Source organism: Magallana gigas, chromosome 1, assembly GCF_963853765.1.
Source record: "Magallana gigas chromosome 1, xbMagGiga1.1, whole genome shotgun sequence".
NCBI classification, from domain to species: domain Eukaryota; kingdom Metazoa; phylum Mollusca; class Bivalvia; order Ostreida; family Ostreidae; genus Magallana; species Magallana gigas.
This window is the reverse complement of record NC_088853.1, coordinates 14,174,687-14,246,775: the sequence shown is the minus strand read 5'-3', so window position 1 is coordinate 14,246,775 and position 72,089 is coordinate 14,174,687. Positions and strand designations below refer to the sequence as shown.

At 34.0% G+C, this 72,089-nt stretch overlaps 4 protein-coding genes and 3 long non-coding RNA genes across 7 annotated transcripts; 3 read left to right on the top strand and 4 right to left on the bottom strand.

Annotated features, from left to right (window-relative positions):
* Nucleotides 1–26,271: 26,271 nt before the first annotated feature.
* On the bottom strand, nt 26,272–31,605 carry LOC105325495 (uncharacterized). The gene is made up of 3 exons (XR_010713795.1): nt 31,039–31,605; nt 26,928–27,117; nt 26,272–26,363 (listed from the first exon to the last, which is right to left on the bottom strand). It is a non-coding gene; the product is annotated as an uncharacterized lncRNA (long non-coding RNA).
* A 3,145-nt stretch (nt 31,606–34,750) lies between these two features.
* Nucleotides 34,751–37,307, bottom strand: LOC117687630 (uncharacterized). The gene is made up of 3 exons (XR_004600473.2): nt 36,962–37,307; nt 36,014–36,063; nt 34,751–35,382 (listed from the first exon to the last, which is right to left on the bottom strand). It is a non-coding gene; the product is annotated as an uncharacterized lncRNA (long non-coding RNA).
* A 274-nt stretch (nt 37,308–37,581) lies between these two features.
* Nucleotides 37,582–41,184, top strand: LOC117687629 (uncharacterized). Its single transcript, XR_004600472.2, has 5 exons — nt 37,582–37,963; nt 38,116–38,448; nt 38,904–39,412; nt 39,678–39,734; nt 40,367–41,184. It is a non-coding gene; the product is annotated as an uncharacterized lncRNA (long non-coding RNA).
* A 1,732-nt stretch (nt 41,185–42,916) lies between these two features.
* Nucleotides 42,917–43,881, top strand: LOC117680321 (heterogeneous nuclear ribonucleoprotein U-like). Its single transcript, XM_034460496.2, has 3 exons — nt 42,917–43,018; nt 43,246–43,256; nt 43,396–43,881. Exons 1-3 carry the CDS (start codon nt 42,925–42,927, stop codon nt 43,795–43,797), a joined length of 507 nt encoding a protein of 168 aa, XP_034316387.2. The 5' UTR covers nt 42,917–42,924; the 3' UTR covers nt 43,798–43,881.
* Nucleotides 43,882–47,003: 3,122 nt separating this feature from the next.
* Nucleotides 47,004–47,990, bottom strand: LOC136275626 (uncharacterized). The gene has a single exon (XM_066085237.1). The coding sequence runs from the start codon at nt 47,988–47,990 to the stop codon at nt 47,004–47,006; it is 987 nt and encodes a 328-aa protein (XP_065941309.1).
* Nucleotides 47,991–48,234: 244 nt separating this feature from the next.
* Nucleotides 48,235–53,811, bottom strand: LOC105336974 (uncharacterized). Its single transcript, XM_034448279.2, has 2 exons — nt 53,687–53,811; nt 48,235–53,298 (listed from the first exon to the last, which is right to left on the bottom strand). Exon 2 carries the CDS (start codon nt 53,125–53,127, stop codon nt 48,235–48,237), a length of 4,893 nt encoding a protein of 1,630 aa, XP_034304170.2. The 5' UTR covers nt 53,128–53,298; nt 53,687–53,811.
* Nucleotides 53,812–54,512: 701 nt separating this feature from the next.
* Nucleotides 54,513–58,811, top strand: LOC105338288 (uncharacterized). The gene is made up of 3 exons (XM_034464480.2): nt 54,513–54,657; nt 55,087–55,097; nt 58,295–58,811. Exons 1-3 carry the CDS (start codon nt 54,564–54,566, stop codon nt 58,754–58,756), a joined length of 567 nt encoding a protein of 188 aa, XP_034320371.1. The 5' UTR covers nt 54,513–54,563; the 3' UTR covers nt 58,757–58,811.
* The last annotated feature ends 13,278 nt before the right edge of the window (nt 58,812–72,089 follow it).

The following is a 72,089-nucleotide window of genomic DNA, read 5'->3' as shown; positions in this document are numbered from 1 at the left end:
AATATAAATATGTTATCTATACAATCTTTTTTTGAATGATAAGATTGATTTGAAATTTGCAAATGGCTTTACCCGGGAAGTAGGCACGTTTACATTCACACATAAAGGTTCTGCAACCTGTGGGGCAGTTGCAAGGTATCAAATCTATGAAAGCGTTAGGCATAAGATCTTAAGGTCATTAGTTCCAGCAACAAACAATATTTTTATCCAATCTCGGCTGGGCATTTTAATATGTGCATGCTTATATATACCTGTCTCCCTATCATTACCTTGGTGTGAGTTTGTTTCATAAGCAACGTAAGGCAAATCCTAAGTTGGGACATATTCTCGGGCTTTGATTTTAGGTAGAAAGAAAATTAAACCTTGTCAGTGGGCAATGTGTCTTAAACTGGTTATCCATATAACTGAATAACTTCTCGAATTCTTCGATTTTCTGGTCAATTAATTACCATATTTATTACTTGTTTCTGTTCACTCATTATGTCGATTTTCTCGATATGCTGTAGAAATAAGAAATTGTGTCACACCATATCAGTGAATTATATGAACCAAGTGCTAATTCAGAGTTCCATAAAAGGGGAACAACATTGACAGGGGTGTTTATCGGCTTTACAGAGGTTCATACATCCATCAGCAAACTTAGTTGTGAGGATATGTTGCAAATTAACACTGGCATGGTCTAGCATAAAAAAGCCTCAACTTTTCCTCTGAATATGGACACGCATTGCTATACTTTCATTTGTCAGCACATTTGGCCAAACACATGTGAACAATTTTGCAAGATGTATTTTTATCTTTAACGAAGACATAGATAGCTTGATTCCTTCTAAAATATTTAAATTGTCCCTAGTGATGTAAAAAGAGTATAATTCTTTGGGTTGCCCAAAACATATTGCGCATACTTATTACTATATATAAAGCTGGACGATATTTGATCTCGGCTCATTTTGAATCACGAGCTTTTCCAGTGTATATGATGATATATTAAACACTGTGCCGGATAATTATGCCAGTGCCAAGGTCGCATTTTTTCACCAACTTAAGATGCAGTTTCGGAAAAATTCATATATACCAAATGGTAGACCATTGTCTAGAGAGTATAAAACCACTTTTGTTTTTGGTGTTTTTCACCTGACAGGTGAGATATTCACCTTTAAAAATTAATACCCCGTAGGAAAATGATAATTCCCATAGGAGAATTGATTCTCCGACAGGAAATATTGCCAATCCTATAGGATTTTTAAAAAGTCCTATAGGAATTGTATTTCCTATAGGAGAATGGTATTTCCTGGAGGAATTTGTAGTTTTCCTATAGGATATTAAGTTTTCCTATCGGATTTTATCAAATCCTATCGGAATTGAAATTCTTGAATTCCGATAGGAAATTTCGAATTACCTATAGGAATATTGTTTTTCCTATGGGAAAAATTGTTTTCCTACAGGAATTTATTTTTGAAAGGTAAATATCTCACCTGACAGGTGAGATACAATGATAACAAAGTTGGTTGTTAACTCTTTAAGCAATGGTCTATCATATGGCATATTTGAATTTTTCGATATATGCAGCTTAGCCGGGTGCAAAAATGCCATCTTGGCACTGGCATAATTATCCGGCACAGTGTTATTAGTTAGATTTATTTGCTTGAAGGGTATGAAAGGAAGAGACATATACTAGAATAGTTCGTTATGCCGCACAGGGCGAAAAACAATCTTTAAGCAAGTCCTTAAAGGGGGATTAAAGGTGGCGTAAAGGTGGCTTAAAGGATATACAATCTTTAAGCCACCTTTAAGTCACCTTTAAGCTGAGCTTATAGGTCCATAATGTCCAAACTTCTTTCAGTCACCTTTAAGCCATCTTTAAGCTACCTTTAAGCATCTTTAAGTGGCATTTACGCTCCCTTTAAGCTGTCTTTAAACCATCTTTAAGTTCACTTTAAGTCAAGTTTGATCAAACAACATATATTAAATGCAAAAGCTCTTTTATAAGGAATGGGAAGGGGTGATCCGAGTGATGATATAATTTCCAAGGAAGGGGGGGGGTGTTCAAGGCGGTTTTTGATTGTCGCTCCATTAAACACATACCGCTATCATCAACAACGCTCCGATGGACACAGATTGCCGTTAAAAAATTCTTAATAATTTTTTTTTGTTTCAAAATTATTGTAGGGCTGAGCGCAGTCTCTGTATCATAATTTGCGCATGAAATTATATTTAAGTATGTTTGATTCCTATTATAAATTAATCGGTGAAATCTCTCTCTCTCTCTCTCTCTCTCTCTCTCTCTCTCTCTCTCTCTCAGTGCATCCGGTTTTTAAACAAAATAAAGATAATGAACCAAAACTGCATGATTTAATTTAATAATCGGTTGAAGGTATGTATATTTTATTTCAATTTTAATTAAATCTGCTAGATACATGTTAAAGATGAAAAGACTCTCAACTGCCTTTGTTATATCGGGCAGGATATTACTGCTTTGTTTGTCTAGACATAGTTTTGTTCGTTTGTGTATATCTAATTAGAGTCTATTGTTTGTCCAACTTAAGAAAACCCCTGGAACTAACACAGAATATACAAGATATACACAACAGTTGTGTCGTGTGCCCAGGTGCACGTTTGTGTATATCTAATTAGAGTCTATTGTTTGTCAAACTTAAGAAAACCACTGGAACTAACACAGAATATACAAGATATACACAACAGGTGTGTCGTGTGCCCAGGTGCAAGTCAGGGTTTCCAAAGGCGTTGAAATCTTAGTATGTACGTGTATACGATAAGTCTAGTGAATAAAAGTTTATTTACATTTGTAATTCATTTCCAAAGTATTATTTCCTAACTCTGGGTTTTAAAAATGTTACGTCTACAAATTAAAGATACATGTATGTAAGAGTAAAATCTAGAGGCTAATTAATTCCTGTACCGGTGATAATAGATAGGGGTTAATTGTTTAAATATATGTGTAAGAGTAAATATGTCACATACCCGGCCTGGTACATCATACAATTGTATGTACAAGTATATGTATAGTATTACATCATTTGGAATTGCCACATGCAGTAAATACGTCACCCGTAATTGGTAATATTCTTTGTTTTAGGATTGATAGTATGCTCATGTATATAATTAAATGTTTAAACATACTGGAACGGTGCCGTGATCATGAAAACCGGGAAAATTGCGTAGAACTAATACGCTAATAGTTTCAATGCATTTAATAAAAGAAAATATGTAAGTTGCCGTGGCGAAGAGGAAGTGAGGTGTTGCTGGTAAACGAAGGGTCCCGTGTTCAATCCTCGTCTGGGGCGTTTTGATAAAAAAAAAATTCATTTTATTTTCTAGAACAAAAACCGTTTTTAATACCTTTTCTATCATTATCATATAGTTAATATATTTTGTTGGTAAATTAAGCACAATATTGAATTAAAAGATTTTTTATGGCTTAAAGGTGGCTTAAAGGTAGCTTAAAGGTGGCTTAAAGGTGGCTTAAAGAAGTTTGGACATTAAAGACCTATAAGTTGTCCTTAAAGGTGGCTTAAAGGTGGCTTAAAGATAGTCTTTAAGCTGCCTTTAAACCATCTTTACGCTTTCTTTAAGTCATCTTTAAGCAATACATATAGCTTAAAGGTGGCTTAAAGATCGTCTTTAAGCTACCTTTAAGCATCTTTAAGCTATCTTTACGGAGAACTTAAAGATGGTCATTTATCCTGTGCCGTACACTGTTCCTAAGTACCTGCTTGTATATCTGTTATTATATAGGCTTATGATATCGATGTCTTTATAGCCTAAAAACATCAGTTTTATAGTGCAGAAATATTTCTCCTCTCTCAAACTTTGCTTTGTAAGCATGAGTTGTATTTCACAAACTTGCAGGTCGAAGAAATCGGTACATACGCAGCATTGTTAAGGCGTCCCGATGCTAAAATACGGCTGGAAAACGATATTATTTGAATCATGGCAAAAATAATTTTACCGGGAGTATTTCTTTAAATCTATGTTACATTTATTGACATCGATGTTCAACATTATATTTGATGCATTTTTGTGACGTCATATGTACTTCGTAATCACGTGACAGGCGAATCCTAATATTGCAAATGATCTAGTTAAGACGCATCGGCGCAGGTGATTAATGACATTAAATCATACATATTCTTAAGAAAAATCCTTTGTTAAGTCATAAACTTTGAAGTTCTTGCTTGGGAAAGAAATAGATATTTCGTTTATAGAAGATATTGTTGAAACATTCCACAAAATCATCAAAATAATGCACATTTTTACTAATCAAAAGCGATTTACAAAAAAATGGGGTAAATCCGTAGGTTTCCGCAGCACGATTCACATTGGTACTTATATTCTCTACCAATTTTACGTAAAATATTCTAAAATTGTGTTGATCTTTCACCTGCGCCAAGCTGGTTTTACATGCATTAAAATTTCTTCATTCAGTTGTTTACACGTAGCAGGGAGAGTCTCCAAACCACTAGTTTATAAATAGTCTTTAACTTAAAACGAAGCTTTAAAACTGCCGATTATTTGATACTGGTTTTTAATATGAATGAATTCTGTACGTCTAGAATTAACTGCAACATCTATATAAAGGAAACATGCGGTATTATACTGGTTTGATATAATTCACTTTTAACGTTAAGATACATTCCCTGAGAACTATCGACAGGAATGCAGATCGTGACGTCAAAGTTAATTATGACGTCATATCGTATGAAGTACAGACAAGTGACTTTCTACATATAGCATCGGGAAGCCTTAACATGCCCGCGTAAAGTATAATTTTAAAACCACCAGAAAGGTTTAGAAACAAGACGGATATTAAAAAGCATGAACACAGAATGTTTAAATAAGATACCGGTAAACGCCTTAATAAGACAAAACGGAAAAAATTCACAATTTTTAGTAAAATATGGAACTGTTCTTTTTCTTCGTTAAAGTGTTCCAATCTAATTTTTCATGTGCATATTTGTATCAAGTAATACTCAAACGTTTCATCCCTGTAAACGGCTTTAACAGAGAATTATGAATTCTGGCTGTCTGTCATTTTGAAACGCCATTTTGACCCAAATAATGCCATTTTTGTTTAAGTAAGCATATATCGTCAAACTCAGTATACCCTAATTATGAATACAAAATTTTAGTGGACCAGACTATAATTGTTTTAATGCTTTGTATCTTGTTAAAAAACTAAAATAGAAAGTGATGAAATCCCGTAAAATAGGCCATTTTAAATCGCCATTTTGACCTATTTTACGGGATTTCCGTCATAGCTAGTTTATTTCTTATGACTCCGCATGTCTTAGTTATATTGATAAACTCTGGTGGACCAAATTAAACTTTTTGGTCCCATGCTTTTCCCCGTTTTAAGAAACTTTAAAGAAAAATATATGAAATCTGACATAAAAAGCATCGCTTTAGTGGAAACCAGCATGATTATTCAGACTTAGCACGTCTTATTTATGATTTTAAAAATCATTTTAAAAAATTTAATTGTTTGTTTCTCGCTTTTTCACCATTTTTCACCAAGAAATTAAAGGGAAAAAATATAAAATCTGGGTGTTTACCGTTATGAATCGCCATTTTTTAAATAGATAATTATGACATTTTGAAATGGCATATTATTCCTTACTATCCACACCTAAGTCAGGATTAAAAACTTAGCTGGACTGAATATTCATTGTTTGTCTCACGCTTTATGTCCATTTCAGAAATATAAGACGAATTAACAAAATTTTGTTACCCGCCATTTTAAATCGCCACTTTGACCTAAATAACCACATTTGCGGAAAACCAGCATAATTTGTAAGACTCAGCACACATTGGATATGATGAAATACTATTGTAGATCAATTCATTAGTGTATGTCATTATTTTTTCCCGTTGAAGAGACTTTAAGAGAAAAATTTGAAGATTAGCCCTCCGCCATTTTGAATAGCCATTTTGACCTACTTAATGCCATTTTCATGAAGACCAGCATATTTTTTCAGACTCAGCATACTTAAATTATTATAATAAAAACAATGCTGGACCAAAAAATAATTAAAACGTATTTCCAGAGCTCATTTTAGAAATTAGGCCTAGACTATGTTCGAAATAGTACTATTTTTAATAATTTCGAGAATTTATAATGAGACCGGAACAATTACAAACTCGGCGACTTGTTATCACCAGACATAGTACGGTTCATAAAAAGCGCGTGAAAGGAATTGTTACTCAAAACTAGCAGTATAAACTAAGTACAGTTTACACCCTCTGTTCCTTATAAAGGCGATTTCGTTCGGAAATATTGACATTTTTGTAACAAAATTGATTTTTATAATTTTTATACAAGGTTATGTTATTCAGTACTTCTTAATTATTTTTTTATGTATTTTGACTTATTTTTGATAGCAATTTTTAATTTTTTAATTATATGGCAATGCAGAAGGATGATAAATCCGTCGAGTAATTAAAAAAACATGAACGAATAACTTAACTAGATCTGTTCATGTTACGATATTAGAAAGAGTGCAGATTTATGTTCTTCTGATTACATCGGAAAACGTAACTATTCATTTCAAAGTTTTCATTGTTATTCTCATCGACAAACTTATTATCCAAAAGATGAAAAAAGAAACTAGACTAAACATATTACAGCAAACCAAAAAAACACACAGGATGAATGACCATCTTTAAGTCCTCCTTAAAGATAGCTTAAAGGTGTTTAAAGGTAGCTTAAAGACGATCTTTAAGCCACCTTTAAGCTACCTTTAAGCTATAAGTATTGCTTAAAGGTGGCTTAAAGAAAGCGTAAAGATGGCTTAAAGGCAGCTTAAAGACTATCTTTAAGCCACCTTTAAGCTACCTTTAAGGACAACTGATAGGTCCTTAATGTCCAAACTTCTTTAAGCCACCTTTAAGCTACCTTTAAGCCACCTTTAAGCCATTAAAAAAAACTTAATTCAATATTGTGCTTAATTTCCAACAAAATGTATTAACTTTATGAAAGAAAAGGTATTAAAACGGTTTTTGTTCTAGAAAGAAAAACGAAAAAAAAAACACAAAAAAAAAACCGGCCACGGCGAGAATTGAACCCGGGACCCTTAGTTTACTAGCATCACCACACATCCTCTGCGCCACGGCAACTTACTTAAATATGAGCGTTTTTATATCCTATATATCAGTGGATATTGAATCACTGTATTGAATGTGTTTGCTTGAAAAGATTTTGACAAACCATTCAGTTTGTAACAATCAATTATATCTAATTTATAAATTACATGCATGCATGTATTTAGAATGAAATACGGAACTTGGTCTTCAGTGAACAAAAATATATTATACCTAAATTGAAACCGTTAGGTTCACTATAGTAGGCTTTCTTAGTTAATAAATTTAAACCGAGTAGATATACGTTCATCTAATTTATAGCTATAAAAATGTAAGAAAGAAAATGAAATCATTTCTTTTATTAAATGCATTGATACTATTAGGGTATTTGTTCAATTTCCCGCAATTTCCCGGTTTTCATGATCGCGGCGATGTTCCAATATGTTTAAATATTTCCATGTATTTGTATGTACATGTACATGATTTTTAAACTATCAATTCCATAACAAACAAAATTACCAATTACCGGTGACGTATTTACTGCATGTGGCAATTGCAAATGACTTGTACATACAATTGTATGATGTGCCAGGCCGGGTATATTTGACATATTTACCCTTATACATATATTTAAATAATCAACCCCTATTTATGATCACGGGTACATTAATTAATTAGCCTCAAGATTTTGCTCTTACATACATGTATCGTTAATTTGTAGACGTAACATCTTTGAAACCCAGAGCTAGGAAATAATACTTTGAAAATGAATTACAAATGTAAATTAACTTTTATTCACTAGACTTATCGTATACTCGTACATACTAAGATTCAACGCCTTTAGAAACCCTGACGTGCACCTGGGCACACGACACACCTGTTGTGTATATCTTGTATATTCTGTGTTAGTTCCAGTGGTTTTCTTAAGTTGGACAAACAATAGACTTTAATTAGATATACACAAACATGCACCTGGGCACACGACACAACTGCTGTGTATATCTTGTATATTCTGTGTTAGTTCCAGGGGTTTTCTTAAGTTGGACAAACAATAGACTCTAATTAGATATACACAAACGAACAAAACTATGTCTATACAAACAAAGCAGTAATATCCTGCCCGATATAACAAAGGCAGTTGAGAGTCTTTTCATCTTTAACATGTATCTAGCAGATCTAGAGTTAGAAATAATGAAAATTGAAAAAAATTACAAACCTTAAACCGATTAACAAATTAAATCATGCATTTTTGGTTCATTATCTTTATTTTGTTTAATAACCGGATGAACTGAGAGAGAGAGAGAGAGAGAGAGAGAGAGAGAGAGAGAAATTTTTTTTTCACCGATTAATTTATAATAGGAAACAAACATACTTTAATTAGTTTTATGCACATATTAAGATACAGAGACTGCGCTCATACCTACAATAATTTTGAAACCCCCCAAAAATTATAAAGAATTTTATAACGGCAATCTGTGTCCATCAGAGCGGTTCTGATGATAGCGATCTGTGTTTAATGGAGCGACGATTAAAACCGCCTGGAACACCCCCCGCCCCCTCCCCTTCCTTGGAAATTATATTATCACTCGGATGACCCCCTCCCATCTCTATAAAAGAGCTTTTGCATTTAATTTATGTTTTATTGTTCAGCTTGATCAATATTGACTTAAAGGCCACTTAAAGACAGTGTAAAGGCAGTGTAAAGAGAGCGTAAATGCCACTTAAAGATGCTTAAAGGTGGCTTAAAGGTGGCTTAAAGGAAGCTTAAAGAAGTTTGGACATTAAGGACCTATAAGCACTTGCTTAAAGGTGACTTAATGGCGGCTTAAAGGTTGTATAGCCTTTAAGCTCCTTTAAGTCACCTTTAAGCCACCTTTAAGGACTTGCTTAAAGATGGTTTTTCGCCCTGTGACAAATCCAGTGCAATATTACATTTACGGTCCTATAATTAGTGAACATTTTTATACATTACACAAAACACAGTAATTTCTTCTATATATGGAGCGAAAAAATTCAAACATTTATTTACTTAAATGATTTTCTGAATAATTGTACTTAAAATTACTTAACAGCATTCAAGTAAACAAAAATATTCGTAAAATTTGTTATGGCATTGTGTATAATTAAACCAACCAAAACATATTTGGGAAAAAAATTGAAGCGGAGAGTGCGGCTTTTAATAGAACATTCTTTACGCAAATGAAGAATAGAGAACAATTATATATTTGACCTTTCTCTCACATGGTTAAAAGACACCCCCCCCCCTGAAAAAAAGGGGGAGGGGGCGTTTGTATCTGCATAGCGAGCGCAAATTGGAAATATCAATATTTCTGCTGCATCAAAACCATCAGGAGATAATTTCTACGGAAGGTTCTTTTTACAGAAACAGACAAATCTTTGTGTTGAATAAAATTTGATTTTTTTTAATTGAAACTTTTTTACCCTATATTTTTATCATCTGTCACCGAAACCCCTGTAAATGTAAAACACAAATGGGAAGAGAGACTGTCTATAGATATTGTAGAAAACGAATTGGAACAATATTTTACGATTCCTCATAATGTCACAATGAACACAAAATTGATAAGTTTCCAATTCCAAATTTTACTTAGAATTCTCTGCACTAACTCTCGTTTATTTATATCCAAAATATTAGATACTGAAATGTGTTTATTTTGCCATGAAACTAAGGAGTCAACAAGTCATCTTTTTTATGGTTGTCTGCATGCACGAAACATATGGATTACAATACAGGAAAAACTAAAGAACTTGTGCAATATTGATGTATGTTTTAATGAACAAACAGAAATTTTTGGAAGTAACCATGCTGTATTATATAGAGCCCTTAATCTATTGATATTGTTAGCAAAAAGGTTTATTTATATCAACAGATGGAAGTATATTTTATCCTTTACAAAATCACTGTTCGAATACATTAAATACTTAAGATATGTTGACATCTACTCTTCCCATTCATTGAACAAACGAAAAGAAAATGATGTCAAGGATAATTGGCGGATCATCTCAAAAATAATAGTTACTTGAGTATCCAATTTTATTCATCTTTTTATGTTACGATTGTACATATTTTTATAGCTCCCCAAAAAGTGCTAGTTTTTATGGGGTTTTGTTGTTTTTTTGTTTTTTTTTGGGGGGGGGGGGGTGGGGGTTGGGGGGTTGTTTGATTTATTTTTTTAAGTTTTCTATTTCTATGTACACAGGAAGGTACTGGCTCAAGATCTCTTTAAAATTTGACGATTTCAATTATTGTGTATAATGTTCATAAAACTTAGTGACACAAAATTAAACCAAAAAAAAAACATAACATTACAGTACGATTAGTGTATACGGAGACCTATTATTGAAATATGTTTCCACTGAAGATAAAACTTTCCTGTCGTTATTTCGCAAATTAACGAAGCTATTGACCTGTACGGACAAAAACAATCAGAAGAATGTAAGCGCAAGTGCGATATGTAAGACACTAGTTTATACCGACTGCAAATGTTTGATCAAAAACTTTGAAATTGATATTTTTGTGACCTGAAATATGGTGGGCAGTAGATAGTATGTGTTATAGTTTGTGTTACCGTTCAGAGAGTTTCAAATAAAATTATAATGTGACTTTCTGCAATCTTCTTCAGTAAAATGAAAACTGATAAATATTTAATATATAATTCAATATGAATAATAAATGATTAAATTCAATCCAATTAAAATGCTGACAAAACTAGAACATTTTTTATAAGGAATAAGTAATCATACATTGACCATTATGAGGAGATCAAGTACGGTCTATGATGATCAAATCGAATAAAGCAAGAAAGCCTTTATGATAGATTTGAATTCCCCAACCATATTTGATTTTAATCATTACATTCAAAGATTGAATAATTATTTAGTTGACTTAAAACATTTCTACCAATTGTCCGGTTAAGTATTAAAGGGGCATGGTCACGATTTTGGTCAACAATTATTTTTCCGATTGGAATAATTACAATGTTTCAGTGAGGCATTCTTAATAAGCAAACAAAATGTGAGTGTCTTTTGTTAAGTTTTAAGCGAGTAGCATAGCTTACAATGTACAAAGCTTTTGTTTATATTTTGAATTTTGAAGTGAAAATTTAAAATTTAGACTTAAAATATATATGTGTTAAACGTTAGGAACTGTTTATCTATGTTTAAAATGAATAAGAAGATAGAAAAATCAGATTTAAAAAGGTTTTTAATTGGTAAATTGAACTTATGTAAACAAAAACAGAGCACGAGCCTTGTTTACATAATACAGATTTGTGAGCTCTGTAACTTGCTGAAAACTTAAAAACTGACCCTCAAATTTCATTTGATCATTAGAAATGCATTTCTAAAGCATTATAAATATTGATTTAAAAAAATAGAATTTGACGAAAATTGTTACTGCCCCTTAAAAATAATCATTGATAAAAAACATTGGACTATACATGTACATTACAAAATCCATTGGTAGTGTTATCACAGACAAAGACACTTGAAAATGTAAATTTATTGACATATGTCTTATTTTGCTTAAATATTTAAATATTGATTTGATTAAAAATAAATTTAAACGAACATTATTATTATTATTATTATTATTATTATTATTATTATTATTATGAGGAAAATTAAAGAGAAAAGCATCACACTTTCAATAGGTGTGTACATTAATATATTGAAATAATTTCGACAATTAGAAATGAGAAAAGGTACAATTACAAACCCGGGGACTTCCTATAACCATATACACAGTTAGGATTATGAATGGCGTGTTGATTAAATTGCTACTAAAATGGCTTTATGAACTTCGTAAAATTCACAAACCCTGTTAAGTTTAAAGGTTACTTTGTTGAATAATGGATGTTCTTATTTACGACGTTGCTGTAATATTTTAAAAACAGTTTTGTAATCCTGTATTCGTTAAATTGAAGGAGGCTGTTGTCGTTAGCGCTTTCAGATATCTGCCCTAACCTCGTTCCTAAAAGCAATGAAAATGCAATGTACTCTAGCTCGATTTTTTGCCTAAATGGGTCCGGCCTTGTAAAAAAAATCGTTCACCGATTATTTTCTTAACATGTCTAGTGCACCGATATTGCGGTGCCGGAAGGGGGCGTGTGTTGTCTGCTTTACTCTCGTATTTTTTGTTTAACGTAAGCATTTTCTTTGTGTTTCTATCCGTTTACACCCTGGAAGGTTTTTCATCAGATTTGTTTGCGAACCATACAAGTTTGTATCCCGCTGAACTTTTAAAACATTGTTTTCAATTCATTATATTATTGTGTGAGAAAGTTAAATTGCCTATTATTATCAACATACATGTACCCGAACAATCATGATTTTTTGAGGATTCAATGTACACTGAGGGACACTACACTATTTTGAATTATTTCAAATTAGTAAAATATGAATTGCTAGATTCACGTAACAGTGATAGCGAAATGAACCAATTTCACATGACTGGTAACATAAAAAGCCAGTCGTTTTGCACCTAAAACTTTTTTTATCCATTACTGATAATGTTCTAAATTAATGATAATAAAATCACCTTCATCAATATCAACCACTTGACCTCTCCATCTTTATAAAGTAAATCTACAAAGAAAAGATTTATTTATCCCAAGTATAATTACAAATAAATAAGAAGACAATATATGATTTTGTAATAATCACCTTTATAATTTTAATATCAAATTTAGAATATTTGATCCTTTCTTCCAAAAATCATTTAACAACCAAAATAATTATATTAACATAACTCATTAACATTTATGTAAGTTGTAAAGAAGAAAAACAATTCTAGTTGTTGGAAACCGCCAGAAAACTCAAAAAAGCAAAAAAATACAAAGTACATTTTGAAAGGGAGGGGTGAAGGTGGTTAAATGGCTTTGAAAATTTCCAAAGAATGTAAACTGACCGGCGTCCAGTGAAAAAGAGATTACACGCGCTATTGAAACGATGCACCCACAATTTTCCAGCGACAATTATTTTCATGCTACGAGATCGTTTTTCGAAGCCATACATGAATATGCAAAAGAATTTGGTGCTGCACGAGAGATAACTTTTACAAACTAGAAAATAATATTCATTAGGGACATTAGAAATCTTTATTATTTTTTTTTATATAAATAACTGATTATGTGCCAAATTAACGATTACAAAATCATCTTCATCAATACTAACCACCTTATCCCCCATTATGTATAAAGTTAATCTACAGAGAAAATATTTTTGTTGCACTCTGTCACTGTTGTGACATTATTTTTTATCCCAAATAAAATTACAAATAAAACTAGATAACAATAGATGATTTTATGTAATAATAGGAGGTTAGAAATTGGAGGATTCCGAAATGGCCCCCAACCCGTCCTAATTTTACTTCATTTACTATTTTTCTTGAAGCTCGTTGTGATGTTCACATGCCAATATCACATTTCGGATTGAATATAAATTCTTGGCCCCTTGTAATATAATTGAAAACCCCATGAAAATCCTAATAATAATTTTTTGCAGTCTTAGTTGAGTATTTGGATAACATTGACAAATACTTGTCTAGTGCAGGGAGTTTCATAGGCGTTTTACCGAGGCCGCAAACCTTGTGGGTTTGTAATTCTGAAACGTGGGCGCTGGTTATTAGAGTTCTGTGGTCCCCTGAAATGCGATTGCTGTGTCGTACGTTGAATGCTAGTATATTATGTTTGGACTCTGGGGACACGACAACTATGCATGAGGTTTGTTTGTGCAAGAGTATAGTGAAGCATGGCAAGCTGGCCACTGCAACGTTAACAACTATGAGTATACGTGCACGGAAGTTTTTTGCAAGATCTTTTGAAATTGAGGTTGTAACACTTGTCTATTAATGTGGCTCTATGCATGGTTTTAGAAGCATTAAAGGTTGACTTTTGTGTCATGTACATTGACCAGACCTCGGAATCCTCTTCTCCCCATGATGATACTGGATTATGAGCCTAACCTGCAATGAACATCATTTTTTCCCATCCTACTGGTCCTAACACACTGCAAGTATTTCAAAAGCTCTATGGGTTAAGTAGGATGACCACTTAGATAAATCTTAGCAACAGACCACTGACTTATGGTGTCAACCTTTTGGGGGGTTACCATCCTTGGATATCATTTCCCCATATTATATACGATGTATTTCTTTTCATTCCCACCAGGTTTAGGAGGCAAAAGAGATGTTAGATCAATACACTGCCCTGCTATATTTTTGGTTTTATGTTTTATTGCATTGCTAACGTGCATACCAAGCAATTTGTGGACTGATGTAACGGCTATCGGAATATCGTCTGTGCATATGGCATTTGAAGATGATGCTGTTGACTTGATGGTTGTTTCCCCTCCGAAGTGGTTTGCACCGATTCAGAAGGGCTACCATCCATTACACCAAAAAGCCGCTGCTCCTTGGTCTTTGCCCTTTGACTATTTTTGCTTCCTCTTGTCGTCTCAATTCATATCCGTTTGGACTGTCTTGGTGGCATTTCAATCATGCAGTTGATGATACGCAATATTATAAATAAACGTATTTCTTTAAAAAATGTTTGTTAGTTTATCTTCTTATCTCAGAAAAATATCGGAATAGGCATTAACAAGTTGCCCTAGAACACATTATGAAAAATTAACTGGCCTTGTGTAGCTTTTAAAAGCGTCCGATTTCCATCGACCTAAACGTTTAATTTTGCTGTCACTCATACCAACATCAGCAGACAGAGAGGACAGTCCTATCCTTAAAAAATGACTAGTAATTCTACTGATATCCTATTTTGCAATTGATACATGTAATTTTCATACTTGCTTCTGGAATATTTAGTACATAGCAATAAAGTGGCCCCTTTTGTACTCCTCATGTAGTAACGGGGGCAACGAATTGAACTATAGTTTTTGTTACTTGTCGGATGAATTTTAAAATGGTTTGCCATCATGATGCTTATGTGTAATAAATTTGATAGTGATCCTCGCGTGCTCCATATTAATCTAATAAAAAAGATACAACCTTTCCGCCTGGCGTCACTTTTCCCACTCTCAAAAATCAATAAAAGGCCATTGTAAATATTGCTTTGAACATGGCTGATTCAAATGTATTAAAAACTGTAACTGATAATATATAATGACTGAGTTGTGCAAAATATGCCTACGGGTTGAGCACAACAATTTTTGTATCAGAAAAGATGAACATGATCCTTAAGGTTGTAAAGTTTATGAATGTATCTAACAACAGAAAAGCAAGCTATAACGGTTGTTGCCACATAGTCCCTGGAAAACAGGTATGCAATATAATTTACCAATACCTGTTGCTTAACTGGAACCTGAACCAAGAAAACTCATATTTTCTGCGAAATCGTAATAAACAGTCCATACGTGGGAGTAAGAAGTAGTAGAGCAATTTGTAAGGCTTGCATTCTGTTTGTTGCCTTTTCATTCGGAAATGGCAGAGGTACTATTGGAGGTATGAAAGGCTCGCATCTCGTAATTCTGTTTGTTGCCTCTTAATTCGAAAATGGCAGAGGTACTGTTGGAGGTATGACTGGATTTATGTTGGCTCATGGTGACAGTAGTAAAAAAACTGATTTGCCTTCAAACGAGAAAGACAAATGTTGTGCTTTAAAATATATATTAAAATTAAGGAATGTCTAGATCAATGTTCTTACAAGAAACATGAAATATCTGTTCATAGAAGTTTGCTTATTTATAACATTTATAACATGAATCAATGATTGATTGATTTTCTGTGTAAAATGAAACTAAGATTGCACAAAATAGAACAAACCATCAATTCCTCTAAACAAAACTGAGATATTGGGAGAGTTCGATCATTAACTATAGTTAAACCACGGTCAAAAGGAAAACTTACGGTGTGCATGTCTGTGTTCGAACGCACATTGGTCGACCTGTGGTTAAATTTAACACCTTGCATCTTATATTAATCAACAAAAGCAATATTTATTTTAGGTTTTGCTTACGTCCGTCATATTTAAACTACCTTGTCCAGAGTCAGACTAGAGTTTCTCTGTTGGTTTGACTAATGTTTCACTTTAGTCGGATATAGTTATTTCGATCTTATTTAAGTCGAACTACGGCGACCGTTGTTTGTGATCGAACTCGCTCATTTATGAGTCCCTCCAAGACCAAGATCTTTATAATATTCAATATCTTCCTCGCTTTCGAGAAATAGCAGAAAACGACGAACAATTCATAGGTATAAGTAGCTTTTTAGACTCCATTAGAATAGATAAAGACCAAAAAAGCAGATCTTACCGCTTTCAACATTTCCAAAGAGTGTCACCTGACAGGCAACAAGTGTAAAAGTGATTACACACGCTATCGATTTGTTACACGCTGCAATATAACTTTCGTAACATATGTGAAGATGCCAAAGAGTCTGGTATCGTGCTGCATACCAATTGCAAGATATCTATCAGTTTTGAAATATGAAGCTAGAACAGATTTTATCTTTTTTTAGACTTACAAACTCACCATTGATCTATGTCTGACGATGCTTCAGATGGAAATAATATTAATATTGTTTTTTTAATATCCTAATTACACTTATTGTTTAAGTAAGTTTATTTAAACTTTTATATGTTATCTACATTCAAAAAATTTTTTAGTGTTTGCGGCTATATAAAACCATAAAATTCACAATTTTGGTAGAAACCTCCATGTTTATTAAAATCATGCCAGCAGTTCGACTGTTTGATGTCCAGGAGTATAGAAAAAGAGTTTTTTAAGGTTGCCTTTATTTTGATGGTCTGAGACCCATCCCTCAGGCCCCAGTGGGGCAGGGGCCATGAATTTCACAATTTTGGTAGAAAAATTCTTCCTCATCTTAATTATCTACTTATTTTTTTGCTTTATACGCAAGAGCAGAGCAGAATATTTTTTAAGAATCAATTCATTTTCACAATTTTCACATTTTCACATTTTCGCAATCATTAGAGCCCCCACTTTAGTGCAAGGCCCCTTGACCCCGGGGTCATGAAATTTACAATTTTGGCAGAATGCTCAATGCTTTTAACAATCATGCAAGCAGTTTCTGTTTGATTTTCAAGAGTAAAGAGGAATGTTTTTAAAGATTGCATTAATTTTGATGGTTTTAGCCCAACTTCTCATGCCCCAAGAGGAAAGGGTCCATGAATTTCACAATTTTTACTCCCATTCACCCATATATATTGTAAGCCGAATTTGATAAAAATTCATTCAGTGGTTCCAGAAAGGAGCTGCAAAATGTTCAAAAGTTTACGAACGACGTACGACGATGGACTAAAACAGATAACAAAGGGTCATCTGAAAGCTTTTAACACTCATATTACGCAATACCGTTACAATAATAATATTACGACATTGATAACATAATAATAAACAATTATTTTTACAGCGACAGCTGTTTTAAAATATTAATCATTTATAAGTTAAAAAGCGAAGGTCTCTAGGCTCCTAATTAAAGGACATAGCCCTTTTTCAATGGTGTAACGTGAAAGCCCTTGATACTTGCACATCTTATATTCCGTATGTGTTCCGAAAAAAAAATTAAACTTAAAAGTTACTAGGCAAAAATAGTACAAAAAATCGGCATATTTGAAAACATTAAATTTCAGAAAAAGTTCAACTAAGCTGAAAGCTCAAGTGAGCTTTTCTGATCACATTTTGTCTGTCGCCTGTCTGTCCGTCTGTCTGTCTGTAAACTTTTCACATATTCAACATCATCTCAAGACCTACTGGGAAAATTTCAACCAAAAGTCATCCTTAGGCAAATAGGATTCAAACTTGTGAAAACAAAGGGCCATGTCCTCTTTTAAGAAGAGACAATTAGAAATTAATGAAAAATTTTGAGAAATTAAAAAAAAATGATTTTCTCAAGAACCATTAGGCCAGGAAAGCTGGAATTTGTGTGGAAGCATTCTCTGGTAGTGTTGATTCAAAATTGTGAAAATCATGACCACCAGGGGTAGGGTGGGGCCACAATGGGGGGGGGTCGACTTTTTACATAGGAATATGTAGAGTAAATCTTTAAAAATGTTCTTCTAATAAACTCATGAGCCAGGAAAGCTGAATCTTGTGTGGAAGCATCCTCAGGTAGTATAGAATCAAAGTTGTGAAAATCATGATCCCCAAGGGATAGGGTGGGGCAACACTGGAGGGTTGATGTTTTACATAGGACTGTATATAGTAAATCTTTAAAAATCTTCTTCTCAGAATTAAACTAATCAGTCAGAAAAGCTGAAACTTGTATGGAAGCAATCTCAGGTAGTGTAAATTCCAAGTTGTGAAAATCATGACCCCTTGGGGTAGGTTAGGGCCACAATCGGGGGGGGGGGGGTCAAAGTTTAACATAGGAATATATGGAGTAAATCTTTAAAAAATATTCTTCTCAGAAACTAATCAGCCAGGAAAGCTGAAACTTGAGTGGGAGCATCCTCAGGAAGTGTAGTTCCAAAGTTGTGAAAATAATGACACCCCCAGGAGTATGGTGGGGCCACAATGGGGGGGGGGGGTCAAAGTTTTACATAGGAAAATATAGGGTTAATCTTTAAAAATTTTCTTTTCAGAAACGAATCAGTCAGGAAAAATAAAACTTGTGTGGGAGCATCATCAGGTATTGTTGATTCAAAGTTGTGATAATCATGACCCCCCCCCCCCACCACCACCGGGAGTAGGGTGGGGCCACAATAAGGAATCAAAGTTTGACATAGGAATATTTAGAGTAAATTCCTAAAAAATCCTCTTGTCAAACACTACTCCGCAAGGAAAGCTGAAACTTGTGTAGAACCATTCTCAGGTAGTGTAGATTCAACGTTGTGATAATCATGGCCCCCGGGGGTAGGGTGGGGCCACAAAAGTGCGGGGATGTCAAAGTTTAACATAGGAATATATGGAGTAAATCTTTAAAAATCTTCTTCTCAGAAACTAATCAGCCAGGAAAGCTGAAATTTGTATGGAAGCATCCTCAGGTAGTGTAGATTTACAGTTGTGAAAATAATGACACCCCCAGGAGTAGGGTGGGGCAACAATGGGGGGGGGGTTAAAGTTTTACATAGGAATATGTAGAGTAAATCTTTAAAAATCTTTTTCTCAGAAACTAATCAGCCAAATGATTGTTTATAATTGTTAAGACTTTGGCCCCAGCACAATTCTTCGGCCTCACAAGAAGGTTCAGAGTTTGATGTAGGTTTATATCTCATAAATAAACAAATGTTAAGGATCTTTTTGAGAACTGCAATACTCAACATATGATATGACTATAAAATCACCCTGTTAGAAAAGGAACTAATGATTATAAACATAAGAATACCCAGGGGGAATGGACTTTATTTGTACAGGATCTACATGTATCATTGTACATTGTCCAGATAGTTTGTATTATGACTCAATTAAGCTGATTTTATCATACCTATTGTTCCGCAGGTGAGCGATGTGGCCCATAGGCCTCTTGTTTAAGGGTTTATAACTTTGAAACACATGCCATTATTAGTTTCAGAGCCTTTTGCGTGCACATGGTTCGCTATATTTTTGGAAACAGAGAAATAAGTTTTATAACTCTGTACCGGAACATTAAGATATTAAGAAACTGTAATTTCTAATATATCCTGAAAATTTGAACGTATTAGGACAATAAACAAGCGAGATTTGTGAGTCCTGAAAAACGTCTAGAAAAAAAAATTACCAACAAATTTAATACAAAGTCTTTCATTGAAAACGGAAGAACTTAGTAAGGAAAATAAACAAAGCAATAACAAGAAGGTCTTCCGTTGGAAATCTTTATTAAATCGAAAAATTACAAGGTTCTGTGAAACGTCATACATCCAGAAAATCAAGAACGATAAGCGGGGAACAATGTTTTACGGGTGCTGAGATTTTAGAGTTATTTGTCAGTAAAGCGAAGGCAAACAATCTTACTTTATGTACGTATTTGAACATTCGTTTATACATGTACATTTACCAAGCTTTGTTAAACATCGTTAAACATGGCCTTTAAAAAACCATGAAGCTGTCAAAAAAGGCTACGACAGATGGCCTCGTGAAACCATCCAGAAACTTTAGCATTATCCAGTTTAATAAATGATTAATATTTAATCAAATCCTGCGTAACACATCAAAATAATCTATTCTTTAGGCTACTTAAAAAATAAAAAATTATGCAATGCAAATGAATTAGTTTACAATACAAATAAAAATTATACAATGCAACAAGAATTTCTGCAATACAAATAAAAAATTAAACAATACAAATGAAATATACACAAAACATATGAAAACATACAGAAAAAAATCTATTAAAAAAATGTAGATTCAAACTAGAGATACTGTGAGAAAAGTCACAAATGATACTCCTCTCTAAGAAAAAAAAATCATAACTCAAGTATTATCCTATTATAGAAAATGATGGATGCTATCTATTTAACCGTTCATATTTTATCAATAACAACTGCTTTATTATTTTTTTGGAATTGTCAATGCTAATATGAGTACACAAACCAATTTCTATTTAAATTCCATTTAATTTCAACTTAACTGTAAATGCATGAAGACAATTGCATCCCTTTAATAACAAACGTAACTAAAATCAAACGATAATCCACATGTTAAGCAGTAACTTGACAACTTGAATGGTTGGTATACCGAGCCTGATTTTTTTCCCAAATTATTTTGGCATGCAACTTTTTTTCATAAAAAAGATTGTTCTATTTTTGTTAGTGACCTTGACTTTGCCCAAATGACCTTGGGTCAAGGTCATGACAAATCCACGTGTCATAAGCAATCTTTGTGTGAAGTAAGAACTTCCAATGTTTCTTCAGAAGGAAGATATGGACCAGACACGAATTTAGCAGTGTTTTGTCAGTGACCTTGACCTTTCCCAAATGACTTTGGGTCAAGGTAATGACACACCCTTATGTCATAATCAATGTTTTAGTGAAGTAAACACTTCCAATTATTCTCCATAAGAAAATAGTGGACTGGACACGAATTTTAGACGGACGGACGGAGGGAAAGACGAACAATATGATTCCTATATAACCCCCCCCCCAACACCAAACTTTGTTTGCGGGGGGGGGGGGGGGTGTTTGGAAAGTTATAGAATACAATAGAAAATACAAATGGAAATTATCGAATAGTGCAACCTTTGACTAGAGACTAAAGAAAAATGTTTTCACTTTATGCCCATATTGGCTGCGCCCAGTACCGGAATCCCAGTCCCAGAAACCGTGATTTCACAATTTGAGTTGGAACTTTGGGGCCTGAACCCTTGTCCTAGAGGTCATGAATTTTACTAAATAGGTAGACGACATCGTAACCAAGGATTTAGTTTTTCTCAAACATATACATGGAAGTACTAAGATTGAATACATTTACAATATATGACCATATAGACCCCAACTTATGGTCTGAACCGCGGGTAGGTTAAGGCAACTCATAGTTTAATGACCGTCAAAATTATGATTTAAATAATGTTTATTTTTATGAAAACAGCGCTGGATATTAATACCAAGTGAAAGAGTTCACCAAGGTATTATTTTTCTACTTCGGAATCGACTCAATCTTTGAAGCTGCCGTGCCATGGTATCACGTGACAGTTAAAAATAGATCACTTTTTTACCTTAACAAAAAATCAAAAAGTGTAACACTACCCCGAAGTTCATTTGTATGTTTTCTACAATAATTCGATTGGAAATTAGTTCATGTTTATTAGCATTACTGCTAGAATCCTATTGTACATCGCATAAAATAAATATTGTAAATATTTATCGGAAACCCTCTCAACTTCTAAAATTTCATTGAAAATACTACGTATTTTTCGTTTAAAACAACAAAGCACAGGATTCTAGCAGCACTTTTCATGTAGTTTAGGTCATATACCGTTAATATTTACCAAAGTCATCTTTCCTAATATCCAGGGTAGTGTTACACTTTTGCCATTTGTTGTACATATTGACAGAGGAAAGGCTTGTCAAGCCATATAAATGTCGATCCCCTTACCTTACAACACTCGCTGATTAAACAAAATATCCATGCCTGTATTATCCTGATTATATTCGAACTGACACTCATCTAAATCTTAGGTATCCGTATTAAATAAGTCTTATTTCGGCATTGTTTACACTGCATTCCGATAATTTGTCTCCCGACATGATCTTCTCTTTTAAACATGCTTGTGACGTCATCAATGATAATTATACGTAATAGAGAGAAATCGAAGATATATTCAGTTAGAAGAGTTTCTAGTGATATTTTATGTCTGTAGTTTTTATTATATAAACCAGAGATACAGTTAAAATCGACATGTTTCTGAGTAAAATATGACATCATGCTGCTTATTGTGACGTCATATCGATTAGAGGAATTTGATCGCTGTGAGTTGCCTTATCATACCCGCGACCTCTCACTCAATGGTCATGAATTTCACAATGTTAGTAGAGGGCTGTACTCAAAGCAATATAATTAGAGGTAGACATCCGATTTTGGCGATATGAAGAGTTAAATTCACAGTGGTTTGAAATCTTTATGTTGTAACAAACTGTCATTGAAATGACGGGGTGTTGAAGACCGTCAAATAATTTAACATCTAAATATGCATCGTGTCTACTGACATATTTTACATACACATACCTGGAATACAAACTAGCCAACTTTCTATAAAACTATAGATACACACACAAACATAACTTATGGATTGCTGATTTCCATGTGCAAACACTGCATGCAGTCTTGTTGTTGTCTCCAATTTCTTATACAAAGAAAACAAATATCTTAGTTGCAATTTCTTCCTGTACATAAGGAATCTTGCATATGTGATTATCAGTTATAAAACATTGCATATCTTTGATATCAAGAAAATCAATTGCTTATATTGCTAGGAAAAAATCTGTCAATTTTAGAAAGGAAAAAAACTATTACCTTTCTATTTAGAGGGATATTATACCTTCAGTAATAAAATGTTTTACTAATTGATATGTAATCTGAAAATAACATAAATATAATATAAATATGTGTCCCAATAATATACTTTTTATTCTGTGGATCAGGAATCACATGTTGAAAAAAGGTTAAATTTTAAAAAATAATGAATCGGAAAGCTACATTAAACGAGAATGCAAGTAAATGGCGCATGTATGATAAGGGGTGTGTACAACGTTGAATTAAATGGAATAAATGAATTATAATTGTTCATTAAAACTACAAATGTAATAATACCAAAAAAATATCATGATATTCATACGGGGTTCATAAAATATTCTCACAGTTATAGTTTTTAAAAGCTATACTTGATTCAATAAGTTCACGGAATTGTGGATGACTTGGTATTCTTAAATTGTACTACAATTTGCATCTTTGTGAGTAAAGTCCTCAGAAAGGTATTTTATAAAATGCAAGAGAGGCATCCTGATCATCCGTAATATCCACATTTTAAACTTTAAATAAGTATCTTATATCGTTCAGAGACTCATCACCATCGTCTTCCCATTGTGTATGTTGATCACTGCATTCCATGTCGTTTGCATGAATACTCTTAATTGTTTCTGGTAATATTGTTTCAGGATTGATACTCAAATTCTTTTTGTAATGGTTATCTTCAATTTTATCATCATTCTGGCTGTATGAATTATCAAACTTTCTATCAATTAAGTCCATCTTGTTCATCTGCTGATTTGTCTCGTCAGCTTCAGCAGATTTCGTGGAAAAGATTATCTGTATCTCGCGATGCCATAATTGACACACTGTCTGTCAAGAGTTTATCATCAGGAAACCCGTCTTTATTATCGTTCGGTAGATTCTTGTGACCAAATGAATTATTCATTTTCCTATTTTTTCTAGTTAAACGCCATCATCAAGTTTCTTCTGATTTAAATTGGTGTCGACTGCCGCATTTCCTCCACAAGAAGCAGTACTAATTGCTTTAACCTTTTCATCTGAATCTGTTAATCGTTTTGCATCATGAAAATTGTCATTACGGTCAGTACTTTTCTCCTTTCCTAATTGATTTCTGTCTTTTATTTCATCAAGTAGACCACTTTTAAACAGTTTGTTCTGCTCTGCACCATTTTCGAATGCCACTTTTTTTACATCTGAATCTTCGTGTGTTGCTGCACCATTGTCATTTGAAGTTTTAAGTTGACTATTTGTATCTTCAATGGACATTTCAGTGGAGATTTCTTCATTTGAATCGTTTATACAATCTTCAGTCCTTTGTTTAGTTGATTCATCTTTTTCTAAAGATGCATTATCTCCCGATTTCTCGAGGTCGTGTATTGTATTCCGTTTTTTTCTCCCCTTTCTTTTTGAACTTTTTATTGATGAACAAATGTTTGTACCATCTATTTTGGGTTTAGGAAACTCTTCATGAAATAGTTGTGGATTTTCACCAAGAATATAATGTTCATATTTTTTAGAATCTGTACTGATTTCTGCCTTTGTAATTGCGGTGCGGGTTTCAGGTTTGATTGAAATGTCCTTAAAATAGTGATTTTCTTTCTCTGTTGTATGACTTAATCCATTTTCAGAATCCCAACTGCACCACAGAAGTTTGTGCTCTCCTGAATTTAGCAGTTCATGTAATGGTTTATGAAAATCAATTAAAAACTTTGCCTCCGACATAGCCTCTAGGATTTTTTCTTGCCCTTTTCGCTTCAAATGTTTGTTTATTTCCCTTGCGAGATTTGATTCTACTTCAGTACAATCTGGTGTTGTTAAAATGTCTCCTAAGTTACACAGTACTGTAAAACCTAAAGCCAGTATTCTATATTCCGTTTGTTTTTTGCTTTTGTTTTTTAACAAATGCAGTTTGCAAGAGAACCCGCATAGTATGTGTACCAAATGCTTTAGAAAGAAGGCTGTTTCTGGTTCGGATTTGCTATCATGGCTTATCTTTTTTAATACGGAAATTTTCTTAAGAAATAAATTTTCAACATGGCTCAAACTGTCCAAATAGATTTGTGGTACAACAAACCAACATGTCCTACGATGACTGCGCGCAATAATGTAAAATGCAGTAGTAAGAAACATTTCACAGAACAGCATAAAAAGGTCACATGGAAAAGGAATTGAATTTTCTTTGCTTATCAAGTAGCAGAAATGATTAAATTCACACACGGCTCTTTTAAGCTCAATCCGCACCAATGAATCAAAAAAATGTTTGAAGGAAATCGACAAATCAGAATGTGATATGTGGCATTCGAGTTGCTCGCCTAAAATATCTTTAAAGTCCAATAGGTTTGCCATCAGTAAAAATCTTATGAAATCAGCAATTCCCCTTTCATTCCATGAATTAATGTTCTCCAAATTTTCCTTAAGGTTTCTTTTTATACGGCTCCTGATAAATCCGTAGTCACGGTCTTGTAAAAACGCAGATACATTTTCACACCGTCTGCTGACACTGGTGCTAAGGAAGACTGCACCGTACAGATCCGATAGAAAAATTTCACATTGCTTTTTTACATCGCAAAACAAAAGTTTCCTAAGACAAATTGCAGCTTTAATGGATATGATGTTGAAATGCGTCATCATTTCAATATTGTTCAACCATTCAAAATGTTTTCGTTTTTCAGCAAATGCAGCAATCAATTTGTTTTTCCAGCATTGGAATTTTGTTTTCAAATATGTTTTGCAATAATGTTCAAGAGCAGGTTTATCGAAACATATTTCAAATTGCTGACATTCTTGCTTTTCTTCGATTATCTTCAAACCAAGCGGAAATTGTCTTGGATATAATTTAAATAAATTCCCTTTATGATAATAAAAGTAAAAAAAAGCACACATTGCATCAAACCTTCCTTGTCCAAATGATGAATCAGGATTTAGGAAAAGTCTTATTTCTGATGCTTTGGCAGTTGGGAGAAATTTTTCAAGATATTGAGTAATTTTTTCTAGTATATCTCCCTTTGATAAATTGCATTTTGTTATCATCCAATCTATGCATTCAATCTGAACGAACATTCCACGGTGCCTGTCGTTTTGAAGCAATTCAAAAGCATTCCTAATATGCTGTTCCAAATGCATCAACTGACCAATCAATAAATGTGCTTTTGCAACAGTAACTGAATTTGAATGATTATGAATTATTTGCTTTAATTTCTCCTCGATTTCGTCGAGGTTTTTCTTCTCTTTCTTATGAAGAGCAATCTGACTCATAATTAATATGCACTGAAATCTTTTTTTTTTTCTTTGAGTGTTGTCTTTCAGGATATGCAATGCATTCTGTACTGCTCCACATTGCATGTAAAAATCTACTCTTTTGTCTTCTGTACCTGCAATAATTATCAATCATTTAAAGTTATTTGGTCCGATTTTATGCGAAACTATATGTAGTCGCTTTTAAACTTGGGTTTGTTTCGTAATTATATTTTATCATTCAAAGATCTCTTTTTACTTCAAATACTAGTAATCCGACAACTGAACTGCTCAATATGAATATCGATCACAGACGACATGGATGTAAAGCATGTTAAATAACATCCTCACCCTAGTCCGAGGTAATAAGTAACAATTAGCGCACGTGTTCTCCAAAGTAGCTTCATTAGGACAACAGATGGGCGTTAAAAGATTAACTCATGAAGTTAAGCAATTTCGGTCATAATTGGTTGTTAATTAATAATTGTGTTTTATCATATTCAAGTTTATCATTTTTAACTGATGTTGAAATAACCACAAGAAACAGGAAACTTATGCCCCGATAATGCACTAATCTATTAATGACAACTGTTATGGCGACCAACACGGAGATGGTGAATACACAGTTCAATCTTTACGGTGAATTATCTGGATAATTGTGAGATTAAAATCACAGTAATGTTTAATACCGTAACACTAACCTTTGGGCCAATTCAGTTCAAATGCTTCATCAAAGAAGTTGTATTTCAAGTACAAAACAAATCGCTCATTTCGACATTCAATGTTTTTTGCAAACTTCAAAAACTGTGCATTATTCTGCATTTTCCCAAAGTAATCGGCAGCCTTTGCACAAATCTTTGAATCCGAGTCAAGCGATTCCGGGATTTTGTCCTTAAAAATAAAAGAAAAAAATATCAGAAACTGTTAAATATTGAATATGACACCACGGATCGTCTAAATAAATTTAAAACTAGTACTCAAAATATTTTTGCAAATCAGGTTTTTTTTTATGAAAATTGTAATCATATTTGTTTATCCAGATTGACAAATGAAAAGATATAAATTTACAGTGAAGTGACAATACCATAAAACTTTGATTTTCATGTACATGTGACACCCTATCTCACGGCTGGTTTGTATTTGTTTTGGGCATATATAATATCAAACAATTATTTTCGCTTTGTCGTAGAAATTCTATGATGAAACAAAAAAAACCCTAACAGGTCAAAGATCCACGGCTGAGCTATGACCAAAACTTAACTTATTGAAATAGTTTATATAAAAAAAAACTCTTATTGTTTGTAATTTTATAAACTATCAATTTAATTTGTACAATAATCTTGAATATACATTTATTTAAAAATCATATTTGATTTTATGTAAATGTATGTTGATCTGTATTTATGATTAACTAAAGCTGTTTTCTTCAAACAATTAAACAAATGAAGTAATATCCATGCATGTACATGAGAGCATGTACATATCATGTATATGTGTATTTCAAAACAACCAGACACAAAGTAGAAGCATTCATTAAAATATTTTTAGACAATCAAAAGACTTTAGATAAATAACTTTAAAAATAACTTTAAAAGAAAAATGTTTATTAGGGTCCCAAACTCTTTATACTGTGAACAAACTAAATTTTGTGGAGGCCAATTTTCGTTGTTTGTGGGTTTTTGCTTATTCGTAGGGATGTAATTTCGTGGTTGCATGGGTTTTCAATTTCAGTTTGATTGACAATTAACACATAAAGAACAACTCAGGAAATTAGTATTCAAAATATAGAATTGCATTGGTTAGTAACTATCCTTTTCTTTTATATATATGCAGCATAATTATTTCTCATCTGGTACACTGGGCAATGCCAGAAAGAGGGGAAAATTTTCAACGAATATTGATAATGGAGATTTATGAATAACATATTATAATGACTTCAAAAGCACGTGCTTATAAACAAAAATTATATAAAAAATGATATAAAAACAAAATGATAGTTATGTTTATCAATACAATATGGTCTTTTAAACATATGTGCAATAAGAACCCACACCCTAATGCTCTATTTGTCAAAGTAACTTTTTTAAAAAAAAGAAAGTGATTAATTTGATTGGAATTTGAAAAGATGATTAAAGAAGGTTTGAAGGTAGGGGTCATTTTTTAGTTTATATTAATCTGTTTAAGAAGAAGAGCTCTATATCATAAAATTGGAAGATATCCAAAGTAAAGTGATAAAATTTGCGGATTTTTTCTCTTGTCACAGGTAAATACATCATAATCTATAATTTTAAGTAGATCCGATAGTTCTTTTGTTGACCAGCGATCCTTCCTAAGTTGAAACGACTCAAATTATTAAACATAGCGTTTGAGAAATTATTGTCTATCAGCTCGTTTGTTCAAAATCACCGTACAATGAACTTTATTTACAAAAAAACGACCCTTAAAAATGTTTCTGTAAGAGACAATCTTTAATAATAGTAATGCGTCAACTTGTGTGAAAAAATGACAAGAAATTGAAATAAATTTTTCAATCTTATTGTCTTTTATTGTTTTTTTATGGACCGACATATCAAAAATGCAAATGCTCATCGAACTTTTAGACATCAGTAACTATAACTAAATTAATAAAATATTCCCAATCTAATATTCACTAATAAAGAACCAGGTTGTTTGACAAAAAATATTAAAAACATAGAAAAAAATGCTCAATTCTTGACTTGACAAGAAAAAGAAACCAAGAGAGGACAAAAATATTTGAAGAATGTTAAACTAAAAGAAAAATAACTTCATGTCGTGAGGTATACCGGTCAATTAACTTGAAACAAACTCAACTTTTCCATCTTTTTTCATCTTTTTCACGCCCCTGATAGTATAGCGGAGAAAACAGTTTCCAACCTCTTGAAAAATATGTGTCAAAGTTAAATCATTTATTTTGTCTGAAAACTTTGGTGATGCATAGAACCAATGAACATGTAAATCTGATGCACTTAATAGACCACGATTTTGTCAATGCAAATAAGGACTACTGATGTGTTTTTTTTAATATATGGATATTGCCCAATAACTTGGTGTACCTGGAAAACTTATAGCTTCGGATTTTGGCATCACGCATGAAAGAGACAAACAATGTACATGTTTATTTTGAGTAACTTGAATATTCTTTGTTAGACATGGAAAATAAATTTAAAAACCTACCGTGGACCGAACATTCAAGTTGCATTTTCCCGAGTTGATTGATTAAATGTAATTAAGAAGAATTTGATGATCGTGGTCATTTTTAGTCTGTATTGATCTCCTTTTAAAGGAAAGCGCTCTGTCTCTCTCTCTCTCTCCCTCTCTTAGATTATAAGAAAATGCCCAAATTAAAAAGGTAAAATATATGGAGTCTTCCTTTACTAGTTGATGGCTTAAGAAATAATATCTTAAAATTTAACGAAGATCTTATTGCTAATTTGTTGACCACACAGCCTCATTAACAGAATCATTCATTATTCTTAATGTAGGATAGAAACAATCCTTTTGATACAAGATTTCCAATATTGGACAAAGCTTTGTCGAGTCCTATACCGTGAATTCTGGCACCAATGTGGAATGTCCCTATCTCATACGAGTATACTGTATAATGAATTATTGTTTTTCGACAATTTATTTTACATACAGAAACAACGTCTGGCAACTCTCTGTTATGACGTTGAAAATTTAGTTTCGGTATATCATTCCGCGTGTTACATATAGTGCAAGTCAAGAGGAGAGCATACGACAATTTTGTTTAACGAATATATGTTAAAGGGCGATATTCGGTATAATGTATTTCTCGCCCCTAATATTAAAGTTTTGTTAAAAGCTTTAAAGTTAAAGTTGAAGATAGTTGAATTCATATTGAAAAAAGTTTTTAAAAATAATCACTTCAGTGACGTCATTAAAAAGAAAAGATGTCATGAAGATTGTCTAATGTTGATAAATTATTGTTTTAGTAACAACATATGGATGTTTTCCGAAGGATATTAGACTGGAAAACATCGAGCGCAGGCTTGCTCAATTACCATTTTTAAGTATGCTGAACAACAGCATATGTAAAAATCGTTTTTCAGCAGAACTGCGCTTAATGTTTCCAAATGCAATATATTTTTTTAAAAGACAATATTTTGTGATAGGATGGTATTTAACTTTCAGTAATTTAAAAATATTCTAGTAATTTAGAAAAAGATAGCTTGAAAATCTGGTAAAGAAAGGGTTAGTGAATTGGAATAGATTCTGCTGAGGTAGATAGTGTAGGGAATGTGATAATTGTGTCAGAGGTACACTGGTCCTGGTTTCACCAAGTCCCCATTACAACAATCCTTAGTTGGTTGGCCTTTAGACCAAATTGGAACAAATATTGTTGGTCATTGCCCTATGACAGGCAATGAGAGTGAATATATCATATTCATTTGTTTGCAAAATTGCCGACATTAGGTCATTTAGCTTACGTCATAGATCATCAGCTAATGAACAATGATGACTAATTCCAAAATTAAAGCTAAAGGCATCCTCTTTACAATGATTAATCAAGATTTTTTTATAGGATACTATTTAAAAATGGTTAAAATTGAAAGCGGATATTTGACCATATTAAATATAGTCCTTTTTATAAGTAAACAAAACAATTACTTCACGGATTAACATATTCTATCATTAAAAATTTCTTACGCAGACAATATCTGTTTACTTTTTTCGGTGTTGTATTATACAGTGTAAGACTGAAAAATCTCAGAACCTAAAATATACAAGAAATATTCATGTACACAAAAAACGTAATACTTCTACACTCACCTCACTTTTCTGGTGTTGCGTAAACTTTTTAAGACTCTCACGAGCAACATCGAAGCGTGCATTATCAACCAATACACTTATCGCTTTTCCAAAATATCCCAAGGTTTCAAGACATCGACTTTGATCCAATGGAAGGATGGCTTTTCTGTACATATCTGCAGCATCATGCATCTAATAATAATTAAACCTACTATACATGTTACCATTGAAATAATAAACCAACACTAGATGTGATCTCTTTGCGAGCAACAAGAGATTTTCCAATTTAATGTATCTTAAAAAGGCTATAGGGATAGCTGTTCTTCGCTATCATTTCATAACACTTCTACAAATTCTATTAAACCCTTTCTATGGATTTCAAAAGACATATTTATTCTAAAATTTAAAAAAGGTCATTTTGATTAAATCAGATCAACGATTCGCTTTTTTAACATCGGTATAAGGAATCAGAAGGACCCCCACTTAAGGTTAATCAGATAAATTTTAATCAGATTAAAAAAAGGAACTAATTATTGTGATTTTATGAAATTTAAACGGAAATTAGTAAAATCCATCATTTTTAAAATAAATCCACAAAGGAAAACACAAAATGCTGAACAAGCAAAACCATAAAATCTGAAATATTTCGGAACTGGAAATGACGACCAAAAAATTAATTGATAGATTTCTTAAAACTTTTCCTTAAACTAAGATCTGAAAGTTTCATCGAAATAGGATGAAGCTCTTTTGAGAAAGCGTTATACAAAAAATATAAGTATGGGAAAAGAAACAAAAATATTAAATTAAGGCCTTTCTTTGAAGCAAAAGAACCTAATAATAGAAAGAAAAACCAAAAAAAAAAAAACAAGAGGCCAATTGGCCTTAACGGTTACCTGACTAGCATATACATGTAACCCATACACAAACTTGTCGAGGAGTCTCAAATATGCATTTAATTAATTAGGTTTCATTCTGGAGTAGAAACAATTATAAATTTGTAATGACGACCACCTCCCTGTCTGACATCATTCAAAAAGAACTGTGAAACCTATAATTTTGACAAGAAACTTAAAGATCTGGTCTACAAAATCATGAATTCAGTTTTCCTTTCAGGTGTGTGGGAGTATAGAAAATATTTTTTAACATTATATGCAATAACATCTATACATCCATTTTGGCCCTGCCCTAGAGTCAAAACCCATACTCCAGGGGACATGAAAATTAAAATTAAAATTAAAAACTTCCTGGTTAAAATAATTATAAGTCAGTTTTTATACAGATGTGTGAGAATAGAGAAGAAAATTTTTAAACTTTATATGCATTAACACTATAGTGCCATATTGCCCCCCCCCCCCCCCCCCTCATGTCCTGAACCCCTGATCCAGGGCCATGAATTACACAGTTTAGGTAGAGGAGTTAGTGGACATCAAAACCATGTATTCCATTTTTTGCCCACATGTGTGGGAGTAGAGAAGAAGATTTTTTAAAGATTTAAATCATTTTTACTAATTGGCCATATTGGCCACACCCTAGAGCCTGAACCCCTATCCCAGGGGTCACGAATTTCACAATTTAGGTAAAGGGCCTCATGGAAATCATAATCATGCATTTGGTTTAACAAGTATATATGGGAGTAGAAAGGAAATTTTCTAAGATTTAATACATTTTAACTATATGGTCATATTGGCCACACCCTAGAGCCTGAACCCCTGACCTAGGGATCATGAATTTCACAATTTAGGTAAAGGGCCTCATGGAAATCATAATCATGCATTTAGTTTAACAAGTATATATGGGAGTAGAAAGGAAATTTTCAAAGATTTAATACATTTTAACTATATGGTCATATTGGCCACACCCTAGAGCCTGAACCCCTGACTTAGGGGTCATGAATTTAACAATTTTGGTAGAGGGTCTTATGGAAATCATAATCATGCATTTAGTTTTTAACAAATGATATGGGAGAAGAGAAGAAGATTTTCAAAGATTTAATACATTTTAACCCTATGGTCATATTGGCCACACCCTAGAGCCTGAACCCCTGACCTAGGGATCATGAATTTCACATTTTGGTAAAGGGCCTCAAGGAGATCATAATCATGCATTTAGTTTTTAACAAATATATTGGAGTAGAGAAGAAGATTTTCAAAGATTTAATACATTTTAACTATATGGCCATATTGGCCAAACCCTAGAGCCTGAACTACTAACCCAGGGGTCACAATTTAGGTAGAGGGCTTCAAGGACATCATGATCATGCTTTTAGTTTTAAACACACACACACACACACACACACACACATATATATATATATATATATATATATATATATATATATATATATATATATATATATATATATATATATATATATATATATATATAGTAAGTTGCATGCATATGTAAAATTATTTTTCATTTCACATTCGCAGGACAGTTAAGGCAACATTTTGCTTTTAAACAGCAGTAAAAGGAGGTTGTTTTGCTTTTGTCTATTCATTTCTGCATAATGAATAGTTCTAAACTATTTTGGGTGTTATTGTAAAGATATAGGTCTCCTTTACTTGACCATGTCTAAATCTGTCGGTCACGTGACTTTTTATGGTCACGTGGGCGTCTTTTAGACAAAAAATCGTCAATGCTAAAATGAGACAAAAAGTTCAAGGGCAAGGCAAAGAAATTTAAGAGTAAGTAATATGGCAACATATTCAAAATTATCCATACATCATAGAAATCAATGCTCATTCAGTTGTAAAGTTTACTAGTTATGTAAATTTCTTTAAAAACTGGCTACTTGTTCCTAAAATAGTGCATTTTTGTATATTTTCATTACAATTACAAAGTAAACCTTCATCTCTCAACAAATGAGCATCAGTTTTTATTAAGAACTCGTAAAAGGGAAGAAAATCATACCAAGTTTAATAATATCTATAGCCGTCTTGCACTTGAACTTTTGCATTTAATTTCTCAATCTAGAAGTCCTCTTAAATCAATACACATTTCAAACGCACAAGTGATCCCAAAAGGGGAGGTAACTCTTTGAGCGATAACTCTTTTGATATAGGCGCGATGTCATTTTATCACATAATCCGAATTAATTTTAGGATATGTTTCAACAGTACATTTTGTAAATGTTTATTTAAACATGATAGTGCTTCTGTTTTATTTATTTTAAAAGAGACAAGATGGTTACGATGAATCGTCCGCATTTCCTCTGTTGTATCATGGATGAAAACAAAAACCCGTTGTGTATCAGTTCTCTTGGTTAACCGCATTCGCGGAGTTATTGGTTTCTTAATATTTTTTTAGTAATGGGAGAAAAATATATAAGAGCTAATTGTACACAATTATTTGAGGGATTAGATGTCAACATAGACAAATGAAGCCCCTGATATTAATAAACTAACTAAATTGTTCTCATAATTTATATTAAAGAATAAGATATGGAGTATTTTTTTCATTATTTATGTGCAGCCTTTGGCCAATGACTGCATATTCTATAGCACTGCTTGGGTCTGTTAATATTATTCTGGGGAAGGGGTTCAAAGGGGTAACTTTATTCTGTTTGCCAGGGGCCAGGTACCATGGTGTTTTACTATGTAAATTGTGAATTAAATTAGAATTTGCCACGGGGACTATACATGTAGATCTGTCCATGTATGAGGCCTTTTCCCATCCCCCATAAGCAATCAACAGTATTCACCTTTGTATTATACACATGTTACACTTGTAATTTAAACACTCATTAAAATTGACTTTTATTTTCATTCAACACATGCAGAATGATTAAGATTAAAGAGAGGGGGAGGGTTAGCATATCTATTCATTCACAAAATAATTTAAATTCTAAACGCTCATTTCTCATTACCGAGAAAGGAAAGAGAGTGTGTAAATCCTGCAACAAGGCGATCAAAAGTCATTTTTGGTTCACATCAATATATTGGATTTAAATAAGTCTGAATTCTCCCATGTGAGAGACTCTCTCTCCCGCCCATTTACATATCATCCCCTTTCCACTTCTCAAACAAAATTATATATATAGAAACAATTATATTTGGTTCATTTGTTTTATTAATTCAAGAAGATAAAGGGACTTTCTGAAATAAATTCTGTGACAACATTTAAACCTGACATATGCATGCAAACTCAAAATTGCAATTTCTTTTTATGATGTCAATGTGTTTATTGTATGACTTCTTAGTTCTGGTCCTCTTCTCTCTTCAAAAACACAGTCTTCCTGTTTCTAAAGTTCAGGTTTTTCTTTTCATCATTTCATCTTGTATATGACACCAGGATAAGGGTGCGGGTAAATGATCACCAATAAGAACATCATTTATGTAAATCTCAAGACAAAGCAGGTACCAGCTAAAATGAAAATTATATATATTTCAGTAAGTTTAACTTGTTATCAAAATGGCTGAAAGACTGAAATGGAGGATTTTCTACAATTTGATAGTAAATGGAATTTATTTATCTTAATAAACATTTCATTATGTTTAGATGTGCATTTAATTTTGCACAAATTCAAATACAGCTTTTCAGTTTGATCGATTTGAAATTATTCGCATACTCACCCCTGATATGTGCATGATAATAGTTTAATCGCACCCCTTTATTTTACCTGGCCTGACCTTAAAAATGCACCTCTCTCTCTCTCTCTCTCTCTCTCTCTCTCTCTCTCTCTCTCTCTCTCTCTCTCTCTCTCTCTCTCTCTCTCTCTCTCACACACACACACACATTGATATTATATAATGCTGGTGCAGTCATGCAGTGTGAATTAAAACATATCATGTATTGTTGATTTGTTGATGAGCAATATTCAAAATTGTAGATTTATAAATAACATAGGTTTATATCAATCATTTTAAAACATTAAATGAAACCATTCGTACTTGAAAATACTTTTTCTAATTGAATTCTCATAGAATAATCAGATTGGTCATTATTTCAATGATAAATTATTGAACTTATACATGACTGTATGTTATTTGCTTACATTTGTTCCAGCCTTTTTTTTCAAATCAGTGTGACACTTTTCAAATTACTCTGCAAATAACAAATTATAATTATGAGAAGCCATACAATTTAATTTACATGCATATAAGGACATGTCAACAGTAATTTGAACATTTTTGTGAAAGGTCTACATATATTATGCATGGATGGGTAAAATGACCAACACTTCAAATTTTATTTGAAAGTTACATATGCACATTCTACACAAACAATACCAGTATATGACCAGGAATGTAGATTCCTCATTTAGAGAAAATCAGATGGAGACATGCAGTCATTTGTTTATTATTATTTGTTGTTTTTTTTTATTACCAATAGTACAGCATCATAAGTATGAACCCAGGTGACAAGATTTCAAACTGTTATGGTAGTAATATACCGAGTTCTAAAAACAAACTAGTAATAATTAAGAATTACTGTGCATAAACATCTTAATTAATATATCAACTGGATGAATGTGTAAACAATATAAATGAACTGTCATGGAAGAATTTTGAACACAGTAGAAAGGTGTTATTGATCAGCTGTTCATCAATTTCCAGAAAATGAAATCAGCATCTTTTAGCCTGCACTGTACTGATTTTCAGAAAATCAAATCAGCTGTTTTCACACAGTCTTTGTATTGTTTACTTACAAATTGAAATAAAAACAAACAGCTGTGTAAAGCTAAATATTGTCAGTACAAGTACTATGAACTGATTCGTGTCGATTGGTGAAAATGATCAACAATTTAACGGACTGGCAATAAAGCTACATGTACAATGTACATTGTATAGGCCTAAATGTAAACAATGCAGTCTCTCCTCATGTTTTGAACGAAACAACACATTAAGTCGATCAGAAATGCATCAACAGTATAAAATCACAATAAAATAGTTATTGAGCTATCTGGTATATTACAAATACACTGTATATCTAATCTAAATACCTGATAAATCATCAAAAGATCGCCATCATCGGGAATACCAGCTACACGTGTTTACATCGTCTGACGAGCGCTTTTGGGACGCAGATTCACACCCATACGACAGATGCGTTATGGAAATTCTTCGTATATTCTGATTGTTGTAAACTTATAAAAACACACATGAGTGATTCGTAGTTATATTTTGCTTATGAAGTATTAAATCAGCCGTATTTTACGCTTAAACTGCTGTTTTCGGTATATATTCTATATATGGTAATACAGAGGCGGGGCGTATATTATGACGTCATAACTCATTATCCCTTCATTAGCATATCAAAACGATGTGTTGCCTTATCTGTCCTGCGTTTTTCAATGTCTTTTCATTTTAATTTTATTGGTATAAGCATGACCTGTTGTTGAATCTTTTTGTCGATAACTTTTATTCTCCTGTTCGAGGTTAAAATGGGTTAATTCTAGATTTGAAATTCAGTGGAATCATTTTATAAAATGTTAAAATCATTTTTAAACTAATGTATGTTTCAATTCACTTGAGATTTTAATAAATCAGTTAATTCCTGCATTTCATTTTCCTTTGTATTTACAACTTGCATCAAAGACATTTTTTGGTTTCTTAGGTGTATATCTTTTAACCTTGAAGACTAAGGACGTAATATTCCCGGAGAGTAATAGCATTATCCTTAACTGTACTTATTATAAGGATAATATTGAACACATAATAGACACGCATATCAGATGGCAAAAACTGGTAGGAGGTGAATTTAAAGATATAGCTGTATTTTCACCACCTGGAGGTTTAGAACCTTTTATTACGAAGGATATGCAGCAATATATACAGCAATCGGACATATCTCATTGCACCAAACACCTTGCTCTCCGCTGTGATGATAATAAAGGAACCTCTTTGTGGTGATAAGGGAGTTTACCAATGTTGGGTGAAATACTTTTCCTATTCCAATGGCCTTTCTCGAATACAAACCAGTCGTTCTATCGTGAAATTCAAAGGTAATTTTTATGTGTTTTATAACATGTATTTAATTTTTAAAGTACATGTACATATCGGTATTCCTTTTATAAAATATTGTTTATAGATTTTTTTTTCATTTAGAGATTAAAAATCGTTAGCTTATCAATATGTATACCCTTGATTGTTTTAGCCAAACCGAGGGAACCGGATATGTTTTTGTTGGTTCCAAATGAGCTAGAAGAGAATCAGTCCATAAACTTACTGTGTACTGTCGCTGATGTCGAAAGTTCACGGGAAACTCTCACGATTTGGAAAATATCTCAAAACAACGACACACCTGAATTGAAATACACATCTGACGCTACATCCGCTAAAACAGAAAACTGTACAGAAATTCTAAATGTTAACGTTACTTATACTGTCACGAGAGACGACAATGGGGCTGTGTTCCGATGTTCATCGCAAAATAACTTCACCCAAAGACCAGGACCAATCATGAATTCGTCAAAGATTTCAGTTATCTGTATGTATACGATTGTTAATGATTACATATTTCCTGGATTTAGGTTTTATCTACAGTGTAACTGTAATATCTCAATTTATTTACTAACGTGTTTTAGTGTAGAATGATATATTTAAGCATTTTTGCGGTATAAGCTACTGCCGTTCAGACATATTGCTTAAAATTATTTATACTCCTTTAAAAATTATTAAATAATCAATGTATTAAGTAAGGATACACAGAATATAACATTATGGGACAGAAGCTAAAAAAATAATATAAATATGTTACCTAAGAGGAAATGAAAATTTATAGTTAATTGAAATTAGCATCAAAAATATTGAATCCATGGGAATAATAAGATGGAATTATCTTTTATAATATTATATATTCATAATAGTTTTTCTATGGTAATACAAAAAAGGAATGATTTTTTTTTAAAATAAATGATCAAAGGTTACATTTTAATATTGCAGACGGGCCTGACGAGTCTGCTATCATTCTGACTCCTTCCAAGTCCTTGTATTTTGTTGGAGATCCCCTAACAATGCAATGCATTGCTGATAGTAACCCGCCACCTGTCTTCGTTTGGAGCTTCAGGCCATACGATACATCTGAAAAGATACTGGTCAAACATTTTCACTCCAAACTTGCCTTTGATAACCTTAAAACCACGGGTTCTGGAACTTATATTTGCACAGCAATCAATTTCGCCAGACCAAAATATCCAAACGCATCCTCCTCTGTGTCTTTATATATAAAACATTCGGGGAGTAATTACAATGGTTGTAAAAAAAAGCGGATATCTCCAAACCTGTCAGCGATATAATAGAGATACTGTGTGTGTCATTAATGTTTGGGCCGCAATTGCAGTAGTGTTTCTTATCATCTTTGTTTCATTTGCAGTTATAACCATACTTTTGATCATAAATAAAAATAATAGATCGACATGCATAACATCTAGCAATCGTGTTCATTCGCAAAGGTACAATTACATAAATATCTTTATTACACCCAATTAAAAAGAGATTTTTAAGAACGATTCACAGAAACCGTTAACTGGTAGTGAGAAAAGAAATGGACAATTATACAGTAAAGAATGCTCTTTGTAATGCTACCTAGTATAAGGAACAAAATTCTGTAAAAAAAAAATATATTAATCGATAAATGAGTTGCTAAAACAGTGTTATGTTTGTTTCAGGGACACATTTCTTTATTTCAATAATGCAATTGTTTCCATCTTTTTCCAGTGTCCCACAAAATGACACAGGGTACCAAACGCACGCTGATTTTGCCAACACTCACGTGTAAGTGTACACATTTAGATTTCTAAATGATAATTAACATTGGGAATTGGATTTCAACCGTCACACGAAACTTTACACCAACATAGTGCGGTCAAGGGTGCTTAAGTTAGAATATTGAATTTAATAACGAATCAATTCAGAACTAATTACCAATAGAAACATACAGGTAAATACTAAATATTTATGCTTTGTGTCATATGCTTAAACCAAGTAGACACTTAAACTTTTTTACTAAAAATGAGTCATTCCTTTCTTAACTTTATACCATGACATATGGTGATTACAAACAGTGTTCAAAATTAAAAGTCCAAAGGAAAATTCAAAACAGGTGCCGAGAAAGTCGGACCTCTGAAAAAAATTTGAGGTATGATCATGTTCCATTGAGGAATGAGCATCCTCTCATACCAAAAATCATCATTAGTAGGAACTTAATATCTTGATTTGTCGAAATGTAACTTCAAAGTGTTCGTTCTTGCACATAAACCAAATGCATATTCCAAAAGGTTTTTTTTTTACTTTCATCGTGTCCATATACCTTAGTTATATTAAAAATAAGTTTGATTTGCAGTTTCCAATAATTAAACTTCTCTAAAGAAATATGCAACCTGCAATAAGTTTGTGTTTTATTTAAGATATTCATCGTTACAATCTCACAAACCGGAAACTGGTGAATATACATCGTTGCAATCCAAGAAACCGGAAACTGCTGAATACACATCGTTGCAATCTCAAAAACCGGAAACAGATGAATATACATCGTTGCAATCCAAGAAACCGGAAACTGCTGAATACACATCGTTGCAATCTCAAAAACCGGTAACAGATAAATATACATCCTTGCAATCCCAGAAACCGGAAACAGGTGAATATACATCGTTGCAATCTCACAATCCGGATATTGGTGAGTATACACCGTTGCAATTCCAGAAACTGAAAACAGGTGAACATATATTGTTGCAAGCTATGATACCGGAGACAGGTGACCATACATCGTTGCAATCCCACAAACCGGAAACAAGTGAATATACATCGCTGCAATCCCACAAACCGGAAACAAGTGAATATACATCGCTGCAATCCCACAAACAGGAAACTGCTGAATATACATCATTGCAATCCCACAAACCGGAAACTGGTGAATATACAACAATCGACAATGTATCGTGATTGAGGAACTAGGTCTGAGAAAACAGATTTTTAATGTACTTCTACCGTGTAATTATAACTTATTGTTTATAGACCTCACTGGATCTTATTTACCGATCCATACTGATGCAATTTCTTTGTTTTTTTATTTGTGTGTGTGTGTGTCTTTTTTTCTTTATTGGACTTCTTTATATGGCTTTGCTTTCACAAAGATATATCTAGCAATTTTAAAATACACATCATACTTTGTATGCAATATATTCTTAGTAGTTTCAATTCTTGCTAAATGAAAATTGAACAAGAGTGGTATCAATTCTTAGTATTTAATTTGCTTTGATACACAGTTAATTTCGTTATTGATTTGATAAATAAAATCAAAAGGGAGAAATTTACCAACAATATTTAGTACAAGAGTTGTTGTATTTTTATTTTTTATTCATTAGAACTGTGTATATCATTAGATTTACAAAAAGATATTCTTTTAACAGACTTGTCACAATTGTTCATATATTACACGAGTGATAAACTTAAACTTAAGTAAAACATGTTTAATATTAAAACATCTGTTTTGCATCAGGCTGAAATTGAGTTAGCTTGCAGGACTTTGCTGTGTCAATTATACTAATTTTTAGGATGGTTGTATTTTTAAAAAAATCAAATTATTAAAAAGAAAAGTTTAAAATGGAAAAAAACGAAATCTGGGATTTTTCTTCAGCAGTTAAATCGCCATGTCCTTCGGTTAATCCTCGACCAGGACAATTCAATACACACCTCAGAATCACCTAACATTATCAGATTCAACAGGAGGTCACATCAACTTTGCTAACAAATGTTGGCTTGTTTAATAGTCTGTTACTATCTTTCTGTTTGTGGCATGCCACTCAATTCCATCACAAAAGTACCTGACCACAATATCTTTCCAGTTTTTTATTAAACTATGAAAAACTCTTAAAAGTAAACACATAAGGTGCTCTGTATTGATACCTGTCTTTCACATTACTATTATCTGTTATTGTATAAACATGTTAAATACTTTCTGTTAACGTCTCAGTATCCTGAAATATCTCCATGCCTTAAGATGGGTATTTTGTTTAATTCAACATAAATAGATCAAAGTCTTATAATTCTGTCATTTTTTTATGTAAGATAATTTTAGATATCGTACAGGCATCTGATGAATATAATAAATACAAATTGTTGATAAAAAACCAACAAATTTTTGTCCTTTATATAGAAGAAAAACTTACTAAATATGGTTATTAGTAGCAATATTAGTATATTTGTCATAGTCTTGCCAAAAAAAATTCATATAAGCCTCTAAATGCCGTATCTAACAGTATCTAAACAAGGTGTATATTGGACTAAATCATGTACGTTGTGAATCATTGTTAAGCTGATAACCGAAGCTTGATGCAATACTTCAGACTACGAAAACTCAATAAGGACTTTGTCAAGTTAAATCTTGTACACCAATCCAAGATCCATTTTTTGTTTACAAAAAGTTCGCTTTTGAGGTACTCCGAGAGTGCTTAGTTATTGGTACATATCATCACCCCATACTTATAACGTCACCTTTTTTGGCAAGCCAACTCTTTAAAATCTTTAAAAATGTTATGTGATATATAGCTAGTTATTCGCTGTTGTCTTCACATTGATTGCATTTGAAATGTTACAAACTACCTACCAATAATGCTACGTTATATTGAATTGAAAAACTTATATAAAATCAAATTGTTAATATGAGCTTGAAAAACACCTAATTTATGGGTTTGTTTTCTCAACAAAATTGTTTCTTTAATTTTCTTAGGCCTTTTGCTTAACAATCTCCAAATCTGTCACCACGTGGCTTCCTTACCTTTATCATACATGTACTTTTATAAATGCAACCATCGCACTATTTGCACCGTTCGTTTTGTAATAGCGACATGTTGATCATATATAATTTTTCGCCCAATTAGGGACAATATGTTAGAATGGCAAATGAAGCATAGTTGTAAGGTGTATAAATATAAGAGTATTTCTAGTAAAATCATTATCAATCAGCATGGTATCCAAAGACGTCGGTCGCTTGCTTGTGCTCTCAGCTTTTGTAGCACTGTGTGCTATTGTGCTGTTTTCTTCAGAGGTCGATGCAAAAGGTAAATATTTTTACATTTCTTTCTTTTTTCTATCTATTTATAGCACTAACTCTTATTTGAATATAAGTGATCCGTAATTTATTCACAAAACATACTCCTTTTTACGCTCGATCGTGATTGCAATTTAGAATTTTTTTAAAAGTTGACTACTTTTTAAAATTCAGTTCCTTTCATAAGTATAACAGTGTATCACTCAATTTTCTAAAAAAAATTTTGTTTGGTTTTAGGATACGGTGATGTAAGTATTTTAAATATTTGTTCAAAACAATAACAATCAAATAAGTGGGTGTTTGATTAACATTTGAAAAGTTTTAAATATTTCAATCTATCGTATTCTTTTTTGAACAAACATTAATCTGCTGTTTTACTGAACACAGGTAACCCAGTATAAAGGTTCTGTGAAACGAGTTGTCAAAGGAGAACGAAGGGGGCATGCTTATGGATTGAAGAACAGAAAACATGGATTCTTTGGGAAATTTGGACGAAGAGGAAGCAAGGAAAACTTCGGAAGAGGTTTGGGGAAGCGGCATAGAGGAGGAAGGAGAGGACGTGGTTATAATTTAAGAAAGGGAAAACGAGGCTACGGTCGTAACCTCAGAAAAAGTTTAAGAAATTATAAAGGTGGAAAACGAGGAAGAGGGCGAGGATATGGAAGGCGATTTGGGGGCAAAAGGAGGGGAAAGAAATACAGGGGCAAGAAAAACAAAGGATCGAAAGGAAAGAAATACAGAGGAAAGGCAAAGAAGGGCTACCCTAAAAAGAAGGATGAAAATTGCTGAGATGAAATAGCATCAGATTGTTACTTTTATAAGATTGTTATGAATACAATGGTAACATGTGAATAAAGAGTAAAATCGGTACAATTGTGTATATTTTCCTTAAAGGATTATCAGTAATGAAAGTATTGTTAGATAAATATCGGGAATCAAGGATAATTTCAGTTTAAAGCACGAGCCTTAGAGTAACCCTGCATCTTATAGGATTTGACTTTGGTCAATTCCCCGATTTTTTAAATCCTAGATGTTCCAATCTAGCATTGGAAAACAGATCAAGGTTTCTTAGAGGGTTCATTAATCATACAAAAAAATTAAAAACAAATTTAACTGTTTTTCGCCAAGGTAATAGCTAAAATGGTAATACACATTTTTTTTTTTTGGGGGGGGGGGTCACGTAAATTTGTTTTAAAACTAATGCTGGGCTTCTGAAATAATGATGTTTTACAAAATATATAATAAAGATTTTTGCACTTCAAATAGTTTATACTTTTACACGAAAGTTATCGGATATTGAAACATGCTATACAAAAAAGTCATCAAACAAATGGCTGTCGTAGCTTGGTTTATTAAAAAAATCAAAAAAAATTACACATTTAACCAATTCGTCTTCTGGAGAGTTTTTTTTAAAATTCTTTATTTACAACTACCAAGTAAAATTCCCTCTACATTTTACGGAAATTATGGTTAATTCATAGCCAATTTTTGTGGCAGTGCCCTTTGCATAAATTAACCTCCGACGTCACTTTTAGTCATCACTGGAAAACAAAAAGCATAAACTTTTCAATTATTTTCGCTTTAATTTGCTTCTATTATTTTTTGATAGAGGCGCTTTAATGCATGCAGAGTATATAGTTTGCTTTTTGATCGATCTAAGCATTTGCAAGATTCTGTGCTCCAAAGTCCTGAGCAGAGAGTTCTGGTGGCGTTATGGTAAGAGTAGTGAAATTGCGCCAAGGCGACCCGGGTACAATCCCTGAGTGTCGAATATTTTTTTCTTTTTCTTTCTTATTTGTTCGATGTATAATATTACTAAGAAATGATAGATATGATGGATTTTACTAGTTTCCGGCTTACTTTTAATAAAAAAAAAACAATGATAGTGCCAGTATTAATATTTGTCGCATGGCCCAACTCTAATGACCACAATTTTCCATTAAATTGCCGTTGGTATATCAATGATGCCTGCACGGTCTTTTTGATTATAAAGTGTTAATTGACTAATCATTGGACCCATCACTATACATGTATACACAGCTAAAAATAAAGAAGAATACGGGGTTTTGCATTTCAACAGACCCGTATGATAACGTTGAAAAATTGTGCAAGGTCTTCTGAGTGACTTCCAAATGGATAAAAGATGTCAACATTTTCCTTTATAAATCTCCGTAAGAAATCTGTTTTTGATCCCGTGAATTTTTCCGATTACAAAGTTAACATGATAACAAGTCAATGAAGTTTTGTTGGATATTTCCCGTTTCATCCATTTCAATTGCATCTCTTAAGGGTATGTGTATTTTTTTTTCTAAATTATCCAAATCTGCCGCATGAATATTTTGGGATCGACAGACTATAGTCCCGATTAAAAAACGGAAAATCTAAACAGGCAACGTCTAGAGCTCTCTATTCGAATTATATGTATATAGTTGCAGGAATGAACATTAACAGCAAAGTAATGCAAACGTTAACAAAATTGCATTGCTAAAAATACAAGTTTCATTAAGTACCAGGTATTCTAATGTTTAATGTATTCTAATGTTAAAATGTCGTCAGTCGAAAGGTTTTCTTTTTTCATCTCAATGATACTGTATCGTCTGTATGATTTAGGATCGTATGGAACACCAAAAACTCAACGTTAATGTTAGTAAATACATCATATTTGAAATATAAAAATACTCATAAAACACACGAAACGCTTTCACTAAATGCGTACGTTAAGCTGAAAAGCCAGCAATACCATATAAGAAAAATAAGTAAAAGGTTATAGCTAATTTGCTCGTTTAATCATGTTAATATTTTACAAATCGTATACATTTGACTCTTTCCGTTTCGTACTCAGCTAAAGCCAATTGAATGCAATGCTATATTTGATAGACATTCATAAAAATACCAATATGACAGTCACATGTTGATTATCATTTATTAGACATGAATGAATAATACAAAGCAAATCGTTTGTGGCCAGTTTATACCAGTCTAAAGCGATAAACGTGGTATGATGTTTTACTTTTTTCGTTCCATTCCGCTTTCCGTTCCGTTTTCCGTTCCGCGTTTTAGCAACACCCAAAAAGAATTTTATTGGCACCTTTAGTGCTTTTTAGAACGTTTAATCGATGGCATTAAAATTAACGTCTAACGATAACCACCTTCATTTTTTAATGAATTTTTCATGTATATATACGCTGGAGTGACAGAGAACAAAAAGTTAGCAATTATTAGAATTGGAGGTGGCTCAATTTTTGCGATATTCTTATGTAGGTCTCCCTCACGAATTTATGTCCTCGATGAAAACAATCTTTGATATAATTAGTTTTCTTAGTGACTTTGAAAAATGGTACATCCACGAAATTAAATCCCCACGAATAAACAATGTGCTGCCTCAGGTTGCAGCCAGTTAACCACACAATATAAAGTTTCCATTCTTTATTATTGGTATGATGGTAAAAAGCTGTAACAAATGAAATAAACAAAATAAGTAACTGAATTAACAGTGTTGTTTACATGTACATAGCCGAATGAATAATCATTAGTGACAGTAACGGGTTTCCATAGAATAAATTTTGGCGCGAGAGTTTACTTACATATAGCAATATAGATATAGTACAATTGTAAATGAAATAGCAATCAAATACTTTCTTTAGAACTCAGATATACAATAAAGATGTTTTAAATTAACTCAGGTTGAAATATATCAATGATAGTGTAGACCTTACGAATAATCATGACTAAAACTTTGACACGATAATTCATCATTTAGACTGTAAACAGCTATCAAGAAATAGATGAAATGCTTCTGCTACACAATTACACAAAAATAACACAGACAATGAACTTACACTGTGGTCAGCAGTGGGTATCTAACAATAATGGTAAACAAAATCAAAACGTTGCAGACCGCAACCATGCGGTTGACATATATAAACCGGAAACAGAAGAGTTCCCCAAACTACGGAAGCCGGGACAGAACACTCCCCACCTGATATCACCAGATATCACCCTTCACTGTTTTCAATTAACAATACCAACTCTGAAACTGGACGAATAAACGAAGATATCTTGCCATCCCTGGAAATGCGAATCTCTGCTTTTCGCACTTTGCCGTCCACACTTGGAAAGGTTTTCACAACTTTACCCATAGGCCACTGAATGCGCGGTGCCTGTTTGTCAACCATTAACACAATGTCATCAACGGAAATATTCCTTGTGTCCTTTTGCCACTTCCTACGTTCTTGAAGAGACTGAAGGTACTGCGCTTTCCACTTGCTCCAGAAGACATCCGCAAGGTGTCTCACTCTTCTCCATTGCGAACGGTACATGTCTTTAGGGTCAAAAACGATATCAAGTTGTGATACTAAGACGTCAGGTTTCTGAGTGATTAAGAGCGACGGACTAAGTGGGTATGGGTCGTCAGGATCCGTTGACAATGTTGCTAGTGGGCGCGAGTTAATGATTGCCGTAACCTCAGCAAGAAATGTCACCAGTACTTCATGAGTTAAATGTCCCTTGATCATAGAATTCTCCAACAACATAGAATCAAGGATACGTCGGGCGACACCTATCAACCGCTCCCAAACCCCACCCATGTGCGAGGAGTGAGGGGGGTTGAAAATCCAGGTAGTGCCATTCTCATACAAAACAGATTTCACCAGTCCATCTTCAACGTTGATAGTATTGATGTTGAGGTCATTTGTTGAACCAACAAAGTTTGTGCCCCGGTCTGATCTTATCTGCTTCACAGGACCTCGAAGTGCGACAAACCTTCTGTAGGCATTGATGAAAGAAGAGGCACTCATCTCTTCAACAACCTCTATGTGCACACCTCTAGTGGTCAAACAGGTAAATAGTATGGCCCATCTCTTGCAATTCGTAACTCCTCCACGAGTGCGTCTGGTCACTATGTTCCAAGGTCCAAAGGCATCAAGGCCCACACATGTGAATGGGGGACCTGGTTGAGTGCGGTCTATGGGCAGATCAGCCATTTTCTGTTGCTCCACATCCCTACGTAGTTTTCGGCACGTTACGCAATTGTACAGAATTGAAGAGATGAGTCGCTTGCTACCAACAATCCAGAATCCTGCGGAGCGCACTGCACCACCAGTAATGTGTCTGCCCTGGTGTCTTGACTTCCTGTGATAGAATTCAACAATGAGTTTGGCTACGTGGTGTCGTGAGGGGATGATAATAGGGTTCTTGTCATCTTGATGTAGTTCTCCTCTATTTAACCTACCACCAACTCTTAAGTATGCCTTCAAAGTCCATATAGGGGTCTAATTTTCTCAGTGAGCTGTTCATGGAAACAATGTTTCTCTCTTGTATACTGTTGATTTCTTCTTGATAAGATTCTCTTTGTACAACTTTGATGACAATTTTCTCTGCCTCTTTGTAAGATGAAACTGATTTTGTGAGTTTACAGGAATGCCATCCTTTACAAGGTCCTTGACCGATGAAACTCTGTGCCACATGCCTTAGTCTCGCAATAGACTCAACGAGTTTCTTCCAATCCAGGAACTCTGAAAATCTGTGTGAGCCCAGTGATACATTTGACGGTACATGGCTGGTCTTCAGACATGTAACAAGTGGTCTTATCTCCTTGTCAGAGTCAGGATCTTGCAATTCATAAAGGTTCTCCTCTGATGAATCACCACAGGTCGGGATGTAGGGGGGTCCCTTTAGCCACATGCTATCTGCCAAGTCTGACACATGAATCGCACGTGTAGCCACATCTGCAGGGTTATTGTTCGTAGATACATACTTCCACTGGTCCGGCGAGGTGATATGTCGTATACGTGCAACTCTGTTGCTCACATATGTGAAGAACCTTCGTGATTGGTTAGAAATGTAGCCCAGGACTACCCTGCTGTCTGAATAGAACCAAAACTTGCTAAGATCGATATCTAACTGTTCAGATATGTATTGTGCAATTTCTGTTGACAGGACGGCTGCACAGAGTTCGAGGCGGGGAATTGTGTGGCCGTGCGAGGGAGCAACTTTAGCTTTTCCGAGTATGAATCCGAGCTCTTCCTGGTCTTTTCTTTTAGCCAATAGGTAGCCCACAGCTGCTATAGCATGTTCAGATGCATCGCAATATACATGGACCTCTTTTGAGTCGCAGCTTCCGAATGACATGTTTGTATAGACCCTAGGTATCTTCAGCTCAGTAAGCAAGCCCAGGGACTGCCTCCATTCATTCCACCAGGTGATTTGTTCATCTGTCAGTGGGGCGTCCCAGTCAATGGAGCTATGGATGAGTGATCTAAGGAACAGCTTACCCTGGACAGTAATTGGTGCTACAAATCCAAGAGGATCGAAGACGCTATTAACGGTGGAAAGTACTCCTCGTCTGGTGGCTGGTTTCAACTCAGGTGATGGGTAGAACAAGAATGAGTCGGTGTCTAGGTTCCAGCTGATTCCTAAACTTCTTTGAACTGGTAGGGTACCCTCACCCATATCCAGTTCCTTGAGTTCTTTGGCCAAGTCTTCAGTGCCAAAGGCCTTCATCACTTCGCGGGAATTAGAAGCAATCTTGTGAAGGTGGAGCCTCCCTTCCTCATGTAGAGCTGAGCGTGTTCTCTTAAGGAGGTCAATAGCTTGAGCCTCGGAGGGTAGAGAGGTTAAACCATCGTCTACATAGAAATCTCGCTGTAGGAAATTTGCAACATCCTCTCCAAAGGTCTGTTCACTGAGATATGCTATCTTCTTCAGTCCATATGAGGCCACAGCTGGAGAGGGACTGTTCCCAAAAACGTGAACACGCATTCTATAATCGACAAGCTCTCCGTTCGGGTCATTCCTGTGGTACCAAAGAAAATGTAAGTAGTCCTTGTGTTCATCCTTCACTCGGAAACAGTAAAACATCTGCCGTACATCAGTCATAATGGCTATTGGTTCACGCCTAAAGCGCATCAACACACCGAGTAGGCTGTTGAGCAAATCCGGACCAGAGAGTAAGACATCATTAAGGGATACGCCACAGTGTTTAGCGGATGAGTCAAATACTCCTCTTATCTGGTTCGGTTTCTTGGGGTGGTAGACCCCAAATATCGGGAGGTACCATCGTTCTTTATCTCCATGAATAGGGGGAGCGACCTCTGCATGTCCATTCTCTAGAATACCTTGCATGAAGGTGAACATGTGTTCCCTCTTCAAAGGATCCTTCTGCATGCTAATATGCAAGCTTTTGGCTCTTTTCAAAGCCTGTACTTTGTTGTCTGGGAGTTTTGGTCTGTCAGAACGGAAAGGTAAGGGTGCTGTCCAATACCCCTCAAAATCCTTCGTGAATTCTCTATCCATTAATCTTAGAAATTCTCGGTCTTCACAAGACAGTCCTGGTTTTTCATCATCCGGAGATTTTTGGAATACAGTGCATCCTAGATTGTCAGAATCTTGAAAGGTGTCTAGAGTGGTGATAAAATGGTCATACTTCTCTTTCACTTCAAAATCGCTATCACAAGGTTTTAACATTGTAGCTCGGCCGTTTCCTAAAATCGAAGTCTTGTATGTATGAACGTCAGGTTTGTGGAATTTACCAATACATGTTTCGCCTATGAGAGTCCAGCCTAGTGCAAGCTTTTGTGCGAACGGAGTTCCTTTTTGTCCTGTGATCTGGGCTTGCACATGGTGTGCTTCAGGTAAGTCTCTTCCTATCAGTAAGGACACTTGAGCTCTATCATCGATTGGAGGGAAATGATGAGCAATTTCGGTCAGATGTGGGTAATGATAGGCAACATCAGATGTTGGTATCTCATCTTTAGAATCAGGTACTTGGTCACATTCAATCAATGCGGGAAGGTCCAGGGTGCAAGTTCCATCCAACGACTCTATGACAAAACCGGTTGCTCTCCTACCATAGGCATCTATACGACCCATGCAAGAAGATAGGGTGTATGCAGTGTACCCATCAACATCAGAAAAGTGCTGGAAGAATGCTGGGCTAACTAATGATTTGTTGCTTTGATCGTCAATGATAGCATACAATGTCAGTCGGTCCTCTGGGTTTTCTTTCCTATATACATGAGCTAGTAGTGTCTTTGAACATGATTTTCCATTAAAGGTTTCTTTTTGGATTTGGGTACATAGTGTCTTTGCGGCTGGTTTATGAGATTCTGTCGTTAGACTTTCCTCCCCACCATGCGAAGATGACGGAGTCATAGGACTAGAGTTCTTAACTAAGGGATCTCTCTCTGAAGACCGGATAGAGCATGGTATCCCTTCTGATGGTCTGAAATCTAGGTGAAGGGCGGTCGGATGCCTGTCGTTTCCACACTCCTCACACTTAATGGGCACTTTACAATCACGGCTGATGTGTGATGTAGATGCGCAACAGCGAAAGCAAATTCTATTTTCTTTCAAGAATCTTTTCCGTGCTTCAAGAGACTTGAAACGGAAGGCCTTGCACTTGTTGAGAGCATGATTTGAGTTGTGTAGAGGACATTTGGTTGTGGGGTCCGATGATGGTTTCTCAAGTGACGTCCCAACGAACTGGGTCTTCAATGCCGAGATTCCAGTTTTCTCATGTTGTCTGTTAGAGGAAAAATTCCTACGGACATGCTCACTGGTTTGTGGTTCATAGATAAAACTAGGATTGTTCTTTGTCCTGCTAAGTTTCCTGATGAAATCAACGAATATGGAAAATGGTGGGTATGGTACGCTATGCTCCTCAATGTACTTCACAGCCACATTTGTCCACTTTTCCTGGAGGTTGAATGGAAGTTTTCGAACAATAAGGGTTACACCGGATGAGGAATCATAATACCCTAGAAGAGAGCTGTACTTAGTTTCTTCTTTCACTGCCTCTATTTCACTCAATACATCTGACAAGTCATACAAAGTCTTAAAGTTCTTGGATGTGATTTTTGCAAAATTGTCGATTTTGCACTTTAAGGCTGCCTCAACCATTTCAGGAGCTCCATACCTCTCATCGAGTCTGTCCCAGATGCGGTGAAGTCCTCTTTTAGGATCACTTGATGTAGAAGTTTTCAAGGATTGTGCACATTTCTGTGAGTCCTTCCCAAGCCACTTCACAAGTAGGTCAATCTCCTCCACTGGTGTAACACCTAGCTCCTCCATTATGTTCTTAAAACTATTTTTCCAAGATGCGTAGGTCTCGGGTTTGTCATTAAAACTTGTTAGACGAGTAAGAAGAAGATCCTTCTTAAGGAGAAACTTTGTAAAATCTGATGAGAGACTGTGAGTGTTGGCTGGTCTGTAAGGTAGAGCATTTGGATCCAGAGACGACATGACGTTGGCTGGAAGTTCTTCTCGTTGTCTGACTTCAGGATGAATGCTAGCTGGTGGGATTGAGGGTGGAATAGGGTCATGCTGAGGGACATCAATCAGATTTCTTACGTAATTCTTAGTCCTTGTATGAGAGTCACTTTCTGGTAAGGATGGCAATGATCTCTGTTCATCTCCATCAAACGATCTCAGCATGTTGACTTCTGCTTCGGCCTCTGCTGCTTCTTGCTCTTTTCTCAGTAATTCCAGATTGGCCTGAGTCTCAATCTTCTGTCGCTCTGCACGTGCTTTAGCTGAGGCGGTCTCTAATGCATATTGCTGCTCAATCAAGGCCTGTTTTTTCTTCAACTCTGCTGCCTCTTTAGCGAATTGTAGACTGACTTTTGCTGCTTCAGCTTTAGCGGACTTTCTAGCAATGATAGATGATTGACTGGTCGAGGTGGTTCCTGAACGGTAGGAAGATTCTGATTTTTCCTCTTTTCTGCTCTGCTTTCCTATGTATGTCTTTAGTCTTCGTTTAGCATTTTCTACGAGTAAATCATATCCTTTTTTAAGAAAATCAAGCCTATGTAATTCGCTGAGGCTGTCTTGGGTTCTGGTTCTTGTGAGGTATTCCCTAAAACTGTCTGTGTATTTGTCGAAGTTCTCAATATTATGGGTTAGCTTCTTTTCCACTTCTTGGAGAGTGTCAAGATCATCTTTGTTTTTGTCTATACACTGGATAACATGATCCACACGATCCCAAAGAATTGACAATTCAACTGTACAATGCTTGACCCTGTCCCTGTAAACATCGGAGGCCTTCTCGGTCAACTGTCTGATTCTGGGTTCTTCAGTTTCTCGTTCATGTTCTGTTTCCGTGTCCATGTCCTCTGTTGACATATTGTTGTAGTTAATGTAGAAGGCTGTTGCGATGTCTGTGTCCTAGTGACGTGACGGTGCAGGTGCCTGACTTTGCTGGATAAGTCTTTTTACTGTGCTGCCTCAGGTTGCAGCCAGTTAACCACACAATATAAAGTTTCCATTCTTTATTATTGGTATGATGGTAAAAAGCTGTAACAAATGAAATAAACAAAATAAGTAACTGAATTAACAGTGTTGTTTACATGTACATAGCCGAATGAATAATCATTAGTGACAGTAACGGGTTTCCATAGAATAAATTTTGGCGCGAGAGTTTACTTACATATAGCAATATAGATATAGTACAATTGTAAATGAAATAGCAATCAAATACTTTCTTTAGAACTCAGATATACAATAAAGATGTTTTAAATTAACTCAGGTTGAAATATATCAATGATAGTGTAGACCTTACGAATAATCATGACTAAAACTTTGACACGATAATTCATCATTTAGACTGTAAACAGCTATCAAGAAATAGATGAAATGCTTCTGCTACACAATTACACAAAAATAACACAGACAATGAACTTACACTGTGGTCAGCAGTGGGTATCTAACAATAATGGTAAACAAAATCAAAACGTTGCAGACCGCAACCATGCGGTTGACATATATAAACCGGAAACAGAAGAGTTCCCCAAACTACGGAAGCCGGGACAGAACAAACAAAAAAAATCAACAATCCACAATAATTGGCCCCCACAAACTTACATGATTTCTCAATATATTTATACATTGTAAGGTAAACACGTGCTATTCTTTGTTTCCTGTGTAAGATGGTGTTCAAGTACACAATTAACCTTTATCAAATCATATGACAAATACATAGTTTGTACAATGACTTTCTTGCTGATTCAATACATAAATTATATCAAGTAAAGTTAGTTCTTCAAAGGTATGTGATTTGATATTGATACACCTTATTTAACAGAGAAAATGTAAGGATAAGTTATGTTAATATTAACAAACGATTTTTTTTTTCCTTTGGAGGTATTAGACAAACATAAAATGTATACTTTCTACAAGCATTTTACATAGTTGAGCTGTTTTTGGAATAGCAAAAATATATGGGATACATATTATTAAGGCCTTTAAAGGGGAATGATAAATCAGTTTCAAGATTTGAAATCAAACTGATTTAAATAATGGTCAATATTTCAATATTTAGAGGTTTTTTACCTTTCCTTTTAACTCTAAAATTTTTTAACTGTAACTTTTTCCTGTAAAAATATTACTTACATGATAAAACTAAAAAATTAACAGCCATTAACCCTTATTGAACCTCTGATATACAAATAGGTGTTCATATTGTTACAAATGAGTCTGATTGATACGTTTGATAAATAGCTTTACTCTTGAGACTATAAAAGGAGGAAAACTAACCACTATCCACAAACCACACTTTTGTCATGGGTAACAGGGAGATTGCTCGCCTTCTTGTGCTATCGGCCTTTGTAGCACTATGTGCTGTTGTGTTGTTTTCCACAGACACAGAAGCAGCAGGTAAAATAATGAGGTTTCATTTCAATTTAGGGATATCAGGCTCAAGACCGTACGCTGATAATAGATTAAGTCAAACTGCTGGTAATAATTCAAATAACTTTCAACTGTGTGTGTATTGTCATCATCAAACTAATGTAAGACCTTTATTTATTTTAATATTCATGATAACTATTTTTTTTTAAACATGTTAGTTTAGATTTTATATTTTTTGGAAAAGAAATAATTGACATGAAGTGTGGGGAAAATAGTGGTCCTGCATAGCGGTATATTTAATGATTCATTAAGACCTTTTCAAAGGTGAACATTAAAAGTTGTTTTATGTTGTTTTAAAAGCACAGTAATACATGTAGTTGAGTTGATTGTTTTTGTTTGATCACTAACGTATTCTTTGATATTATATTGATTCTTTTATTTGTTTCTTTTCTACAGTTATCAAAAAGGTACGTCTTTTGTTTGACATCTCATATCAATCATGAGACTGGACATATTATATTATATAAATAGTGCCTGTTTGGGAGGGTAATAGTTGAAATTGACACCCCAAGAAGACCATTGTCAACCGACGCGAAGCGGAGGTTGACAATGGTTTTCGAGGGGTGTCAATCTCAACTATTTATTTTATTATACTAAATGTTTTAATTATAGGAATGACCTGAATTATACGGTGAACCGTATGCGCATTATTTTCGCGCATGTAACAATTTGTAACGTTAAGTGTGTTGCTAACGCTGAGAGTAAAAGAACGGATTATAAACTGCTTCTTAACCAATCAGATTTCAGTATTTAACATGAAAGTATAACAAAATAATTATTTCATGTGCGATTCAAAACACTTAAGTAAAGGTGGCAGGGGACAGTTTTTTTGATACGGTTCATTGTAGCCAAGGGATGCATGTCTTCGGAACTCTGTAACTAGAATTTCCTCAGTTCCCATTCAGCACAAATACCTTTAATTCACACTTTATAAGACCAATCACCAATTTCTGAAGAAAATTACTAGTCAAAACCTGTAAAATTCTCTACATACTGGTTTTTATGAGATTTTGACCCTTTCATATTTTGCTAATTTTTCATGATTTTTCAGCTTTTTAGACCTCCCCCAGCTAATTCCCTGCAGAGGGTTGACCTTCCGTACCGCGTGCATGTTGCACTATCACATGTCAGAAACTAACCGGTGTATAGTTTACAATGTCCCATCCACCTACTTTTCGTGTTATTTTAACTCCCGTCTGTAACATGCAATTTCACTGTGTAAAGTCAGCACAACAGTCATAGCCGCAGGTTTCGCATTTTACTTCTGATTCTCATGTACCTAACATAAGGGGCCTACATATTGCATATCAATTTCAACAAGAGACACCCCTCTAACTAATGATAATCATTAAAAATCATTTCATGAATTTTAGCAACACTCATAAGCCTTCAAGTACAGCAATTCTCAATTTTACAAAAATATTGACGGGTACTTTATTCGAAACTGTCCCTTGCTACCTTTAACATACACTAACATTCTCTGAAAAGTCATCTTGTCTTAAATTTAAAAAGCTTATGCTATTCTGAAAAAAAGTACACCACATTTTGCCAATTCCATTGAGGTTTAAGAAATATATGGCTATTTAAGTGAACCCACCATTTCCACTTTCCTCTATTTAACACAGATTCACAGGGCTCTCCATAAATAAAGCATCTTTACCTAATCTTTTAGAGGTCAACTGTTGTTCAACCTCCTTAAATAAGAAACCTTATTCAATACTACATACATCTGCTTGATATTATCATGATAAAAGCATCACATCACTTAGAAATACCCTTACATGTATACCCTCCCCCTATCTTTTGATTTTCACAAGAAGTATTAGTTTGAACACTTTAACCTAATATTATGAAACTTGTGGCAGTTTCCTTGAGTCATTTCTTACACATATTTGAAAACAACCATCACTGATATTTAAAATTGATCTTTTTTTGGTAAATTGATGATTTGTAGCATTTTTATTCACAAAAAGTCATGTCGCCCTACATGTGATTTCTTGTTTTCATGAAAAACTAAACCTATAATCATATTTAGTGGATATCTTATATATTCTGGTTTCTAGTCTCCTTTAAACTTTGCTAAATTAGTAAGACCTACAAGTGTGATGTGTGCTTTTAATTAAAATGAAATTCAAACACACCCGGGTACCTGGGGACGGATGAGAATTCCATGAAAAATGTTCAAATTTTTCATGTTTTTCTACATTTTTGATGCATTTATACAATAAAAGGGTAAAAATATGTTGTTTTTTTGTTCATTTCAAGAGTAATTATCATAGCAGATGTTATTTCAAGGTCAAATGTACATTTACATATCCTACATGTAATGGTAATGGAGTCCACTGGAAAGAGGAGGTGGCTTTTTCAATTCTGTAAATACATCTAAAATACCATTTTTTGATAGGAAGGAGCAAAAACTTGAGTTTTTGACATATTGTATACTTTGATAACTGGATTTGTCTACATGTAAAGTTCATTTGAAATAAATATATGCTGTTTAAAAAATATTGGGTGATATACGTCAGGGGGCTTAATGTTATTTCATAAAATCAGACAGCAAAATGGCTGCAAATTCATAAATTTAATGATTTAATTGATAAAAACTGTTTTAAAGTATTTATTCTTATCTCAGTAATTAACTTAAGCCTATTAATTGTCATCAGGATAGGAAATACCTACTCTCTTAGCCAATTTACTCTAGTGGTGGTCATTCTACACATTTAAGAGGGAGTTACCCCCCTTGAATATTTTAGCTAATAAATCATGTAATGACATCTATAGCAAAGAAAATCATCCATTTTCACAAAATGTATTACTTATGGTACAAAATCCACTCAAAATTACACTTAAAGGAGAAATATGAAAATACCATGTAGTCTTGAAGGTGGCAGGGGACAGTTTTTTTGATACGGTTCATTGTAGCCAAGGGATGCATGTCTTCGGAACTCTGTAACTAGAATTTCCTCAGTTCCCATTCAGCACAAATACCTTTAATTCACACTTTATAAGGCCAATCACCAATTTCTGAAGAAAATTACTAGTCAAAACCTGTAAAATTCTCTACATACTGGTTTTTATGAGATTTTGACCCTTTCATATTTTGCTAATTTTTCATGATTTTTCAGCTTTTTAGACCTCCCCCAGCTAATTCCCTGCAGAGGGTTGACCTTCCGTACCGCGTGCATGTTGCACTATCACATGTCAGAAACTTACCGGTGTATAGTTTACAATGTCCCATCCACCTACTTTTCGTGTTATTTTAATCCCGTCTGTAACTTGCAATTTCACTGTGTAAAGTCAGCACAACAGTCATAGCCGCAGGTTTCGCATTTTACTTCTGATTCTCATGTACCTAACATAAGGGGCCTACATATTGCAAATCAATTTCAACAAGAGACACCCCTCTAACTAATGATAATCATTAAAAATCATTTCATGAATTTTAGCAACACTCATAAGCCTTCAAGTACAGCAATTCTCAATTTTACAAAAATATTGACGGGTACTTTATTCGAAACTGTCCCTTGCTACCAAAGTATTCATGTCAGTTATATATGAATGTCATCTATATATTTGTGGTAACATCTTCTTTTCAATTTAACAGGCACAGGACAAACATGTCAGCCTTCCTAAAAAACTAGCAATTCCCTACAAAAAGCAAGTAAGAGGGGGTAACAAAGGAAACTGGAAATATGGTCTGGGTAAAAGAAGAAACAGGGGACGACGAATCTACAGAGGTAGAGCTAGGGGCAATTATCGATTCGGCAAAACAAAGAGATTTCAACGATTCAGAGGGGAAAAAAGATCCAGGGGACTAGCAAGGGGTAAATACTCATTTGGGAGGGGGAAAGGGAGAAACGGGTCACGAGGACTTAGAAAGTACAGAGGCAAAAGTGTTGGGCGGGGCCGTGGAAGAAAATATGGACGCGGTGGCAGTGGGCGTGGCCAAAGAAAGTACCGTGGTCAAGGAAAGGGCCGTGGTCGAGGAAAGGGGCGTGGCCGAGAGAAAGGGCGTGACCGAGGAAAAGGTCAAGATCGATGGAGAAGCTATCGTAAGCGTGGTTAAAAACACTCTTGTTGATGTATATGATACAGGCAAAAAAATGAAATAAAATTTTACATCCCTGCATGGTATCGTTCTTCTTGGATAATCAAAAAAATTTCGTTGATTAAAAGTATCACATCGCAAAATGTAGTTTACTGAAACTCCGAAAATATACAATAGGATCTGGTGCTGAAACTTTCAAAATAGCATATAATTGTTATAACCTCTTCTTTGAAGAAACGGGGTATGACATCCGTTGATTGAGTTGAAGTAATTTTAATATTAAAAGCCTAGGAATACTTATATTTAAAAAAAACGAACACGAAATTGATAATCAAATGTAAATGATCTTATCTGATTTTACAGACAAGTTATTTCATTTTTAAGGTCTTCCGTTTCCAACGGAAGACCTTATAGTTTTTGTACGATTTCTTATTATTATTAAGGTCTTCCGTTTCCAACGGAAGACCTTATAGTTTTCGTACGATTTCTTATTAAGGTCTTCCGTTTCCAACGGAAGACCTTATAGTTTTCGTACTGTTTCTTATTATTATTTTTTCCAAATTTTGTGCACGCGATTTCTCGAAAACTATTCAGCCGATTTCAGCAATTTTTTCACAGATTATGAGTCATGATCTGAATTTTATATGTTTTTGAAATTTTTGTTGTCGTCACTTCCGGTATCGATTTATCGGCCATTTTGTAGTTTTTTTAGGACCTATTTTGTGCAGAGCTGATCTCAGAAAGTATCAGAGATATGACTATGAAATTTTCAGGATAGATAGTCTAAAGTCTGAAGTTGTGCACTATTATTTTGTTTTACGCCAGTGGCGCCATTTCTTGGAGCTCGCCTAGGCACGAAAATTGGGTACGAATTTTTATCCAAAATTTTCATACGTTTTGAACTATATCTTTTTATCAGTTGATATTTTGTAAACACATATATAACAAAAGTGGTAGATAATCATAAGTTCTTTCCAACGAAATCAAGAAAAAGGGGCTGGCCCCAAAAATTAGGGGCCAAGGCACTCTTAAACTCTATTACAAATAACTTAAAAACGATAAAAATTTTGTAATGCATTATAGAAGCAAAGTTGTTGATCGTACCAATATCTATTAGAAAAAATTATTGCCACGCCCATTTATTACGTAATTAGGGATTTTTAGGGGCCAGAGTACTTAGATTTTGACGCAATGTAACTAAAAAAGTAGAAATATTTTGTTAGACATCATAGAAGAGAAAATGTTTGAATTTATGATTTAAATCGATTCCACTTATCAAAACACGAATTTCCGTCCCCATTAAGGATCTAGAGGGCTGGCCCCTAAAATATTCAAACATTTGTATCTCAAATATGATCAACAATTTTGAATGGGTGTAAGAACAAAAAATGTTAGTATTCTTAAGACCTTTTCAAAGAAATCAAGAAAAAGGGGCTGGCCCCTTAAATTAGGGGCCAAGGCAGTCATTAACTCTATTACAAATAACTTAAAAACGATAAAAATTTTGTAATGCATTATAGAAGCAAAGTTGTTGATCGTACCAATATCTATTAGAAAAAATTATTGCCACGCCCATTTTTTACGTAATTAGGGATTTTTAAGGGCCAAAGTACTTAAACTTTGACGCAATATAACTAGAGAAGTAGACATATTTTGTTAGACATCATAGAAGAGAAAGTATTTGAATTTATGATTTAAATCGATTCCTATTATCAAAACACGAATATCTGTCCCCATTAAGGATCTAGAGGGCTGACCCCTAAAATATTCAAACATTTGTATCTCAAAAATGATCAACAATTTTGGATGGGTGTAAGAACAAAAATTGTTAGTATTCTTATGACCATTTCAAAGATATTGAGAAAAAGGGACTTGCCCCTTTTTTTTGGGGGGGGGGGGGGGGGAAGAGACTCGTAAAGTCTATTACAAATTACATAAAAACGATTAAGATTTTGTAATGCATTATAGTAGCAAAGTTGTTGATTGTAGCAATATTCATCTGGAAAACTCATTGCCACAGCCATTTATTACGTAATAAGGGATTTGTATACATTATCTGAAAGTGTGGGGGGGGGGGATAATTCTGAAATAATATCGATTATTCATGGTATGGTTTACAACAAAAATCGCAAGGAAGACCTACTCGTTACTCGTAACGAGATCGTATCTAGTTATTATTATTATTTTTTTTTTTCCACAAATTTTGTGCACGAGATTTCTCGAAAACTATTCGACCGATTTTGACCATTTTTTCACAGAAGATGAGACTTGATGTAAACTTAATACGTTTTTGAGATTTTTCCTGTCGGCACTTCCGGTACCGATATATCGGCCATTTTGTCCATTTTCACGACCTATTTTGTGCAGAGCTGATCTCAGAAACTATCGGAGATATGACTATGAAATTTTCAGGATAGGTAGTCCATAGTTTGAAGTTGTGCACTATTATGTTGTTTTACGCCAGTGGCGCCATTTCTTGGAGCTCGCCTGGGCTCGAAAATTGAGTACGGATTTTCATTCAAAATTTTCATACGTTTTCATCTGTATCTTTTTATCAGTTGATATTTTGTTAAGACATATATAACAAAAGTAGTAGATAATTAAACGTTCTTTCCAACAAAATAAAAAAAAGGGGCTGACTCCTTAAATTAGGGGCCAAGACACTCGTAAACTCTATTACAAATAACTTAAAAACGATCAAAATTTTGTAATACAATATAGAAGCAAAGTTGTTGATTGTAGCAATATTTATCAGGTAAAATCATTTGCACACCCATTTATGACGTAATTAGGGATTTTAAGGGGCCAAAGTACTTAAACTTTGATGCAATATATCTAGAGAAGGAGACATATTTTGTTAGGCAATGTAGAAAAGAAAATGTTTGCATTGATGATTCTAATCGATGCCACTAATCAAAACTCTAAAGTCTGTCCTCATTAAGGATCTAGAGGGCTGGCCCCTAAAATATTCAATCATTTTGTATCTCAAAAATGAACAACAATTTTAGATGGGTGTAAGAACAAAAAATGTTAGTATTCTTGAGACCTTTCGATTGAACTCAAGAAAAAGGGGCTGGCCCCTTAAATGAGGGACCAAGACACTCGTAAACTATATTACAAATAACTTGAAACAATCAAGATTTCAAATATCTTTGGTACCAAGCCTTTTTACAAAATTGATACCAGCGAGATTTTAGTCACTGTAAGTGATTGAGACACAAAGTTTATAAATGATAAGCAATCGATTGAAGATATATTTAACGGGTTTTCTTTTGTCAACCGTCACTTCCAGTACTCACCAGAAGAGTTCAAACAATTCATTTTTTTTCACAAGTTTAACTGATTATCTTTGGTGTTTCATCTTCCATGATTAACAGTAGTGTACACTAAACAAATGTATAAAAAAAAACCTAGCTTTTATTTTCATAAACCTCTTTTGTTCGTCCGTTTTCGGTCTCGAGACAAAAAACCTAGATTCACCAAGATCGCAGATTTGGCAGAGAATATCGATATTTCATCGTATCATATGAAAACAAAATCGGACGGAAGACCTACTCGTTACTCGTAACGAGATCTAGTTATTAAGGTCTTCCGTTTCCAACGGAAGACCTTATTGTTTTCGTACTGTTTCTTCTTATTATTTTTTTCCACAAATTTTGTGCACGAGATTTCTCAGAAACTATTCGGCCGATTTTGACCATTTTTTCACAGATGATTGCCAGAGGTCATAATTCTAGACGTTTTTTTAAATTTTTAAATTTTCACTTCCGGTACCGAGTTACGGCGGATTTTCTATTTTTCTACGACCTATTTTGTGCAGAGCTGATCTCAGAAACTATAAGAGATAGGAATACGAAAATTTCAGGATAGGTAGTCTATAGTTTTAAGTTGTGCACTATTGTATTGTTTTACGCCAGTAGCGCCATTTCTTTGAGCTCGCCTAGGCACGAAAATTGGGTATGAATTTTCATTCAAAATTTTCATACGTTTTGATCTGTATCTTTTTATCAGTTGATATTTTGTTAAATAATATATAACAAAAGTGGTAGAAAATCAAAAGTTCTTTCCAATAAAATCAAGAAAAAGGGCCTGGCCCCTTTAATTAGGGACCAAAAGACTCGTAAAGTCTATTAATAAAAACTTGAAAACGATAAATATTTTGTAATGCATTAAAGAATCAAAGTTGTTAAACGCTACATTATCTGTTTGAAAAGGTCATCGTCAGGCCCATGTTTGGCGTAATAAATTTGGGGAGGGGGTGTTAATTTTGAAATTGTATCGATAATTCGTGGTATCATTTAAAATATAAAAAAAATCGGACGGAAGATCTACTCGTTACTCGTAACGAGGTCGGATCTAGTTAAGGTCTTCCGTTTCCAACGGAAGACCTTATTGTTTTCGTACTGTTTATTATTATTTTTTTTTTCCAAATTTTGTGCACGCGATTTCTCGAAAACTACTCAACCGATCTGAACAATTTTTTCACAGATGATGGGAAATTATCTGAATTTTATATGTTTTTGAATTTTTTGTCGTCGTCACTTCCGGTCCGGATTTACGGTCGATTTTGTAATTTTTTACGACCAATTTTGTGCAGAGTTGATCTCAGAAACTATAAGAGATATTACTTTGAAATTTTCAGGATAGGTAGAGCATGGTTTGAAGTTGTGCACTATTTAGTTGTTTTGCACCAGTGGCGCTATTCCTTGGAGCTCGCTTAGGCACAAAAATGGGGTCAGATTTCGAATCAAAATTTCCATATGTTTTGATCAGTATCTTTTTATCAGTTGATATTTTGACAAGACATATAGAACAAAAGTAGTAGAGAATCAAAAGTTCTATCCAATAAAATCAAGAAAAAGGGGCTGGCCCCTTTAATTAGGGACCAAGAGACTCGTAAATTCTATTACGAATAACTTGAAAACGATAAATATTTTGTTATGCATTATAAAAATCTAAGTTGTTGATCTCTACATTATCGGTTTAAAAGAGTCATCGTCAGGCCCATGTATGACGTAATTAGGGTTTTTATTCTTTATCTTCAATTTTTTTTTTTATTTTTTTTTGGGGGGGGGGGGTAATTTTGAAATTGTATCGATATCTCATGGTATCATTTTATCTAAAAAAAAAATCGGACGGAAGACCTACTCGTTACTCGTAACGAGGTCGTATCTAGTGATACCAAATCCTGCACAATCTTCTACAAAAATCGTTATGTGCATGGCGTTTAAGAGTGGTAGACAATAAGTTGAATAATGTTGTCTGAGGTGGGATTGGAACGCACCTTTGGGTTCGCGGGTACGAATTTCATTGACCATGCAGAGAGTGCAATCAAAACCACTTAATTCATGGACGTGAGAGTGTGTTAATGCCACGGTAAGGACATAAATAGAAAGGTCAGGTCTAAATAATGTTAGTAATTGATTGAACAGTGGGGAACATGTCAGTTTCAAAAGCTGCGATCGGAAAGCAAACCGAAAGTAGAAATCGCGGGTTCAGTTTACACCAACGCAAGGATGTCGATAAACAATTAGTTATGCATTCTGCACATGTATTTCTGCTTTAAAAGTTTTTTTCACGTCGTTTACAAGGATAATCTACTGTTTGAATTAAATGGGATTGATATAATTATGCTTGATAAATGAAGAAATGACGAAACACGTAACATGTAAATTTATTCAGTATAAAATCGATGACTGTAATTTTCACAGTTTCAACATTCAGAAATAATGCATATCTTTTCTGATTTAACAAAATACAAAAAATATACATGCATCTGAATAGTTATACGTTTGCTTACATCCCGTGCACTGTGTACATTTTGATTCCCCGTACAATCAATACGTGCTGTTTGATTTCAGGATTTTAATTATCAATTGTTCATTCTGCTTAAGATTTGGCCGACAATAAGAATGAGGTCCGATGTACATTTACATGAGTTTTTATTTAAAATTGAGTGAAAGGATCGGGAGTTTCAAATTTTTCCCCTACAGATCAAGCCATACACGGCAGCTGAAGATTCAATAGTCATTTTTAGTCGCCTTAAACTCCTAAAAGGTGTCAAAAAGTAACCCCCGGACCACATTTTTTTAAATTGTATTCTCTCCTCTGTACACTAAACCGAAAACATTTTAAAAATCAGATGAATAGTATAAAAGTTACAATTTTTTAAAAAAAAATTAAATTTTTTTTTTTTTTTTTTTTGGGGGGGGGGGGGGTTAGCCCCCTCTAAAACCCTTAATTTTTGGCAGTTTTATTCCCAAGACCCTTTCTAGGTCTGCGCATAACGTTAATCATTATATAGATGAAATATGGAAAGCTTCACTTTTAAACTGTGCGAGAAAACGAAGAACGCGTGATTTCAATATTTTACCTTATTAAGGTCTTCCGTTTCCAACGGAAGACCTTATTGTTTTCGTACTGTTTATTATTATTTTTTTTCCCAAATTTTGTGCACGCGATTTCTCGAAAACTACTCAACCGATCTGAACAATTTTTTCACAGATGATGGGAAATTATCTGAATTTTATATGTTTTTGAATTTTTTGTCGTCGTCACTTCCGGTCCGGATTTACGGTCGATTTTGTAATTTTTTACGACCAATTTTGTGCAGAGTTGATCTCAGAAACTATAAGAGATATTACTTTGAAATTTTCAGGATAGGTAGAGCATGGTTTGAAGTTGTGCACTATTTAGTTGTTTTGCACCAGTGGCGCTATTCCTTGGAGCTCGCTTAGGCACAAAAATGGGGTACAGATTTCGAATCAAAATTTCCATATGTTTTGATCAGTATCTTTTTATCAGTTGATATTTTGACAAGACATATAGAACAAAAGTAGTAGAGAATCAAAAGTTCTATCCAATAAAATCAAGAAAAAGGGGCTGGCCCCTTTAATTAGGGACCAAGAGACTCGTAAATTCTATTACGAATAACTTGAAAACGATAAATATTTTGTTATGCATTATAAAAATCTAAGTTGTTGATCTCTACATTATCGGTTTAAAAGAGTCATCGTCAGGCCCATGTATGACGTAAATAGGGTTTTTATTCTTTATCTTCAAATTTTTTTTATTTTTTTTTTTTTTGGGGGGGGGGGGGTAATTTTGAAATTGTATCGATATCTCATGGTATCATTTTATCTAAAAAAAAAAAATCGGACGGAAGACCTACTCGTTACTCGTAACGAGGTCGTATCTAGTGATACCAAATCCTGCACAATCTTCTACAAAAATCGTTATGTGCATGGCGTTTAAGAGTGGTAGACAATAAGTTGAATAATGTTGTCTGAGGTGGGATTGGAACGCACCTTTGGGTTCGCGGGTACGAATTTCATTGACCATGCAGAGAGTGCAATCAAAACCACTTAATTCATGGACGTGAGAGTGTGTTAATGCCACGGTAAGGACATAAATAGAAAGGTCAGGTCTAAATAATGTTAGTAATTGATTGAACAGTGGGGAACATGTCAGTTTCAAAAGCTGCGATCGGAAAGCAAACCGAAAGTAGAAATCGCGGGTTCAGTTTACACCAACGCAAGGATGTCGATAAACAATTAGTTATGCATTCTGCACATGTATTTCTGCTTTAAAAGTTTTTTTCACGTCGTTTACAAGGATAATCTACTGTTTGAATTAAATGGGATTGATATAATTATGCTTGATAAATGAAGAAATGACGAAACACGTAACATGTAAATTTATTCAGTATAAAATCGATGACTGTAATTTTCACAGTTTCAACATTCAGAAATAATGCATATCTTTTCTGATTTAACAAAATACAAAAAATATACTGCATCTGAATAGTTATACGTTTGCTTACATCCCGTGCACTGTGTACATTTTGATTCCCCGTACAATCAATACGTGCTGTTTGATTTCAGGATTTTAATTATCAATTGTTCATTCTGCTTAAGATTTGGCCGACAATAAGAATGAGGTCCGATGTACATTTACATGAGTTTTTATTTAAAATTGAGTGAAAGGATCGGGAGTTTCAAATTTTTCCCCTACAGATCAAGCCATACACGGCAGCTGAAGATTCAATAGTCATTTTTAGTCGCCTTAAACTCCTAAAAGGTGTCAAAAAGTAACCCCCGGACCACATTTTTTTAAATTGTATTCTCTCCTCTGTACACTAAACCGAAAAGATTTTAAAAATCAGATGAATAGTATAAAAGTTACAATTTTTTAAAAAAAATTTTAATTTTTTTTTTTTTTTTTTTTTTTGGGGGGGGGGGGGGGTTAGCCCCCTCTAAAACCCTTAATTTTTGGCAGTTTTATTCCCAAGACCCTTTCTAGGTCTGCGCATAACGTTAATCATTATATAGATGAAATATGGAAAGCTTCACTTTTAAACTGTGCGAGAAAACGAAGAACGCGTGATTTCAATATTTTACCTTATTAAGGTCTTCCGTTTCCAACGGAAGACCTTATTGTTTTCGTACTGTTTATTATTATTTTTTTTTCCAAATTTTGTGCACGCGATTTCTCGAAAACTACTCAACCGATCTGAACAATTTTTTCACAGATGATGGGAAATTATCTGAATTTTATATGTTTTTGAATTTTTTGTCGTCGTCACTTCCGGTCCGGATTTACGGTCGATTTTGTAATTTTTTACGACCAATTTTGTGCAGAGTTGATCTCAGAAACTATAAGAGATATGACTTTGAAATTTTCAGGATAGGTAGAGCATGGTTTGAAGTTGTGCACTATTTAGTTGTTTTGCACCAGTGGCGCTATTCCTTGGAGCTCGCTTAGGCACAAAAATGGGGTACAGATTTCGAATCAAAATTTCCATATGTTTTGATCAGTATCTTTTTATCAGTTGATATTTTGACAAGACATATAGAACAAAAGTAGTAGAGAATCAAAAGTTCTATCCAATAAAATCAAGAAAAAGGGGCTGGCCCCTTTAATTAGGGACCAAGAGACTCGTAAATTCTATTACGAATAACTTGAAAACGATAAATATTTTGTTATGCATTATAAAAATCTAAGTTGTTGATCTCTACATTATCGGTTTAAAAGAGTCATCGTCAGGCCCATGTATGACGTAATTAGGGTTTTTATTCTTTATCTTCAAATTTTTTTTATTTTTTTTTTTGGGGGGGGGGGGGTAATTTTGAAATTGTATCGATATCTCATGGTATCATTTTATCTAAAAAAAAAATCGGACGGAAGACCTACTCGTTACTCGTAACGAGGTCGTATCTAGTGATACCAAATCCTGCACAATCTTCTACAAAAATCGTTATGTGCATGGCGTTTAAGAGTGGTAGACAATAAGTTGAATAATGTTGTCTGAGGTGGGATTGGAACGCACCTTTGGGTTCGCGGGTACGAATTTCATTGACCATGCAGAGAGTGCAATCAAAACCACTTAATTCATGGACGTGAGAGTGTGTTAATGCCACGGTAAGGACATAAATAGAAAGGTCAGGTCTAAATAATGTTAGTAATTGATTGAACAGTGGGGAACATGTCAGTTTCAAAAGCTGCGATCGGAAAGCAAACCGAAAGTAGAAATCGCGGGTTCAGTTTACACCAACGCAAGGATGTCGATAAACAATTAGTTATGCATTCTGCACATGTATTTCTGCTTTAAAAGTTTTTTTCACGTCGTTTACAAGGATAATCTACTGTTTGAATTAAATGGGATTGATATAATTATGCTTGATAAATGAAGAAATGACGAAACACGTAACATGTAAATTTATTCAGTATAAAATCGATGACTGTAATTTTCACAGTTTCAACATTCAGAAATAATGCATATCTTTTCTGATTTAACAAAATACAAAAAATATACATGCATCTGAATAGTTATACGTTTGCTTACATCCCGTGCACTGTGTACATTTTGATTCCCCGTACAATCAATACGTGCTGTTTGATTTCAGGATTTTAATTATCAATTGTTCATTCTGCTTAAGATTTGGCCGACAATAAGAATGAGGTCCGATGTACATTTACATGAGTTTTTATTTAAAATTGAGTGAAAGGATCGGGAGTTTCAAATTTTTCCCCTACAGATCAAGCCATACACGGCAGCTGAAGATTCAATAGTCATTTTTAGTCGCCTTAAACTCCTAAAAGGTGTCAAAAAGTAACCCCCGGACCACATTTTTTTAAATTGTATTCTCTCCTCTGTACACTAAACCGAAAAGATTTTAAAAATCAGATGAATAGTATAAAAGTTACCATTTTTTTTTAAATTTTTTAATTTTTTTTTTTTTTTTTTTTTTTGGGGGGGGGGGGGGTTAGCCCCCTCTAAAACCCTTAATTTTTGGCAGTTTTATTCCCAAGACCCTTTCTAGGTCTGCGCATAACGTTAATCATTATATAGATGAAATATGGAAAGCTTCACTTTTAAACTGTGCGAGAAAACGAAGAACGCGTGATTTCAATATTTTACCTTATTAAGGTCTTCCGTTTCCAACGGAAGACCTTATTGTTTTCGTACTGTTTATTATTTTTTTTTTCCAAATTTTGTGCACGCGATTTCTCAAAAACTACTCAACCGATCTGAACAATTTTTTCACAGATGATGGGAAATTATCTGAATTTTATATGTTTTTGAATTTTCGTACTGTTTATTATTATTTTTTTTTCCAAATTTTGTGCACGCGATTTCTCGAAAACTACTCAACCGATCTGAACAATTTTTTCACAGATGATGGGAAATTATCTGAATTTTATATGTTTTTGAATTTTTTGTCGTCGTCACTTCCGGTCCGGATTTACGGTCGATTTTGTAATTTTTTACGACCAATTTTGTGCAGAGTTGATCTCAGAAACTATAAGAGATATGACTTTGAAATTTTCAGGATAGGTAGAGCATGGTTTGAAGTTGTGCACTATTTAGTTGTTTTGCACCAGTGGCGCTATTCCTTGGAGCTCGCTTAGGCACAAAAATGGGGTACAGATTTCGAATCAAAATTTCCATATGTTTTGATCAGTATCTTTTTATCAGTTGATATTTTGACAAGACATATAGAACAAAAGTAGTAGAGAATCAAAAGTTCTATCCAATAAAATCAAGAAAAAGGGACTGGCCCCTTTAATTAGGGACCAAGAGACTCGTAAATTCTATTACGAATAACTTGAAAACGATAAATATTTTGTGATGCATTATAAAAATCTAAGTTGTTGATCTCTACATTATCGGTTTAAAAGAGTTAACGTCAGGCCCATGTATGACGTAATTAGGGTTTTTATTCTTTATCTTCAATTTTTTTTTTTTTTTTTTGGGGGGGGGGGGGGTAATTTTGAAATTGTATCGATATCTCATGGTATCATTTTATCTAAAAAAAAAAAATCGGACGGAAGACCTACTCGTTACTCGTAACGAGGTCGTATCTAGTTATTATTATTATTTTTTTCCACAAATTTTGTGCACGCGATTTCTCGAAAACTATTCGACCGATTTCAATTATTATTTCACAGAAGATGGGACTTGATGTAAACTTCATACGTTTTTGAGATTTTTCCTGTTGTCACTTCCGGTACCGATTTATCGGCCATTTTGCACATTTTCACGACCTATTTTGTGCAGAGCTGATCTGAGAAACTATCAGAGATATGACTATGAAATTTTCAGGATATAGTTAGTCTATAGTTTGAAGTTGTGCACTATTATGTTGTTTTACGCCAGTGGCGCCATTTCTTGAAGCTCGCCTGGGCTCGAAAATTGAGTACAAATTTTCATTCAAAATTTTCATCTGTTTTGATTTGTATCTTTTTATCAGTTGATATTTTGTTAAGACATATATTACAAAAGTAGTAGATATTTAACGTTCTTTCCAACAAAATCAAGAAAAAGGGGCTGGCCCCTTAAATTAGGGGCCAAGACACTCGTAAACTCTATTACAAAAAACCTAAAAATGATAAAGATTTTGTAATGCATTATAGAAGCAAAGTTGTTGATCGTAGCAATATTTATCAGGTAAAATCATTTTCACACCCATTTATGACGTAATTAGGGAATTTTAGGGGCCAAAGTACTTAAACTTTGACGCAATATATCTAGAGATGGAGACATATTTTGTTAGACATCATAGAGGAGAAAATGTTTGCATTAATAATTTAAAGCGATTCCACTTATCAAAACACCAATGTATGTCCCCATTAGGGATCTACAGGGCTGACCCCTAAAATATTCAAACATTTGTATCTCAAAAATGAACAACAATATAAGATGAGTGTAAGAACAAAAAATGTTTGTATTCTTAAGACCTTTTCAAAGAAATCAAGAAAAAGCGGCTGGCCCCTTTTTTTTGGGGGGGGGGGGGGCAAGAAACTCGTAAAGTCTATTACAAATTACATAAAAACGATTAAGATTTCGTAATGCATTATAAAAGCAAAGTTGTTAATTGTAGCAATATCTATCTGGAAAACTCATTGCAACACCCATTTATTACGTAATTAAGGATTTGTATACATTATCTGAAAGTGTGTGTGTGTGGGGGGGGGGGGTAATTCTAAAATTATATCGATTATTCATGGTATGATTAAAAACAGAAATCACAAGGAAGACCTACTCGTTACTCGTAACGAGATCGTATCTAGTTAAGGTCTTCCGTTTCCAACGGAAGACCTTATAGTTTTCGTACGATTTCTTCTTATTATTATTTTTTTCCACAAATTTTGTGCACGCGATTTCTCGAAAACTATTCGACCGATTTCAATCATTTTTTCACAGAAGATGGGACTTGATGTAAACTTCATACATTTTTGAGATTTTTTCTGTCGTCACTTCCGGTACCGATTTATCGGCCATTTTGCACATTTTCACGACCTATTTTGTGCAGAGCTGATCTCAGAAACTATCAGAGATATGACTTTGAAATTTTCAGGATAGGTAGTTTATAGTTTGAAGTTGTGCACTATTATGTTGTTTTACGCCAGTGGCGCCATTTCTTGGAGCTCGCCTGGGCTCGAAAATTTAGTACGAATTTTCATTCAAAATTTTCATACGTTTTCATCTGTTTCTTTTTATCAGTTGGTATTTTGTTAAGACATATATAACAAAAGTAGTAGATAATTAAACGTTCTTTCCAACAAAACCAAGAAAAAGGGGCTGGCCCCTTAAATTAGGGGCCAAGACACTCGTAAACTCTATTACCAATAACTTAAAAACGATCAAAATGTTGTAATGCAAGATAGAAGCAAAGTTGTTGATTGTAGCAATATTTATCAGGTAAAATCATTTTCACACCCATTTATGACGTAATTAGGGATTTTAAGGGGCCAAAGTACTTAAACTTTGATGCAATATATCTTGAGAAGGAGACATATTTTGTTAGGCAATGTAGAAAAGAAAATGTTTGCATTGATGATTCTAATC

What these genes read in the sequence shown, in the direction of transcription:
- LOC117680321 (XM_034460496.2), top strand. Translation starts at nt 42,925, where the DNA reads ATGGTATCCAAAGACGTCGGTCGCTTGCTTGTGCTCTCAGCTTTTGTA.
- LOC136275626 (XM_066085237.1), bottom strand. Translation starts at nt 47,990, where the DNA reads ATGGCTGATCTGCCCATAGACCGCACTCAACCAGGTCCCCCATTCACA.
- LOC105336974 (XM_034448279.2), bottom strand. Translation starts at nt 53,127, where the DNA reads ATGTCAACAGAGGACATGGACACGGAAACAGAACATGAACGAGAAACT.
- LOC105338288 (XM_034464480.2), top strand. Translation starts at nt 54,564, where the DNA reads ATGGGTAACAGGGAGATTGCTCGCCTTCTTGTGCTATCGGCCTTTGTA.